Source organism: Macaca nemestrina, chromosome 5 (assembly GCF_043159975.1).
Source record: "Macaca nemestrina isolate mMacNem1 chromosome 5, mMacNem.hap1, whole genome shotgun sequence".
Lineage (NCBI taxonomy): Eukaryota > Metazoa > Chordata > Mammalia > Primates > Cercopithecidae > Macaca > Macaca nemestrina.
In genome coordinates this window covers 26,010,667-26,082,755 of record NC_092129.1, presented here as the reverse complement: position 1 = coordinate 26,082,755, position 72,089 = coordinate 26,010,667, and the positions used below count along the sequence as shown (strand labels likewise).

Genomic DNA, 72,089 nt, shown 5'->3' with positions numbered 1-72,089 from the left:
ACCTAAACTGAAGAAAAATAAAAGGCTGTTTATTATCATTTAATCCCCTAAGAGGCTCTAGGAGGAGTTGCGTAAACAAATCTGACAATGCAAGAATGTCATTGAAGAGCTATCACAAGTAATCCTCTGATTGACTCACATCTACCGAACACAGTGTGCTTTAAAAAGCAAGGAGATAAAACTCTCTTACAGATTTTGAGACAAGACCACACCTGACTACACCCACTCTCTCTGACAAGATTAAGCATCTGCCTCATTATAAAAATCTTCCTTTATGAAAACTAACCAGGTTGCCTCAATGTTAATTAATATAATTAACACTTTCTCAATAGATGAGCTTATCTCCCCTACCATCACCGCTTTTCCCTAGGTTCTTCTAATCATAGACCATTGCTTCTCAAAAGGGCCAACATCAATTCTGCCCTCATTCCCATAATTAACTTCCAAACAGGAATTACTTCATCGTAAAAATTAGAGAATGAGCCAGGATTTTAAGAGAGAATTGTTTAGCCAGGGGACTACGAAAATTCTTCTGAAATGTATTAAATTGCTGTCTTAAAAACTATATATGTATGTATAATAATCAATTGTTGTAATTAGTAATTATGTAGAATTAAAATGAACCCAAGCAACTGAAGTGAAATGGGAGAGCAGAATAGAAGATGTGATAAAAATGTACTAAAATATTCTAGATTTTGCAATGACTCTTATTCCGCCTATTATTTAGTTTTTTAAAAGTAGTAAAAAAAAAAATCCAGTTTTAGGTTCTTAAAATAGATTATATATGCCACATCATATATTATATATATCTCTAGAAAACTGGGTAGATAAATAAAAATTAGTTATGATACTACTTTAGAACAGAAGATATGCCCGAATAATGGTATGCTGCTGCGAACAGTATAAAATTATTCAGAAACAAGAAATAATTAAACTTAATGTCGATCTACCTCATCTCTATCCTAGTAAGTGTTTGACCACTCAGTGAGGAATTATAGTGAGCAAATAAAACATCTATCTTCTCAATAGAATAAAGACGCCACGTCAGTGCACTGCCATTTCATGGCTAGTGTAAAAACATGTCAGTAGATGTTAAAAATATTTTATATTGTATTTTTATATCTGGTAGTAGCCCCAGAAATGACTTACAAAGACAGCAAAAATCCTAATTAATAGGGTTTAGAAGGCTGGGCATGGTGGCTCACACCTGTAATCCCAGCACTTTGAGAGGCCGAGGAGGGTGGATCACCTGAGGTCAGGAGTCCAAGACCAGGCTGATCAACATGGTGAAACCCCGTCTCTACTAAAAATACAAAAAAAAAAAAAAAAACTGGGCCTGGTGGCAGGTGGCTATAATTCCAGCTACTTGGGAAGCTGAGGCAGGAGCTGAGGCAGGAGAATGGCTTGAACCCAGGAGATGGAGGTTGCAGTGAGCCAAGATTGCACCATTGCACTCCAGCCTGGGCAACAGAGTGAGACTCTGCGAGAAAAAAAAAAAAAAAAAAAACAACTAAAAAAGAATGTTAGAGCAGGTAAGAGCAACCAAATCAGGAGGATAATTTAACAAGGATGCTAGAAGTGCTAGAAGTGCTATACACTATACGTGCTATGGAAGTATGGAGCCTCTAGCATACAAAAGACAGTAATGAAAAAATGGCTTTGTCACCGCATGTTCTCACTCATTAAGTGGGAACTGAAAAATAAGAACAATAAGAACACATGGACACAGCGAGGGGAACATCACACACTGGGGCCTGTCGGAGGGTGGTGGGGTAGGTGAGGGATAGCATTAGGAGAAATACTTAATGTAGATGAGGGGTTGATGAGTGCAGCAAACCACCATGGCAGGTGTATACCTGTGTAACAAATCTGCACATTCTGCACATGTATCCAAGAACTTAAAGTATAATAAAAAATAATAATAATGTACTATGTCATATTTTAAAAAAAGAAAAAATGGCTTTGTATGATGCTCAACAAAGAAAATTTCTGACCCTTTTTTCCCTGAAAAATATGAGAATAAGGACGGTGGTTGTTTTGAGATTAAATACGTAAAATTATGTATATATACACACACACTCTTAGAACACTGCATGGCACAGAACAAAAAATCAAAATATATTACCAATAGCTACTACAATTTTGGTCTATGGGAAGACATGGCAGGAAGTAAAAGGCAGACGAATCAATTTTTTTTCCAAGTATCTTTCTTAAGAAATCACACACACAAAATTCTACATTATGTGGTAATAAGATTGTCCTTTGGATTACTTAAATAGTGATCCAAATTCTGGCGCTTTTAAAAGTATGATGGAAAAAATAAGAGATGAGTTATTGCTAGAGAACACGAGAATGAATGCACAAATCACAAGAAATACAAACAGAGCAACACTTTCAGCCTTTAAAGGGGTTTCATAGGTCTTATCTTCATGACACCACCTACATACACCCATACTATTTTAAAATTCTTAAATGTAAACAAAAATAAAAATATATTTTGTTGTGGGGCTCATTATTATATGATTGATATTTATCTCTGGGTCCCACTTTGTTTCAAAGTACTGGGCACTGAAAACTTAAAAAACACACTGCTTGTCCTCAATTTAATCTAACTTACAGAGAACAAAACTGTCTTTATGTGCCAAAGAACAAATCGGAAATTGCATCTTCAGCAACCAGGATAATACTCTTCTTGTTGAATATTGGAAGTGACTTAGAAGAAAAGGCAACAAAAAAATTTTAGGAAAAAATTAATTAATACTGCATACATCACTAGGAGAGGGAAAATAGTTCGAAAAAAGGAATTCAAACTGACAGATATGCTGACAGTTGGGAATATAAAAAGTAAGAATGAGGCTGGGCATAATGGCTCATGCCTGTAATCCCAGTACTTTGGGAGGCTGAGGCAGGCAGATGACTGAGGTCAGGAGTTTGAGACCAGGCTGTCCAACATGGTAAACCCCTGTGTCTACTAAAAACACAAAAATTACCTGAGCTTAGTGGCAGGTGCCTGTAATCCCAGCTACTTGGGAGACTGAGGCAGGAGAATTGCTTGAGCCTGGAAGGCAGAGGTTGCCATGAGCCCAGATCTCGCCATTGTACTCCAGCCTGACTCACAGAGTGAAATTATCTCAAAAAAATAGAAAAATTAATAAAAAAATAAAAATAATGATTTTGATTATGGCTTTGATAGTTGTGATCATTAAAGGTTAATATATTTAAGAAGAAAAATTTAAATTTGTTTTCCAATTTTGAAAAATCAATAATGAAAAATATGAGATGAAATGTCGAAAAGAGTCAGGAGACTAGAATCCGACAGAAGGATGTGTTTGAAATCATGTTTGGGCTTCATTCTCATCCTGAAATTCATGTTGAATGTTGGAATGGAATGAGATCATCCCGGTAAAGCACAATGGTGGGCGAGATGAATTGGCATAGTTACCAGATGAGTAATAATGCTGAGAGCATAAATACAGTTACTATCCTGATATAGTGTTAAGCTTTAATACTCATAGAAGTTAAACATGAAAGATGCTGTTCTTATAGAAATGGCAAAGAAAAAATCAATTCAGTAATATGTAATTGCAAATATTTATTTCCAGAGTTGCCAGCAAAACACTGGTTGAAAGTTTATCAATGACACAAAATATAAGGATTTCTAAGTAAAAGAAATCTCTCTACAAAGGAGTAGCATTACATTAATTAGACCTTCATATTCTAGAGTTAAATCTTAGAAGTTATAAATAAATTGGAAATTCAGAAGTCATAGATGACTATATTCAAGTTAAGGTAACTCGAAGAGACTGAGCTATAACTTCAAGGCCAGTGTATTGGTGTATTTATTTATATTTTGGAAACAGTAAATTCATGAGGCATAGCTATACTCTTCATGTAGGCTGGTCTCCATCAAAATTTAGTTTATGATTAGACTGTGGAATATAAATGGGAAGTCAATTATATGATTGAAATATTTAATGACACTAAGTTCCAAGAGTCTGAAGCCTACATTTGCACCAAAGGGATGAGACACCTTCCTCAAGACTTTCACAGATATACATGTCAATACCTGACTCATTGCAATTTAGTTTTTTGTTTTCTAGCTAAATATCTCTTTTCAGTTTGATCCTTTCCCTACATTTTACAATCAGTTTGGTTTGAATTTAATAAACATTCCAGTGAGACACTCAGAATGCTTTGTTAGAGTTTTGGGTGTTTCCAACTTCCTTAATTAGAAACGTAAGCTGTGTTACTCCCACAGATAACTAACCTCATTCAATATTGTGGATTTTATTAGTTTTTCTCTCAGGGTCCATCTTATTTCTCTAATTTCCACGTGTTTGGAGTAGCACACATTTTTTCCAGGTACCACTTACAAACTTTATTTTTGGTCCTACGTTAACCTTTCAAGTAGAATTTGTTTTTTAAAAAAAAAAGTATAAATTTTGTTTAATTTAATTAATAAAATATGCTATTTTTTACATTCTACTCCACAAATATATATATGTATCCTCAAAACCGTACATCTACATGTTATGAAGTAATGACAAGGCAAATATTAAGGACTAAAATTGTACTCACCCATTAAGTAGATAGTGGTGCCTTTCCTAAAGGACCCCTGCTAAGAAGCAGATTTGGGGGGAATATGGTTAGTTTCATCCTGAACATGTTATGTTTCACATTCCTGTGAGATATTCAAGTATTTTCCAGGAGACGGTTCTGGGCCCAAAGGAGGCAAAGCAACTGTTTTACTGACACGTGCTTTCCAAGGATCAAAGGCAAATTGACTTTACTCACATGCCCCGGAGTCAGAAAACTAAAATACCTCTTGGTCTGGGTAGACACTTTCACTGGATGGGCAGAGGCCTTTCCCACGGGGTCTGAGAAGGCCACCGCGTCATTTCTTCCCTTTGGTCAGACATAATTCCTCGGTTTGGCCTTCAACCTCTATGCAGTCCGATAATGGACCGGCCTTTACTAGTCAAATCACCCAAGCAGTTTCTCAGGCTCTTGGTATTCAGTGGAACCTTCATACCGTTTACCGTCCTCAGTCTTCAGGAAAGGTAGATGGGAGTAATGATCTTTTAAAGAGACACCTCACCAAGTTCAGCCTCCAACTTAAAAAGGACTGCATAGTACTTTTACCTCTTGCTCTTCTCAGAATTAAAGCCTGTCTTCGAGATGCTACAGGGTACAGTCCATTTGAACTTTTATATGGTCGCACTTTCTTACTCGGCCCCAACCTCGTCCCAGACACCAGCCCTCTAGGCGACTATCTTCCAATCCTCCAGCAGGCTAGACAGGAAATTCACCAGGCTGCTAATCTTCTCTTGCCTACTCCAGATTCCCAGCCATATGAAGATACCCTAGCTGGACGATCAGTTCTTGTTAAGAATCTGACCCTTCAGACTGGATGCGGTGACTCACGCCTGTAATCCCAGCACTTTGGGAGGCTGAGGCGGGTGGATCATGAGGTCAGGAGATCAAGACCATCCTGGCTAACATGATGAAACCCCATCTCTACTAAACATAGGAAAAAATTAGCCGGGCGCGGTGGCAGGCGCCTGTAGTCCCAGCTACTTGGGAGGCTGAGGCAGCAGAATGGCCTGAACCTGGGAGGTGGAGATTGCAGTGAGCCAAGATGGCGCCACTGCACTCCAGCCTGGGTGACAGAGCGAGACTCTGCCTCAAAAAAACAAAAAACAAACAAACAAAAACAGAATCTGACCCTTCAAACTCTATAACCTCGATGAACCAGACCCTACTTAGTCATCTATAGTATACTCCAACCGCAGTCTGCCTGCAGGACCCTCCCTGTTGGGTTCACTGTTACAGGATAAAGCTGTGTCTGTCGGACAGCCAGCCTGATATCTCCTCTTTCTCCTGGAAGTTGCAAGTACTCTCTTCTACTTCCCTTAAACTCACTCGCATTTCTGAAGAACAATAATAATGCTTATGAGCCCAATACATCCCTTCATTCTATTAGGTCTATCCATCCTTACCCTACTCTTTGCAACAGGGCTTTATGCTGTCACCCCTACTATCTTCTGCCTAGTCATACTCCTATTCACCATTCTCAACTACTCATAAATGACCTGCTCTTGTTTACACCGCTGGTTTACATTGTTTCTCCAAGACATCACAGCTGATATCTCCTGGTGCTGTCCCCAAACTGCCACTTTTGACTCCCTCCTGGAGTGGATAGATGATCTTTGATGGCAGGGCACCCTCCAATACTTCCACCCTGATGAAGTTCTACTCTTTACTTTTATACTCACTCTTATCCTCATTCCCATTCTTATGCCACCCTCCACCTCTCCCTAGTTACCTCCAGCATACTATCAATCTCACCCACTCTCTCCTCACTGCCTCCAATCCTTCTCTAGCAAAGAATTGGTTACGCGTTTCCCTTTCTCCCTGCTTTTACACAGCCATCCCCGCTCTACAGGCCAACTGGGCTACCTCTCCCATCTCCCTGCACCTCAGAACCTCCTTTAATAGCCCTCATCTTCACCCACCTGAGGAACTTCTTTGCTTTCTAGACAGATTTGGTGAGAACTCCCCAGGCATTTCACACCAATAAGCTGCCACACTTCTCCGCACTACCTACGGCACCTTTCTCCTTATGTCAATTCCACCCCTCCTCCCCATATTTGGACCCCTAACCACACAAACAACTATCCCTGTTGTTGCTCCTTTATGCATCTCCCAACAACAGCCTACTGAAATCCCTTTAGGCAACTTTCTACTGTCCAAATGTTCCTTTACTCTTTATCTCCAGAACCCAGCCACACACACTACCAAACAGACAGGGACATTCCAGCTTCACATTACGGATAAGCCCTTTATCATTACTGACAAACTAAAAAACATTGGCAGTCACTATTGTTTAGGAAGGCACCTGCCCTGCATCTTACTCCATCCTTGGCTACCCTCCCCCTGCTCATCTGAGTCTCCTCCTGGCCCCTCTTCTTGCTTGCTTGTACCCTGCCCCATGAATAGCAGTGAAAGGTTACTTGTAGACACTATGCGCTTTCTCATACACCATGAAAGACGAACCCCTCCCACTACACAGTTGTACCATCAATCCCCATTACAATCGCCAATGGCTGCTGCCCTTGCTGGATCTCTAGGATTTTGGGTGTAGGATCCTCTTTCAGTACACCTTCTCACCTTTTCCTTTACATTTCCAATTCTGCCTGACAAAAGGCCTTTTCTTTTTATGTGGGTCTTCCACCTACACGTGCCTACCTGCCAACTGTACGGGCACATGTACTCTAGTCTTCCTTACCCCCAAAATCCAGTTTGCAGATGGGAACGAACAACTGCCTGTTCCCCCTCTTGACACCAACACGACAAAAAAGTCATCCCACTAATCCCTTTATTTGTGTGTCTAGGACTTTCTGCCTCCACTATTGCACTTGGAACTGGAATAGCACGCATATCAACCACTGCCGCAACATTCCGCAGCCTCTCTAATGACTTCTCTGCTAGCATTACAGATATATCACGGACTTTATCTGTTCTCCAAGCCCAGGTTGACTCTTTAGCTGCAGTTGTCCTCCAGAATCGCCAAGGCCTCGATTTACTCACTGCTGAAAAAGGAGGACATTGTATATTTTCAAATGAAGAGTGTTGTTTTTACCTAAATCAATCTGGCCTGGTATATGACAACATAAAAAAAACTCAAGGATAGAGCCCAAAAACTCGCCAACCAAGCAAACAATAATGTTGAACCCCCTTGGGCGCTCTCTAATTGGATGTCCTGGGTCCTCCCTCCTGGGTCCTCCCAATTCTTAAGTCCTTTAATACCTATTTTTCTCCTCTTTTTATTCAGATCTTGTGTCTTTCGTTTAGTTTCTCAATTCATACAAAACTGCATCCAGGCCATCACCAATAATTCTATATGACAAATGCTCCTTCTAACAACCCCACGATATCACCCCTTACCCCAAAAGCCTTCTTCAGTTGAATCTCTCCCACTGTAGGTTCCCACGCCGCCCCAATCCCGCTCGAAGCAGCCCTGAGAAACATCGCCCATTATCTCTCCATACCACCCCAAAATTTTTTCGCTGCCCCAACACTTCACTACTATTTTGTTTTATTATTAATATAAGAAGACAGGAATGTCAGGCCTCTGAGCCCAAGCTAAGCCATCATATCCCCAGTGACCTGCATGTACACATCCAGATGGCCTAAAGCAACTGAATATCTACAGAAGTGAAAACAGCCTTAACTGATGACATTCCACCATTGTAATTTGTTTCTGCCCTACCCTAACTGATCAATGTACTTTGTAATCTCCTCCACTCTTAAGAAGGTCCTTAGGCCGGGCACGGTGGCTCAAGCCTGTAATCCCAGCACTTTGGGAGGCCGAGACAGGCGGATCACGAGGTCAGGAGATCGAGACCATCCTGGCTAACATGGTGAAACGCCGTCTCTACTAAAACATACAAAAAACTAGCAGGGCGAGGTGGCGGGCGCCTGTAGTCCCAGCTACGCGGGAGGCTGAGCCAGGAGAATGGCGTGAACCTGGGAGGCGGAGCTTGCAGTGAGCTGAGATCCGGCCACTGCACTCTAGCCTGGGTGACAAAGCAAGACTCCGTCTCAAAAAAAAAAAAAAAAAAAAAAAAAAAAGAAGGTCCTTTGTAATTCTCCCCACCCTTGAGAATGTACTTTGTGAGATCCGCTGCCTATCCCAAAACCTGTAAGAATGAATGATAATCCCACCACCCTTTGCTGATTCCTTTTTCGGACTCAGCCCACCTGCACCCAGGTGAAATAAACAGCCTTGTTGCTCACACACAGTCTGTTTGGTGGTCTCTTCACATGGACGCGTGGGACAAAACCTATATGTCAAATCTATGTATATGGGTTTATTTATTCATGTATTTATTTATTTTGAAAGAGAATCTCGCTCTGTCACCCAGGCTATAGTGCAATGGCGCGATCTCAGCTCACTGCAACCTCCGCTTCCCAGGTTCAAGCAATTCTCATGCCTGAGCCTCCTGAGTAGCTGGGATTATAGGTGCCTGTCACCACACCTGGCTAATTTTTCTATTTTTAGTAGAGACGGGGTTTCACCCTGTTGGCCAGGCTGGTCTCAAACTCCTGACCTCAACTGATTCGCCTACCTGGGCCTCCCAAAGAGCTGGGATTACCAGTGCGAGCCACCGTGCCTGGCCTGTATAAGGTTTTATATTATACAGAATAAAAATTGCAATCTTTGTTTAAAACAAAATCAAATAAGCCTGAAGAAATTCATAGTATGCCATTGATTTATCCTTATTATAGTTTAATGGAGCAATTTGATAAGAAGAAGGCATATCTAATATATCTTAGATGAACAGCTTATACAGGTTCAGTATCCCTCATCTGAAATACTTTGGACCGGAAGTGTTTGGGATTTCAAATATTTTCAGATTTTGGAATATTTGTATTATACTTATCGGTTCAGTATCCCTAATCTGAAAATTGAAATTCAAAGTGCTCCAGTGAGCAATTTCCTTTGAGCAACATGTTGGCCCTCAAAAAGTTTCATATTTCCAGTGTGTGTAGATGGTGTCATCTGGAGTTTGGGTGGCTATACATGAGTATCAAAGACAGTGGCCAAGAACAAATTAAGTGGGCAGAAGTATAGGAATGTATTCACTGTATTCACATAGACAGCCAAAAAAAAAAAAAAAAAAACCACTTTAAGGCTAAAAAGAAAGTAAAACCAGTTAGCACTAATCCTTTTTTTTTTTTTTTTTTTTTTTTTTTGAGACAGAGTCTCACTCTGTTGCCCAGACTGGAGTGCAGTGGCACGACCTCGGTTCACTGCAACCTCCACTTGCCAGGTTCATGCGATTCTCCTGCCTCAGCCTCCCGAGTAGCTGGGAGTACAGAACGCACCACTGTGTCCAGCTAATTTTTGTATTTTTTTTAATAGAAACGGGGTTTCATCATGTTGGCCAGGCTGGTCTCGAACTCCTGACCTTGTGATCCACCCACCTGGGCCTCCCAAATTGCTGCGATTACAGGCTTGAGCCACCCTGTCTGGCCCAATTACTGCTAATCTTAAGAAGATAAACATTGCGAATGATGAAAAAGTTAACGGAGTGAATAAAGTTTTCATACATATATAAAAAAAAACTTGCACATTTCTCAAAAGATCTTTCTCTTGAACCTCTGCAGAAAGGACTGAGGGAGCACCATAAAAGCAAACCAGTTAATACTGATGAATCTACAAGATTAATGACTCAGTTGTAATACAGAGGTCATGCATCTAAAAGACTAGTACATTAAATGTTTTATTTTTTAAAGTTTCCAATTTTGAGGCCGTGCGTGGTACCTCATGTCTGTAATCCCAGCATTTTGGGAGGCTGAGGTGGGCAGATCATGAGGTCAGGAGTTTGAGACCAGCCTGGCCAACATGGTGAAACCCCATTTCTACTAAAAATACAAAAATTAGCTGGGCGTGGTGGTGGGCGTCTGTAACTCCAGCTACTCTGGAGGCTAAGGCAGGAGAATTGCTTGAACTTGGGAGGTGGAGGTTGCAGTGTGCCAAGATCGTGCCTTTGCACTCCAACCTGGGGGACAAGAGCAAGACTCTGTCTCAAAAACAAAACAAAACAACGAACAAAGTTTCTGATTTTGGAAATTTTAGATTTTGAATTTTTCAGATTTGGGATGCTTAACTTGTAATTATATATGGTCTTAAGTCTTGTAAGGCACTTGTTATTTATTTACTGTGATTGATTTGATGAGTCAGAGACGAATGTTTCTTACATAAAATTAGCAATCAAGAAAAATAATGTTTAAAGAACAATTGCAAATTTCCAAACAATGAATCTTCTCCTTCAAATCAGATTTATTATAGTTACAATGAAAATTTTTTTTTAAATTCCAAATAATATATGCAGCTATTCTCCCTCCAGGAGACGGAAATTAATCACTTCTCTCCTTGAGTGTGGACTGGACTTAGTGATTCAGTGTCAAAGAACAGAGTATGGAAAAGGAAAAAAATAGTAGCTTTACAATAGAGAGAGACCTGGCAGACACTATATTTAGCAAGTGATCAAGGTTAACAGCACCCAGTGATAAGTTATGCTGATACTGTACAGTCCTCAAGATAGTGTGAGAGGACACCTAAGTAATGTGGCATTCTTTCAATAAATAAGCAAACAAATAAGCAAACAAATCCACTTTAAATATGAAGTAAAAGGACATGATATTAACTTACTCTCACATGTTTCAGAAAAAATACACATACAATATGCCTGTGTTTGTGTGTATATAAATTGTTCTGCTGTTTCAGAGAAAATGATAAAAGAAACATGGCAAATGTTAACAGTTGGTGAACTGGGATATGAGGTATATTGAAATTCTTTGTACTTGCAACTTTTCCAAGGTTTCAAGTTATTTCAAAATAAAATTCAACAAAATTTAAACTAATGATTTTTTTCTTTTCCTTGTTTTTTGTTTGTTTTTTGAGACAGGGTCTCGCTCTGTTGCAGTGGCTGGAGTGCAACGGCACAATCTCAGCTCACTGAAGCCTTCACCTCCTGGGCTCCAGTGAAACTCCCACCTCAGCCTCCCAAGTAGCTGGGACTACAGGTGTGCACCACTGTACACAACTACAATGTTTTGCTTATTTTTTGTAGAGATGAGGTCTCACTGTGTTGTCCAGAATGGTCTCAAACTCCTAAGCTCAAACAATTGGCCCGCCTCAACCTCCCAAAGTGCTGGGATTACAAGCACAAGCCACCATGCCTGGCTAAATTTTTCTTATTATAGAGTCAACATATTATCATTGCAAAATAATTTTTGAGAAAGGAAATCAATTTTTTTTTTATTTTTTTTTTTGAGACAGATTCTTGCTCTGTCAACCAGGCTGGAGTGCAGTGGTGCGACTCTGCTCACTGCAACCTCCGCCTCCTGGGTTCACGCCATTCTCCTGCCACAGCCTTCCGAGTAGCTGGGACTACAGGCACCTGCCACCATGTCCGGCTAATTTTTTGTATTTTTGGTAGAGACGAGATCTCTCTGTGTTAGCCAGGATGGTCTCAATCTCCTGACCTCGTGATCTGCCCTCCTTAGCCTCCCAAAGTGCTGGGATAACAGGCGTGAGCCACCGCGCCCGGCCGTTTTTTTGTGTTTGTTTTGTTTTTAGCAACAAAGGTCTTGCTCTGTTGCCCAGGCTAGAAGTGCAGTAGCATGATCATGGCTTACTGCAACCTTGAACTCCTGGGCTCAAGCAATCCTCCCACCTCTACCTCCCGAGTAGCTAGGACAACAGGCGCATACCACCACACTTGGCTAATTTTTATTCATTTATTTTTTATTTTTTGTAGACATGGGACCTGGCTGTTTTGCTCAGGCAGGTCTTGAACTCCTGGCCTCAAGCAATATTCCTGCTTTGGCCTCCCAAAGTTCTGGGATTTTAGGCGTGAGCCACCATGCCCAACTGTTTATAGTGTTACTTGAAGATGGATTTAGGTTAGTCGTAAATGTATATTGCAAACTCTAGAGCAACCACTAAAAGTTGTTTAAGAAGAAGTATAATTGATATGCTAAGAGAAGAGAGAAAATTGAATTACATAAAATGCTCAATTAAAGCGAGAGGTGACAGAAAAAGAGTGGAAGAAAAAAGAACAGGTGCAATGATAGTAAATAGGTATAATATGCTTGATATTTGTTTCCCATGTGCTCACAAACATGGGACTATTACTATGGTGGTGGCAACAATTTTTCTTTTCTTTTTTTTTTCGAGACAGAGTCTCGCTCTGTCGCCCAGGCTGGAGTACAGTGGCGTGATCTTGGCTCACTGCAAGCTCTGCCTCCCAGGTTCATGCCATTCTCCTGCCTCAGCCTCCCAAGTAGCTGGGACTACAGGTGCCTGCCACCACACCCGGCTAATTTTTTTTTTGTATGTTTAGTAGAGACGGGGTTTCACCATGTTAGCCAGGATGGTCTCGAACTCCTGACCTCGTGATCCACCCACCTGGGCTTCCCAAAATGCTGGGATTACAGGCGTGAACCACCATGCTGGCCTGGGCAATTCTTAAGTAGAGGGTTAATAGTTAAACTGCAAAGTGGAATTATGTCTGAACAAAAATCAACAGCATTGTTATAAAGAGAATACAAGAGGTAAAGTTAGGAGGAAGAAAAGAGTTGATGGAAAAGAGTCAGCACCTAACCATCACCACCACCACCACTTCCCACCAAGATGTCAGGAGGCACTATCCTCCAGGTGTTTGATTCCAGGACAATGGGTGGCCTGAGGAGATGGTGTGCAATCAGACCATGCAGAAGATACTTGTATTAGCACATTTGTGAACTGAGAGCTGCCAATACTTTTGTAAAGTATGAGAAAACACAAGCCTTTATTAGCAACTGAGCAAAATGATGGTGCTAGCTTTTATAATATGACCCTATCCAGGAAGTTCTCACTCTTTGCTGCAGAGACAGCTCCAACCAGGCATGTTGGTGCACACTTGCAATCTCAGCACTTTGGGAGGCAAAGGAAGATGGCCCAGATCAGCCTGAACAACATAGTGACAGCCCCTCTCTGCAAAAAATTATTTTTAAATGATAATAAAAATAAAAACAAATTAAAAAATAACTCCAGAATGTATCTAATGATCTGATGTCCTGTTAGTCTTCGTTATTCAGTTGACCTAACATGCAAGATGTTTGCCAGTAGAAGATTGTTAGTTGTGTTTTTTGAGGCCTATACCTTGGACTCCCACATTTCAGTATCCCCAGAAAATCCAGCTAATTTGTCTTTAATTTCCTTTTCACTTTGATACACAGTGTTCTACCCTGAGTTGAGAAATCAGCCAGTTACCCCTAAACAACCTGAGATGTCAAAACCTGTTATACCTCTTACTATAAACAAGTTAAGCAAATTGCAAAAGCTAGAAATTTCATCCACACGGTATGTACAAATTTCAATAAATCATGAACTTAGCATGTCACGGTAGAGCATGAAACTAAAATCATTGGTCGTCTCAAGTTCTTTCTGCAATGGGGCTGAATCTCAAAGGAAATAATTTTTTATGGCATGAATAAAAATGCCTAAGATTAACTCCTCACCTTTCCTTCCTATTCTCTTCCTTCTTGATCAAGATTTCTAAATCAATAATATGTTTTTGAACTCTTACCTTGATTTCATAAGGATTTTTATCTCTAGCTTCACATCTTCTCACTTTTCCCCTGGATTGGATTCAAAAGCCAGCAGAGGAAAGTGTTGTCATCTGTTGCTCAAATCACGGAAGTGCAATTCTCCTTCACAGTATTTATTTTATTTTGCTTTATGTCCCAGTGGTTTACTATAAAGTAATTTCTGGCCGGGCGCGGTGGCTCACGCCTGTAATCCCAGCGCTTTGGGAGGCCGAGGCGGGCGGATCACAAGGTCAGGAGATCGAGACCACGGTGAAACCCCGTCTCTACTAAAAATACAAAAAATTAGCCGGGCGCGGTTGTGGGCGCCTGTAGTCCCAGCTACTCGGGAGGCTGAGGCAGGAGAATGGCGTGAACCCGGGAGGCGGAGCTTGCAGTGAGCCGAGATCGCGCCACTGCACTCCAGCCTGGGCGACAGAGCGAGACTCCGTCTCAAAAAAAAAAAAAAAAGTAATTTCTTTCCTTGAATTAACTTTTGACATAAGTGAAAGTATTGAGTAGATTTGGTTTCTGGATTTGCTTTTAGAAATTTTGATGTGGAGAAGGCAGGGAAATAATACATTACTCCAGAAATAACTGGTTTGCCTAAGTCTTTTATGTTTGACGAGACCCTGTGACTCCAAAATTTGGATTTAGAAACATTATTTGTCTTCTTAGAAGGTGAAAAGAACCTAAGGGAGCATCTAGAAGAACAAATAAGAACATCTTTACAAACTGATGTTAAAATGGTAGATTAATGCCCTTCTAGATAATAAACCTATTTAGATAATAAATAAATACTGAAACCTCCTCTTCTCTTCTAGATAACGAAACCTATTCTGAAATTAAAATAACTGTTTTTTTTTTTTTCTGAGATGGAGTCTCGCTCTGTCGCCCCCGTCTCCACTAAAACTAAATAACTTTTATGAGGCCATTATAACATAATACTAGACACAGTTCAATGAAACAGATTTGATGGACCAGAACTGACTCTATTATATGTAAATTATACTATAGGAAGCATCACAAATCAATGAGAAACAGATGGACAATTCAAAAAACTGCATTGGCTAAAAAAATTAGTATCATAAAAAGGGTTGGAAGAGACTAAAAAACACAACAAAATGTAATATATGGACTTTGTTTCGTCTCAGAGACAAACAAATCCATTATGAAAAGATACTCCTGAGCTATCAGAAAAATCTTTATATGGACTTAGGTGATATTAAAGAATTATTGTTTATTTTTGTTTTTGTTTGGAAACAAAACAAAACATTTTTAAAAACAAAAACAAACTTCATTGCCTAGGCTGGAGTGCAGTGGCACAATCACAGCTCACTGCAGCCTCAACCTCCCAGGCTCAAGCAATCCCCCACCTCAGCCTCCTGAGTAGGTGGGACTGTAGGTACTCGTCACCATGCCCAGCTAATTTTTTTAACTTTTTGGAGAGACAGGGTCTTGCTATGTTGCCCAGGCTGATCTTGAATTCCTGGGTTTAAGCTACTCTGTCATCTTGACCTCCCAAAGTGCTGGGATTACAGGCATGAGTCAACGTGCCTGGGCTAGGAATTATTGTTAATAATAATAATTATTGTAAATTTTGTTAGGTGAGATAAAGGCATGAAAATTATATTTTTAAAAACAAGATGTCATTCTCCGGCAAAGAAACATACTAGATTATTTACAAGTGAAATGACTAGATGTCTGGGATTTGTGTTAAAATATTCCAGATTAAAAAGGAAAAACAGGCAGACAGCCCCTTCTCTGCTGTACTGCCCATCTATCGTAATAAAATAAAATAAAATAAAATAGAAAAACGGAAAGAGAAGAAATAAGAAAGGCAAAATTATCATTGGTGAAGAATGAGAATGCATTATTATTCTTGCTACTTTCATGTACTTAAAAATGTCTGCAATAAATAAGTTATTACAAAAACACTGAAACCATGTTTTCAAATAAAATCTCATGTTGAAACAGAAAGAAAAAGCGTTTATATTTCTGGTGGAAAGAGAGGAGAGGGCTGTAAACCTCTTCCAGCTCTTCATGCTTTCCCAGGAAAGCCCCTAAAATGCCTCCATGGAACTTGATTTGAAAACTGCTGCATCTGCTTTCACTCTTTCATACAACAGCTGAGGCTCTCTCCAAGCCCCATAGCTTCAGAGTTGACCGTTCCCATTCCACAACTGACCTCTTTGTGAGCGCATGCTGTACTCCCCTTCCTGCACAGTCCCCTCTTCACCTTCCCAGGTAGGGGTCTGCCTCATGTACACAACACTGGCTTCAACCCTCCCTTGCTCTTGGGGCCTGACAACTTGGTAAATATGTTACTCATCATTCCATTTGTATCCTTTGTATGGAGAATATTCACCATAGAACTAACCAGGGCAGTTAGTTTTCATCTGTTTTTTTTTTTTCCTGAGACGGAGTCTCGCTCTGTCACCCAGGCTGGAGTGCAGTGGCCGGATCTCAGCTCACTGCAAGCTCCGCCTCCCGGGTTTTACGCCATTCTCCTGCCTCAGCCTCCCGAGTAGCCGGGACTACAGGCGCCCGCCACCTCGCCCTGCTAGTTTTTTGCACTTTTTAGTAGAGACGGGGTTTCACTGTTAGCCAGGATGGTCTCCATCTCCTAACCTCGTGATCCGCCCGTCTCGGCCTCCCAAAGTGCTGGGATTACAGGCTTGAGCCACCGCGCCCAGCCAGTTTTCATCTTAATAAAGAACTGTTGTAGGAAAGAAAGGAGTATTGAGGCAATTGGTCAACTACTGAGAAGAAAATCTATGTATGTCTTAACGTACACTGTACTCTGAAGACACAAAGATAACAAAAAGTCAAATGTGAAATAAAAACAAAAGCATATAATGAACAGCTAAAATATTGTGGTTAAATATCAAATCCCTGGGTGAAAGAAAGATGAAAACTTGTAATTTTGAAAGTAAAGATCAAGAATTTTGGCCACAGAAATTTCAGAAATTTCATATCAAAAACGCAAATGTTTTAAAACTTAAAATTACATAATAAGCTAGAAAAAGAGTCATAGCAAAAAAAAACCCCAAAACATAGTTAACATTTTTATAAAAAAGAGCTCGTAGGCCGGGTGCGGTGGCTCAAGCCTGTAATCCCAGCACTTTGGGAGGCCGAGGCGGGTGGATCACGAGGTCAGGAGATCGAGACTATCCTGGCTAACATGGTGAAACCCCGTCTCTACTAAAAATACAAAAAACTAGCTGGGCGTGGTGGCGGGCGCCTGTAGTCTCAGCTACTTGGGAGGCTGAGGCGGGAGAATGGCGTGAACCCGGGAGGCGGAGCTTGCAGTGAGCCGAGATCACGCCACTGCACTCCAGCCTGGGAGACACAGCGAGACTCGGTCTCAAAAAAAAAAAAAAAAAAAAGAGCTCGTAAAATCATCAACACCACAAAAGAATAAGAGGCAATGGTCATAGGCATTTTAAGTGAAAAAAAATAGCACATACATGTTTACATACATATTAATATAACTATTAACTAAATAAATGTAAATTTAAATATGAGAGTTTTCACATACAAAACAGGAATTTTTTTTAGAGTACTAAATATAATTCTTGTTAGGTTCTAAAGAGTCTTTAAACTGTTCAAAACTTTGATTCTAATTCTTAGAATTTAACCTAAAAAAATTAAATTAAATAAATGAACAAAGTTGTTCATCAAGTGTCACCTATAATAGCACAAAATTCAAAACAAACTAAATATTTAACAATAGAATGATTGGATAAATAATGGCACAAATGCCCAATGACATTTTTATTTATTTATTTATTTTCTCGAGATGGGGTCTTGCTCTGTCACCCTGGCTGGAGTACAATGGCATGTTCAAAGGTCATTGATTGCAACCTCGAACACCTGGGCTCAAGGGATCCTCCTGCCTCAGCCTCCTGAGTAGCTGGTGCTAGAGGCATGCCACTGCACCTAAATTTTTTTTTTTTTTTTCTGTAGTTAGGGTCTTGCTTTGTTGTTCCAAGTGACATTTAAAAAATGCTTATGTTGGTCGGGTGCAGTGGCTCACGCCTGTAATCCCAGCACTTTAGGAGGCCAAGGCGAGCAGATTGCCTGAGGTCGGGAGTTCGAGACCAGCCTGACCAACATGGAGAAACCCGTCTCTAAAAAAAATACAAAATTAGCCAGGCTTGGTGGCCTGTAATCCCAGTGACTCGGAAGGCTGAGACAGGAGAATCACTTGAACCCGGAAGGCGGAGGTTGCAGTGAGCCGAGATCGCACCATCACACTCCAGTCTGGGCAACAAGAGCGAAACTCCATCAAAAAAAAAAAAAAAAAAAAAAAAAGCTAGGCGTGGTGGCTCACACTTGTAATCCCAGCACTTTGGGAGGCCGAGGAGGGTGGATCACTTGAGACCAGGAGTTCAAAACCAGCCTGGACAACATGGTGAAACCCCGTCTCTATTAAAAATACAAAAATTAGCCGGGTGTGGTGGCGCATGCCTGTAATCCCAGCTACTATGGAGGCTGAGGCAGGAGAATCCCTTGAACCCAGGACGTGGAGGCTGCAGTAAGCCAAAATTGCACCACTGCACTCCAGCCTGGGTGACAGAGTGAGACTCTGTCTCAGAAAAGAAAAAAAAATGCTTATGTTGGCCGGGCGTGGTGACTCACGCTTGTAATCCCAGCACTTCAGGAGGCGGATGTGGGCAGATCGCTTGAGTTCAGGAGTTTGAAAGCCCCTTGACCAACGTGGAAAACCCCATCTCTACTAAAGTACAAAAATTTGGTGGGCGTGGTGGCGCACATCTATAATCCCAGCTCTTCAGGAGACGGACGCAGGAGAATTGCTTGAACCCGGGAAGCAAAGGTTGCGGTGAGCCGAGACTGTGTCACTGCACTCCAATCTGGGAAACAGAGCAAGACTCTGTCTCAAAAATAAATAAATAAATAAATAAATAAATAAATAAATAAATAACGCTTACATTAATGCAAAAATGCTTATGTTAAAGATTAAGTCGATTTTCTTATAAAAACTATCACTAATATTTTCAATTTAAAGGCAAAACAATTCATAGATTCAAGAATATTGAAACAAAAAACTGTATAGTCACTTTTTCCTTTGGATGTTCAGATTAAAGGAGTTTTTTTCTTCTTGTCTTTTGTTAACATTTAAGTTTCTTTGAAGTTTTCTATAATAGATATTTATTACATTTATCATTTAGTTAAATTTATTTAGAAAAGTTATATGCTCATACAATTCCTCCCTCCTGCGCTTCCCTGCTCCCACCCATCACCAGAAAAGAAAATTTTTTAAAAAATAAAAAGTATATGCTGGCTGAGCATTATATTATAGCTCACACCTGTAATCCCAGCACTATGGGAGGCTGAGGCGGGAGGATCACTTGAGCCCAGGAGTTTGAAACCAGCCTGGGTAATATAGTGAGACTCTGTTTCTAAAAAGACTTTAAAAATTGGCTGGGTGAAGTGGTGCACACCACTGCACTTTTGCTTGGGCAATAGAGTGAGACCCTTGTCTAAAATGCATGTATACACACATATATATGCTATATTTGACATATGTATATGCTATATTAACAAATTGAATGATTCATGTTTATTATGAAAGAATAAAATAGAGTAAAATAGAAGTTAGGCTATCTGAGCTACTTTTTGATGTTCATGCTAATACAATTTGTCATATTAAAACTTATCTTGTCATTAAATTACAGCCCTTTGGTCCGGGCGCGGTGGCTCACGCCTGTAATCCCAGCACTTTGCGAGGCCGAGGTGGGCGGATCACCTGAAGTCTGGAGTTCGAGACTAGCCTGACTAAAATAGAGAAATCCCATCTCCACTAAAAATACAAAAAGCCAGGCGTGGCAGCATATGCCTGTAATCCCAGCTACTCAGGAGACTGAGGCAGTAGAATCGCTTGAACCTGGGAGGCAGAGTTTGTGGTGAGCCGAGATAGCGCCATTGCACTCTAGCCTGGGCAACGAGAGTGAAACTCCAAGTTAAAAAAAAAAAAAAATACCTATCTTTGTATCAAGCAGGTAACTAGGCAGAAAGTGAATAGGAATTGCTGAGTGCAGATGAATTAGAGCTCTCTGAGTGAGCTCTTAATTTTCCCTTAACAAAATTCTTAGAAATCATGAAAGACAAAATTTTATATTATTCTGAACAAATCACTGTCATCATATTAATGATTTTTTCTATCATGAACCAAACATAATGTCAATATGTTGATAGCCACATGCTGTTTATGGAGTGCAGTGACATGTCTGAGATATGTGCAAGTATTGTCAGTAATATTTGTAATAATGTCAAACTGAGGAAAAACTTGAAATGTCCAATAATAAATAAATAAGTTTACTACAGAATAATCACCCTGTGGCATATTATGCAGCCATTAAAAATGAGGTAGGTCCATATATTTTTTGTTAATTTTTTAATTAATTTATTTTTTAAATTTATAGAAACAGTATCTCATTATGTTGCCCAAGCTGGTCTCGAACTCCTGAGCTCAAGCAATCCTCCCATCTCAGCCTCCCAAAGTGCTGGGATTACAAATGGAATCCCATTTGTAAGGTCCATATATAGATATACACATACATACACACACACACATGCACACACACACACATATATATATACAACTTGTTGCCAAGTTGCAGTACAATGGTACGATCTCGGCTCACTGCAACCTCCGCCTCCTGGGATCAAGCGATTCTTCTGCCTCAGCCTCCCAAGTAGCTGGGATTACAGGCATGCGCCTCCACGATCGGCTAATTTTGTATTTTTCATAGAGACAGGGTTTCACCATCTTGGCCAGGCTGGTCTCGAACTGACCTTAGGTGATCCTCCCTCCTCAGCCTCCCAAAGTGCTGGGATTATAGGCGTGAGCCACCGCGCCCGGCCAGTAAGGTCCATATATTTTAACATGAAAGATTATTATAAATATAAATAAAATAATTTATAAGCTATAGGTATATCTATGTATAATCTGGTTACCTTTAGGGAGAGGATTGAAAAGGGTCTTTGCTTTTTACATACCTCTACTTTTGTTTGCATTTTTGTGATAAGAGGATTTGCTTTTACAACTAAGGGAGGAAAATAAAAAGAAAAGAAAGAGGAAGAGTGGGAGGGAGGGCAAGAAGGGAAGGAAGAATAAAAAAGAAGGGAGCGCCGGGGCGGTGGCCCACGCCTGTAATCCCAGCACTTTGGGAGGCTGAGGCAGGTGGATCACAAGGTCAGGCGATCAAGACCATCCTGGGCAACATGGTGAAACAAAAACTACTAAAATTAGCCGGGCGTGGTGGCGTGTGCCCAGCTAACTCAGGAGGCTGAGGCAGAAGAATCGCTTGAACCTGGGAGGTGGAGGTTGCAGTGAGCCGAGAGCACCATTGCACTCCAGCTTGGCAACAGAGCAAGACTCGGTCAAAGAAAGGGAAGGGAAGCAAAGCAAACAAAGCGAGGGGAGGGGAGGGGAGGGGAGAGGACGGGAGGGGAGAGGAGGGGAGGGGAGGGAAAAAAAAGGAAAGAGAGCCTCACATTCTTTAATGGTCCTAGTCCCTACTACAATAAGGTCATTATTAGCTGAGAGTGGAGTAGTTAAGAGTATGCAGACCTTGACTGGACCACTTTGGGTAACTTACTTACCCTCAGTTTATTCATCAAGTGAAGATACCAGTACTTATGTCTCAGGGTTGTTGTGTAGTAAAGCAAATACTAACATACTAATGATGTAGTTTGAGAAGCACAGAAAAAGAGAAAGGAATTTTGATGATGTGAATGACTAATTTCAACCTATTTATCTATTTCCTTAACAGAGATATAGCTGACAAAAAAACAAAGAGTTGTACCTGCTTCAACTGCATTTATTAATTAGCAGGCGACAATTGGTAGGTATTGTTGTTAGTACTATACTGCACAAACTGTTCAACTCTGGAGACACAGCAGAGAGTAAGACAGAAATGGCTTCTGTTTTCATTGTGAGTGTGCTATACTAGGTAAATAAAATACACTGAACAATTCAGTACACATAATGATAAGAAGAGAGCAAGATGCCATGGGAGCATAAAATGGGCAGCCCAGGGAATCAGAGAAAAGATCTAGGAGGAAGCAAGATTTAGCCGGGAATTGAAGAACAAGAGTTACCTAGGTGAATAGGGAGGAATGTGATTTGGGCAGAGGGCAAAGACCATGGGTAGGAAGAAACTCAGAGCTTTGGAGGTACTGGAAAACCTCTACAACAGTTATAGCTCAGAGAACTGGGAATGATGATGGATGAGACTGCAAAAGAGCCAGGATCCAGCGAATGTAACATCTTTGAGGCCTACTGAAGGATTGCAGTCATTATTTCAATAGACAAAGGGAGCCATTATACATTTCTAATGAAAATTAATTTTATTTCCCTTCTCTATTCTTTTCCTTGATCTGTTAATAATATTTCTTCTAGCCAGATGCAGTGGCACACACCTGTAGACTCAGCTACTCAGGAGGCTAAGGCAGGAGGATAGCTCAAGCCCCAAGAGTTCAAGGCTGTAATGCACTATGATTACATCTGTGAATAGCCACTGCTACACTCTAGCATAGCAAGACCCTGTCTCTAATAACAGTAATAATAATACTTCCAGCTACTTTATGGTGGGACACATTCTAACCTTTTTTGTAGGTTGATTTTTTACTTACCAAATTCTCAGAATTCTGAAGGTGACTTACTATACATGCCTATCTGTTATAGGAACTAAATTTAAAGTTCTTGGCTGGGCATGGTGGCCGACGCCTGTAATCCCAGAACTTTGGGAGGCCTAGGCAAGAGAATCTCTTGAGGCCAGGAGTTTGAGACCAATCTGGGCAACACAGCGAGATTCTGTCTCTTAAAAAAAAAAGAAAAATTAGCCAGGCATGTGCACCTGTAGTCTTAGCTACTCAAGTGGCAGGAGGATGGCTTAAGCCCAGGAGTTCGAACTGTGATTGTGCCTTGAGCCACTGTATGCCAGCCTGGGTGACACAATGAGACTCTGTCTCTGAAAAAAAAAGTAAAGCTCTTCTCACCTTGTTTACTTTTTATATTTACACTGTTGTTTCTAGTCCTCACATACTACATTTAACGTAGTGTAAGACACTACGACTTGTTTTCAGTGGTCTTGTGATTACACAAATTGACATATCCTTGTTTTACTTATTAACACTCTGTAGAAGCAGCAAACACCGACATAACATTTTGACTTTCAGAATATGACTGTGTACTGGATTTTTTTTTTCTGACAGCACTACTTTTCCCTTTGTTCATTTCCCTTGAAAGAATCTATAACCATTAGCTAATGCCTCTCATTTATCAAGGGCTTACCACATGTTCTATGCGCTTTACTCATACCTCATTAAATCATCACAACAACTTTTCAGGAATGAATTTTTATTTTTGTTTGTAGTTTGAGGCTGAGCATCAAAGGTTATGCATCTTGTTCAAAATTATATAGTTAAGAAATGAGAAACATTTCCTTGAGTAATCAGCTTCTGCTTACCTGTGCTTCTGCCAGCCTCAAAAATTCCTAGAACCATAAATTTGAAATTAAAACTATATATATATCACTGGATAGACTTTCACCAAATCCATGTTTGACGTTGTGGTCATTGAACAACATGAAAGGAAAAGTACTCTATTCTTTAAGCCTCTAGCCCACAAGCAACTAAAAATATACAAAATTTGATCATTGATGAAAAATACATATTACTTGCTATACATAGAAATGAATGGTAAAAATAAAAGTAAGAGCAGTATGTCCAAACCCTCAATACAGCTTTGCCCTGACATATGGTTGTATTTATGGTTTTTGGGGGGATACTAAAACAAACAAAAAAGGACACAAGACTTGTTTAAAGTATCATTTTTTAAAATGTTCAGTGTATAAGGATGAACATAAGGCCAAATCTTATTTAACATGGCAAGAATATTTTCAGACACACATTTCTTGCAAATCACTCATCTAATTCTATTTACATCACTTTTGCTTCAAATATCTGTTCACTATAGAGCATATTTTTTATTGATTATCCAAGTTTTGTGAGGCAACAGAGTTTACGTCCTACAAATGTTGGAAATTCCCCAGAAGTCCTCAGAGTTTTGGAAAATCTTAAGACACTTATGTTTCTAATTCTTGAAAATATTCATAGCGTTAATGCACTGTGGCTTTTTTTTTTTTTTTTTGAGACAGAGTCTCGCTCTGTCTCCCAGGCTGGAGTGCAGTGGCCGGATCTCAGCTCACTGCAAGCTCCGCCTCTCAGGTTCACGCCATTCTCCTGCCTCAGCCTCCCGAGTAGCTGGGATTACAGGCGCCCATCACCTCGCCCGTCTAGTTTTTTTGTATTTTTTAGTAGAGACGGGGTTTCACCGTGTTAGCCAGGATGGTCTCGATCTCCTGACCTCGTGATCCACCTATCTCGGCCTCCCAAAGTGCTGGCATTACAGGCTTAAGCCACCGCGCCCAGCCTCCTGTGGCTTTTAAAAATAGAGCCTGTTTTGTAAAGATCATCTTGTATTTAGTCACAAATTGGGAGGGTTATTGTTCAAAATATATTTTTAATGAAAAAATGCAGACTAAAACCTGAAGTGATCATCAGGTTATCTTTGTCACCACAAACTATATGCTTAGCACTGTGAGGCTGATTCACAACAAATTGAAAGAGTGATTTTTTCCTTTTAATAATTCATTTCCAAAGTAAACATGCAGTTGGCAAAGAAAAAACTGTAAATTCCTCTGATTTGTTAATTTTTCTTTTTTATTAGAACTACTTTTTCCTTCTTACAAGTTGACAATACTTTCATATAAAGAGTCCCAGAGTAAAATTGTTCTCTAATTAGGTATAAATTGTAATACATTCTTTAGCTCCTTTTGTCTCACTCATAATAGCTAATTATCATGTAGAATCGTCAGTTTAAAGGCAGAGCTTTGTTATATTGCTGACTAAAAAATCACTCGTCAGATGCCAAGTGGTACCCTCATGCCCACATTTGCCATGTTTGGAGTTTTAGATAACCATCACCTACAGTTCTTATACCCTTTAATTATGAAATACTGCAAGTCCTTCAGACAAGTGAGGACCAGAAAAAAGATGAAAATTAAACACAAATTTTAATGCTTTTCAATGACACTTTTTTTTTTTTTTTTGAGACAGAGTCTCGCTCTGTCGGCTAGGCTGGAGTGCAGTGGTGCAAGCTCGACTCACTGCAACCTCCGCCTCCCGGATTCAAGTGATTTTTCTGCCTCAGTCTCCCAAGTAGCTGGGACTACAGGCCTATGCCACCACACCCCGCTAATTTTTTTTTTTTTTTTTTTTTTTTTTTTTTGTATTTTTAGTAGAATAACGGGGTTTCACCGGGTTAGCCAGGATGGTCTGGATCACCTGACCTCGTGACCCACCGGCCTTGGCCTCCTGAAGTGCTGGGATCACAGGCATGAGCCACCATGCTCGGCCAATGACACTCTTTAATTACAAAGGTTAAACGTCTGCTACATTATTCCAGAGTTACTATTTAAGTATTTAACTTGGCACTTGTTTGTTAAAAGGAGAGCAAGGTATAAGATGTCACGGTATAGATGACGAAGAAAAGTGCTTGATACCACACATTAGCAAACAAAAATCTGACAAACTGTTCTAAATGTAAGAGCAAGGGTGGAAGGAATTTGATAGAAGCTTTATACCATTCAATCTGTTTTGACTTCAGCTGTAGATTAAGGGTGAAAAAAAATGACAGAGTTGAAACTTTAGTTTTGAACAAAACGTGAGAGGAAAGTATATTTTTTAAGACGTCATGAATCAAAAAATCCTAGTGGGAGGCTAGACTGAAGAAACTAAGGGTATGGGCCGGGCGCAGTGGCTCACGCCTGTAATACCAGCACTTCGGGAGGCCGAGGAGGGTGGATCACGAGGTCAGGAGATGGAGACCATCCTGGCTAACGTGGTGAAACCCTGTCTCTACTGAAAATATTAAAAATTAGCCGGGTGTAGTGGTGGGCGCCTGTGGTCCCAGCTGCGTGGGAGGCTGAGGCAGGAGAATGGCCTGAATCCAGGAGGCGGAGCTTGCAGTGAGCCGAGATCTTGCACCACTGCACTCTTAGCCTGGGCAACAGAGCGAGACTCCATTTCAAAAAGAAAAAAAAAGAAAAGAAACTAAGGGTATGAAAATGGAGAAGAAATATACAATTAAAAGCTCTAAACTGAAATAAATAACCTCAATCATTTTATAATTTTTATATCTGCAGTCATTTTTAAAATTATGAATTATAAAATTATAAATTATAAGGTATTTCAAATATACAGAACATAATGTAACAAGCAAACCTCTGTTATAGTTTTAACTTATATTTAACTGTAGATGACAGGATGCTGGATATAGTTACATCTAATTTCCAGATTGCTTCAGTCTCACTGAAATTTGAAACTCATGAACGCTAGGTGGTTCCCCTCAAAGATTTTTAAATTACCTGCCCCCACACAAGGCAGTAATTGACAAGATTTGCAAAAATATAGAAAATTGTCCCAGAAAAAGCACTGTCTTTAATCAGGTGTCTGGTGGTGTCTATCTTTGAATAGGTCCTATAGTGAGTAGCTTGGATGATTAGCATTTGATATGCTAGAGAATTATTAAGTCCATTTAATTCCAGTTGTTCTAAATTGAGGGAAACTAGAAATTGAGCCACAACTATATCAAAGTCTTCCAAGCCAATGGCCAATTTAGATTCTGAGACTCTGGTGAGAGTTAAAGCTTTAAGTTTTGTGTTAACAAATCTCACTATTTTACGCTTACTCACTAGAGTTAGCCTAAGTTGCAGCCATTTTCTGACAATTTGACCTGAAGGTTAAATTCTTGTAGGGAAGGGTTTCCAAATTAATTAACTGTGTCTAGAGTTAATAAATATTCCTGAAAATCTGAAATGTATAACTCTGAGTTTTTCAAAGCAGAAAGCAATCTTACATTTCTCTTTACTTACTTTTAAAATAAAATACCCAAGCTTTGCCCAGTGGCATGATTGTAGTCAATGAGGTTTATCCAGGGTGCCATTATTGCTAATTGAAAATTTTTCTCAATACTCCACCATGACGACCAGAAATACAGTTGGTGTTGACAATTTTTGACAGTCTCTACAGAGGCTGAACAAAAAAAATAAATAAAAAATAAAAATAAAATCGTCCCAATAGGGTCACTCACTCCTGTAATCCCAGAACATTGGAGTGTCAAGGTGGGAGATCGCTGGAGGTCAGAGTTGGAGACCAGCCTGGGCAACCAAGGAAAACTCAGCCTCTAACAAAAAAGAAAATTAAAAATTACCACCGGAGTGCAGTGGTGCCACCTACTCAGTAATCCCACCTACTCAGGAGGCTGACCCGTGACGATCCCTTGAGTCCAGGAGTTCGAGGTTTTAGTGAACTGTGACTGCACCTCCACGGTTATTACACTCCAGCCTGAGTGACAATGTGAGACCCAGTCTCTAAATAAAAATAAAACAGGCCGGGTGCGGTGGCTCACACCTGTAATCCCAGCACTTTGGGAGTCCAAGGTGGGCGGATCACAAGGTCAGGAGTTCAAGACCTGCCTGGCCAACATGGTGAAACCCCATCTCTACAAAAAAGACACACACACACACACACACACACACACACAAATTAGCCAGGCGTGGTGGCAGGCGCCTGTAATCTCAGCTACTCAGAAGACTGGGGCAGAGAATTGCTTGAAGCCAGGAAGCAGAGGTTGCAGTGAGCCGAGATCGTGCCACTGCACTCCAGCCTGGGCAGCAGAGCAAGACTCCATCTTAAAAATAAATAAATAAAATACTATAAAATAACACTTACAGTTTCTGCTAATGCAGCCACTAGAAACTATTTTACTGTCTCTACTAATTCTGATGGATGGTTTTGTAAAGAGTGACTGACAAGAGACTGCAGCACGAAAGCCAGATCAGGCTCCAATTTGTTCCATATGCATAGGGACAGATGACACATTGCATTCAATAAGACTTGGGCATAGGGTTTACCTTCTAAAGTGGGTGCCTGTTGAGACTGTTTTTATATTCAACAGGAAAGTGTGTGGGCATTGAAATTACACTACACGTCATAACCCAAATAAGCATTTAGTCATTGCAAAGAAACATCCGGAGACCAGAAGAAATAATACGAATTAAAATTTCAACACTTTTGAAGACCAGGAAACAAATGCATAGTTTCCCTCCTTAATGTTAAAAGATACTAGTTTTCTTCTCTACACAATAGTCTTCATTTTTTTTCTTCTTGAAGCAGTGTTTCTGATGTGTTTCTTCCACATCTCCTCTTCAGTTCTGAAAATTGCCAGCTGCCAATTCTGACATGCCAAGGGCTAAGCTATATTTGCCCAACCAGGAAAAGGTAAAAACAGAATCTTGGAGCCAGTAAAGATTATAAACACGTTTCTACACTGTTGGTGTGCTGTTTATAAAAAGCACTCACTTTAAGACTTTAATAAGTCCCCAAACTTCATTATTTTGCTCTCCCTCCAAGTACAAAGCACAGATGTTTCGGCATGTTGGAATCTGAAGTTTGGAATTTTTAGAAGAGGCCATGTGTGGGCAGGGAACTAGCACCCTAGGCAAATTGAGAGGTTCAGCCATTTTCATAAAATAAGGGGAAAAAAACCAGCTCTGGGCCTGGAAGTTTCTTTCTTATTTTCTTTCTTTCTTTTTTTTTTTTTTTTTAATTTTTTTTTTTTTTAATTTTTTTTTTTTTTAATTTTTTGAGACAGAGTCTCACTCTGTCACCCAGGCTGGAGTGCAGTGGTACGTTCTCGACTGGCTGCAACATCTGCCTCCAGGGTTCAAGTGATTCTCGTGTCTCAGCCTCCTGAGTAGCTGGGATCACAGGCGTGTGCCACCACACCAGGCTAATTTTTGTATTTTTAGTAGAGATGGGGTTTCGCCATGTTGGCCAGGATGGTCTCGAACTCCGGACCTCAAGTTATCCACCTGCCTCAGCCTCCCAAAGTTGCTGGAATTACAGGCATGAGTCACCACACCCGGCTCAAATTTTTTAAACTTAAATTTTATGCCAAAACTGAATGTCAAATAAATATTTACAGAAACTGCATACCTTTCTAATACTTGTTAAAAACAGTTCAATTTAATCTTTAGTAGGTAAAACCAGGCAGGCAGCCAATTAAGATAAGATGAAAAATGGGCATTTTTTTTTTAAACTGGAAGAATTTGTTGGGCATGGTGACTCACGCCTGTAACCCCAGCACTTTGGGAGGCCGAGGCGGGCAGATCACCTGTGGTCAGGAGTTGGAGACCAGCCTAATCAACATGGAGAAACCCTGTCTCTACTAAAAATACAAAATAAGCCAGGCGTGGTGGCAGGGGCCTGTAATCCCAGCTACTTACGAGGCTGAGGCAGGAGAATCACTTGAACCGGGGAGGCAGAGGTTGCAGTGAGACGAGATCGCACCATTGCACTCCAGCTTGGGTAACAAGAGAGAAACTCCGTCTCAAAAAAATAAAAAATAAAACTGGAAGAATTCACATTGTAAGCTTCGTGGGAGCAAAAGCTGTGGTCATTCTATGAATCCCCACTGTTTAACAAAGTGCCTGATACCTAGTTGATTTTTAACAGTGATTTCTGCTGAGAATTAGGACTTTCCTGGTGTATGTTGAGGTATAGAAAGTGGTGAGAGCCCTAACTCTCCATTTTAGACTGTAGTTCCATAAGTTGTGTACATATATGATATGTATAATGTATATATGATGTACATAAAATATTTTACAATCGTAAAATCTTAAAGTTGGGAAATGTTTAGGATGACCTAAATGACTATTTCTGAAAGATGAACTTGCTTTCCCTCCTCCATACACAAGCATCAGAAATTTATTTTATACTTCTGCCCTACCACTTCATTGTGTGATCATTTGTCCATCCACATCTTACCCTATATGAATACACATATACACTCAAATCATGTCTATTCCCCATATTAAATGCAAACATGCACAGACACATAGTGGGAGGGGAGTGCAGAGTATTTGCCTCTTCCATATAATTCTCAATCACTCAAGTAATAGTACTTGAAGAAGTATTCACCCTACCAATTATATCAAATTGAATGGGAAACTGGCTTTTAGACAATCCTCTGACTTCAAATGATACAACCTTTTTTCATCCAAAAACAAATAATAGAGAAGCAACTGATCCAAACTAATTATTATTTTTTGAGGAGTCTTGCTCTGTTGCCCAGGCTGGTGTGCAGTGGCACGATCTTGGCTCACTGCAAGCTCTGCCTCCCGGGTTCATGCCATTCTCCTGCCTCAGCCTCCCTAGTAGCTGGGACTACAGGCGACTGCCACCATACCTGGCTAATTTTCTTTTCTTTTTTTTTTTTTGATTTTTTAATATAGACGGAGTTTCACTGTGTTAGTCAGGATGGTCTCGATCTCCTGACCTTGTGATCTGCCCACCTTGGCCTCCCAAAGTGCTGGGATTACAGGCTTGAGCCACCATGCCTGGCCTAAATTATTAATGTTTTTATGCTCCAGTAAGTCAGCAGTTTGCTTTGTGGTAGGTAATAAATCTTCGTGTAAATAACTTTAGTAAGTTATAATAGAAAAAATCCTTGAAGTGTGATTTAAAGTGTTAACATTTCATATTTAAAACTACAATTTAATCAATTGCCCAGAATTGTTCTACTCCCTTTGAGTTGTTGATTTTTTACTTGGGTATCATGAATTTTTTAAATCTTGTTTTCTGTATTTTTACAATATTGTGAACTGAAATAAATTTTACTCTTTTGCTGCTTCATGTAACTGTACTCAAACTGATCCCTTCTTATTTATTCTTGTTTCTTCAGCCTTTCCAGCTTTAAAATGTCATCATCATTAAGATTTTGTGCTTACTCGTGTCATGTCTCATCTACTAAATTACTCAATATTTTTCTTTTTTTTTTTAGATGGAGTTTCACCCTTGTTGACCGTGTTGGAGTGCAATGGGGCGATCTCAGCTCACTGCAACCTCCATCTCCTGAGTAGCTGGGATTATAGGCATACGCCACCACATCCAGCTATTTTTGTATTTTTAGTAGAGACAGGGTTTCTCCATGTTGGTCAGGCTGATCTGGAACTCCCAATATCAGGTGATCCACCCACCTTGGACTCCCAAAGTGCTGGGATTACAGCCTCAATATTTCCTTATTTTAAACTATCACACATCCCATTAAAGATATATTTCAAATTCAACACTTTATCTTCCTTTTGGTTCAATAGATATCCAAAAATGTTTACAATTAATGTTGCACTGAACAGAGCTAATGATAAATATTGTCCCTGAAAACGTGACGTTATTTGCTTAAGTTCTGATAACCAGTATAAATGTGTTTAATCTAAAATATGCCATCAGGCCGGGCACGGTGGCTCAAGCCTGTAATCCCAGCACTTTGGGAGCCCGAGACGGGCGGATCACGAGGTCAGGAGATCGAGACCATCCTGGCTAACATGGTGAAACCCCGTTTCTACTAAAAATACAAAAAAAAATAAGCCAGGCGAGGTGGCGGGCGCCTGTAGTCCCAGCTGCTCGGGAGGCTGAGGCAGGAGAATTGCGCAAACCCGGGAGGCAGAGGTTGCAGTGAGCGGAGATCTGGCCACTGCACTCCAGCCTGGGTGACAGAGCCAGACTCCGTCTCAAAAAATAAAAAATAAAAAATAAAATAAAATAAAATATGCCATCAATTAGTTTTAAATATAGTCCAGGCACGGTGGCTCACCCCTGTAATTCCAACACTTTGGGAGGCCGAGGTGGGTGGATCACGAGGTCAGGAGTTCCAGACCAGCCTGGCCAACATGGTAAAACCCCATCCCTACTAAGAATACGAAAATTAGTCAGGTGCAGTGGCGGGTGCCTGTAATCCCAGCTATTCGGGAGGGTGAGGCAGGAGAATCACTTGAACCTGGAAGGCAGGAGTTGCAATGAGCCAAGATGGCGGCACTGCACTCCAGCCTGGTTAACAGAGCAAGACTACGTCTCGGCAGGGGAAACAAATCACACGGAATATAGAGGCTATCTTTATACTAAATTAAAACTTTATTGAATAAAGAACACTCTCCAGAACGCATGATCTCATGGACTAGGTCTACATTACATGCAGTGAAGCTGAACATGACTGTAGTTTAACATGGAATGTCAAACAAATTAGTAATTTTCATTGTACAAAACTGTTTATGTAGCTGACATGCAAGAAGTGTCATACTCAGCATTTTCACCAGTCGTCTGTGATGAGTTTTAAAAAAGGCATTTGGAGAAACTGGTAGATGTCTTCAGCATATAGTTCAAATAAATTAGTTATATGCGTACTATTGAATCCTCTTTCAACCTCTCTTGCTTCCAAATAAAATCTTAGTGCAAACATCAAAGTTGCTGGTCACTCCAAAAGACTGTCAAACTCATAATAGAATACAAGTTCTGAATTACTGTGTATTAAGTAGGGCAAACCCAAGAATGCCAGTTACTGCAAAATTCATTTAGGCACATTTAATGGTCCACTCTAAGCATTTTTTCTAAGTCTCTCACATTAATGACTAAAGCTTGTTTACAGTACTAAAATTCTATCATTCAAGCATCAATGATTACATTTCAGAAAAAGGAAATCATTCATTTCAGTAATAGCATTACTGCTATATCCTAAAAAAAGAGAGAAAATGAAGAATCATAATTAACAAAACCAGTATCCATAATAGGATACACAGGGAAAAACATTTTAGGAGAAAAACAAAGTGTGCTTTACTTGCCACAGCAGGAATTATATAATGTAAACACCATATTGGCCCACACCACAAAAATCCATGAGAAAGGTTCAAATTTGAACACTGTATGTGCATTATTTTCAAATCTGTGTTTGTGAGTTTATACTGTATCTGCTTGTACCAATACATGACAAACAAAAGAAGCTCTTCCACACACATACAAGTGATTGTTAAATATTAAGCATGGCTTGATTCCCTGACTCTAGCTTAAAAAAAAAAGTTAAGTGACATCCCAACTGTCTTAAGAATGTTTATTACAGAAACCATTAAATGAATGTGAGTAGTAGCTGAGGAATGATGAAAAAGTGATGGTAATGATATGGTGCAAGTGGATGGAAAAAGAATATATGTATAACGCTGAGATTTGCAAATGCATGGAAAATCTTATTCTGTGGGCCTTGTCTGAATTTTAAACTGATACCAAGAATAGAAAAAAATAGTAGCACAAGTCCATTGACACCTGGAGGGTCAGGCCTAGAGAGCTTACCTTCAAAGTGCAAATTTTAACAATGGAATGTTTTAGCAGGGACTTAAGGACAATCCTGTCTTTTTCCTGTTGAAAAGACGTAAGATTTTCCGGAAGTATTTATTCCTGGCCAGAATTATTTCAGTTTCTTGGTAAAACAATATTTAGCCACAATTACCACCCACTCATTCACATACACAGAACCATTCTTAGGGGTGTTTGCGGGGAGAAAAAGCCCTTATCTATGTATCACCTAAAGAAACTTTTATTTATAAAGTCTAAGTTCTTTGAATCCACTACTTTAAATACCAACATGCACCTCTCTTATCCCCTCCCTCTCCACCCATCTACCCCTGACACCCCCAATGAACCTAGGTATTCTAATGTCTTTGTGTTTTCTAAGCCTCATGAATAAGGCTGTTGAGTACCACCTCCACTGGATCAAAATTAACACCTGGTGCACTTTCTACAGCACCTTTTTTCTTCTCCACAGTTGAGTGGAATCTCGATGCTTTCAAGCTTCTATCTAGATCTCCAGGTCATCAGGCCGAGGTCTGCTGCTGGCACGACTGCTGGCTCTGCTTGAAGGTCGCTGGTCCACAATGGCTAGTGGCTGTAGTTCGTGTCCAGCAGCTAGCTTTTTAGAATTCTGGTTATCATCAGGGAAATCAAAAGGCTGTGCATGGGAGTTAGAGATGGTGCTTCCCGCCTGCCCCATTCGATTTTGTTCTGCACTGTAATTAGCCCAGTTTTGCTCACTTGCTTGCTTGTTGTAATTGCGGCAAGAAGAATTGTTTCTGTCGCCAGTAACCAGCTTGTACCCAGGAGGAGACATAGGCGAGAGGGGAGCGGTTGGTGAGGAGCAGCCATTGAAATAAGCATATTTTTGAGACCCACAGTCTTTGGTGGGGCTCAGTGCGCCACTGGTCGCATGGTAAGGGTCGCTCTTTCCCTTAACCCGATCCTTAACGCCCTTGAAGAAAACATAGAAGAGTTCAATGATATTCAAGGCCAGGGACACCAAGGACACCACCAGCATGAAGATGATGAAGATGGTTTTCTCTGTGGGGCGAGAGAGGAAACAGTCCACCTGATGTGGGCAGGGATCTCTTTTGCAAGTGTAAACAGCACTCAGGCTGAATCCATAGATGTACCACTGGATCAGCAAGAAGGCCACCTCAAAGATAGACTTGAAGAGGATACTGATGATGTAGGTTCGCAGCAACCCCCCTCGCATTTTCACTTTACCATGCTCTTCAATACCATACTTGAACTTCTTTATCTCAATCTGCTTCAAGTGCATCTCCACATTGACACCATCAGTTTGGGCAACCTTGAGTTCCTCCTCTTTCTTGTTCAGTTTCTCTTCCTTTCGCATCACATAGAACACATGAGCCAGGTACAAGAGTGTGGGCACAGACACAAATATGATCTGCAGGACCCAGAAACGCACATGAGAGATTGGGAAAGACTTGTCATAGCAGACGTTTTCACAACCAGGTTGTTGAGTGTTACAACGAAAGGCAGACTGCTCATCTCCCCAGGCTGACTCAACTGCTGTCCCCAGTAGCAGGATTCGGAAAATGAAAAGTACTGACAGCCACACCTTCCCTCCAGCAGTTGAGTAGGCTTGAACCTTGTCAAGGAGTTTGCCTAAGGCGCTCCAGTCACCCATGTTGCCTGGGCACCACCTGAAAGAAACAAAAAGACAATTCAAGGATCACAGATTGCAAATTACTAGTTTCACGTTTAGTACCTTTCAGCTGATAGTCAGAATACTACATGTTTCATATATTTCTAACATTCTTTCACAAAACAACAAGTGCAAACTCTTCCTGCCCCATTTTCCCCAGTGAAGTAAAGATCTAACACGTGTTTTGTTTTGTTGAGATAAAGTAAGACTTAGAAGCAACAGATGGTGAGTTGCAATCTTTAACCTGGGAAGATGTATTGCTTGCTCAACCACTGCCTTGCTGTGTGACTTGAGAAGCCATCTGTGCTAGGCCTCTGCTCATTTTATTTGTCTGATAAATGAGGACAATTTTTGCCTGGTAGGTCTGTGTTTGCCAAGCAAAATCCTGATGTGTTATTCAAAGCATAGCTATCTAAGAATACAGGTGAGAACACTTATGAACACATACATAACCTTCTTTCCAAAACCTTAATGCTATTATATATCATTTTATTACTAATTTCACTCTGAAAGTTTTTTTTGAGATGGAGTTTCCACTCTTGTTGCCCAGGCTGGAGTGCAATGGCACGATCTCAGCTCACCGCAACCTCCTCCTCTTAGGTTCCAGCGATTGTCCTGCCTCAGCCTCCTGAGTAGCTGGGATTACAGGCATGCGCCATCACGCCTGGCTAATTTTGTATTTTTAGTAGAGATGGGTTTTCTCCATGTTGGTCAGGCTGGTCTCCAACTCCTGACTTCAGGTGATCTGCCTACCTCAGCCTCTCAAAGTGCTGGTTTTACAGGTGTGGGTCACTGCGCCGAGCCTCTGGAAGATTTTTCAAGTGTAATTTGTGTATACTGTATATTATGGTCATTTACACTTTTCTGTTTCTTTTTTTTTTTAGAGACAGGATTTCACTATGTTGCCCAGGCTCCTGGGCTCAAACAATCCTCCTGCCTTAGCCTCCCAAGCAATGGTGACTGTTTTTTTCTTAAGCAGCGACTTATGTAGCTCAGAAGTCAGTCTTCTGTCCAGAGAGAAAGTAGGCTATATGGGAATATACTCTTTTGCTACAATGTGTCATTATATGTAGTAACCTACTTTCAAAAACAAAGACTAAATACACATCACATTTCAAGTAAAAAGTTCATTTTGTCTCAATACTACTTACAACCTTATTAAAAAACAAAGAAAACCTACTTCAGAGTGTTTTCTCCAGCCAGAAAAGATTGGTTTTCATCTTTTCATTGTTATACACTTTAAAATTCCCTTACTGGGCCTTGGACCCTCAGGCTATACATCCAATTTAACTTCTTATCAATATCTAGCTATCCAAAGCCTATGGCTTCTCCATTACTGAGGATAAGAAAAGATCTGGCCGGGTATGGTGGCTCACATCTATAATCCACTCAGGCCTATAAGCACTTAGGGAGGCCGGCGGATCAGGAGGTCAGGAGATTGAGACCACCCTGGCTAACACGGTGAAACCCCATCTCTACAAAAAATACAATAAATTAGCTAGCCATGGTGTCACGCTCCTGTAGTCCCAGCTACTCAGGAGGCTGAGGCAGGAGAACTGCTTGAACCCAGCTGCAGAAATTACGCCACTGCACTCCAACCTGGGCGACAAAGAGAGACTCCGTCTCAATAAAAAGAAAAAGATCTAAGTTGGTAGAAACCAGTAAGAATCCCCAAAGTTGTCTAGTTCAGTTTATGCTCTAATTCCCGTTATCCATTTAGCTGATAAAAATTGAGGTTCTCAGGGTATAGGAAATATTTAGCTATAGATAGAGCCAGAAGAAGATTCACAATCCCCAGGCCAAGTCTTTTCAATGCCTCACACTGGTTTTAAAAGTATAGTAAGGCCGCACTAAAGCTAGAAATGCTTCCATGCTTTGGTATACACCACCTTAGCCAGGGCTGAAAGCTGGGAAGAAGTGAGTAACATGATGTGGCAGGCATAGGGAATACAGGCTAATTTTCAGCAGACAGTAGTAATTGGAGGGTTTAGAAAAGGATGAATTAGTCAAATATTATTTAATAGTTAAAAACAAGCAAAGCTAAGACTTTGCAGGAGCTTAGTAATGAATTCTAAATAGTGTAACCAAAGGTAGGGTTATTTAGGCTTCTTAGAAATATGTTCACTATCTGAATATAAAGGAGTTTCTCATCTGGAGTTGAACTATGAGCTGTAGCTCCTTGTAGGAAGTAAATGAAATTATCAGGGGAATCTTCTTCGCCAGCAAGCAACATTACATTTCTGTCTAATGACTGTGTCTCCTGGCCATAGAGAACAAGAAAAAATGAAATGGGCACCTCACCTGGGATTTCCTGGGCCGAACAAATAAAAGATGGCTGAGCCATAAAGCTAAACTATGCACCAGCTATCTAAATTAGATACCATGGGTACCTTTGATGACAGCCCAGGGACTGGTGCCAAGGAATGCTGAATAAGAGTGGAGGGTGGGTGCGAAGGCCACAGAAATAACGCTCCCCAGTGGTCATAAAAAAGGGAGCTTCCCTTCTACTTTGGAAGGGTCATTTTAGATTCTGAAGTGACAAGTTAGAAAGTAAAATTGATGTATGAAAACAGCAGTCAAAAAGTACAAAGGCTTGAAAGGCTGACAAAGACAGTTAAATAGCCAAGGAAAGGCTTGAAGTGAGGGAGTAATTTAGCCGTGATGGACAGTTTGATGGTGAGAGAATGTGAAAGGAAAAAAAAAACAACCCTATAATTTAGCAGAAAATACTAGACTGGAAATGAAGAAGTACAGTCCATAAGGGTCAAACAAACAGAATTTTTGGAGCTGTATCAATAGACAGTTTCTATGTGATGATGTGTAAAACTGGCCCTAATTCTGTTTGTAAAAAATTACAATATTTTGCCAGTGTCATCTGCTTTTGCTCAGATATTTCGATTGCTAGGGGGAAAATAGCAAAAAAACAATCAAGTGTAAAAAGATAAACTGTTTGTATACATCTCATCACATTCATGCAATGATAGCGCTGAAGACAAACCTATCATATCTAGAAATATGACTAGGCAAAACAGAAGTAATTTTAGCTAGGATTTCATCATTACTCAAACTAAAATGTGATTGTGTAGATGCTTATAGTAATTCATCACTAAGTTTATTTACATTCTATTAAAAAAAATCGTATGACACATAACTTTCATATAATTTCGAGATTCTACAAAAATACTCCACCGTTCCATAGTATATGAACTAGGTCATCAGGCAGCTCTTTAGGTAGTAGTTCTTTTTTTAATACACTAGCAACTTAATTGCAAAGTTGTCTTTTCTTTAAGCACCCATGCAGTTATCAAATTGGATACCAAGTATCCTGTAACATGTAGCTATCTGTCGGTTACCACTATCATAGAGACCATCAAATAATATTTAATGGGACAGCTGCCCAAAAAGAGGTAACAAAAATTGTTCCTTTTTTTTTGGTAGTTGCTCCCTTTGCCATGAAACAAATTTTGGCAACTGGTTTTTCCTTCCTGCTGCACCCTTCCCAAACTGATTTAATATCTTCGCTTTTCCAAACCTTGTATGATAAGTTAACATCCTTTTATAATAAAAGGGCATAATTATGTTTACAGAATCCCTGGCATTGATCTGCAGACTATAAACTGCACTTTTATTCACCAGGAGGAGACAGCTATATTTCTTATTTGATAGATGAGAAGACCAATGCAGCTGGACATACCACATATATTCATGCCTTCACCTCTAAGATACTGAGTTGGTGCTTCACATGTAGACCAAGGTCTAAAAGGAGTTGTGCAAAGTTCTCCTTAAGAGCAGAGTCTTAGCAGCTGGACCACACTTTTTGCCATCTATGCGCCATGTTAGATTACATTTCCTTTGCTCATCATGGCCCCCTAGACTGGATGGATGTCCAAAGCTACAGGCACTAAGTGGGGCCCTAGGTGGGGCCTAGGAAGATTCTTTAATTCAAATGAAATCTCTTAAAAATAAAGCTTTGGGGCCTGGCTCAGTGGCTCACGCCTGTAATCCCAGCACTTTGGGAGGCTGAGGCAGGCAGATCGTGAGGTCAGGAGATTGAGACCATCCTGGCTAACACGGTGAAACCAGTCTCTACTAAAAAAATACAAAAAATTAGCCAGGCATGGTGACAGGCACCTGTAGTCCCAGCTACTCAGGAGGTTGAGGCAGGAGAATGGCGTGAACCCGGGAGGCGGAGCTTTCAGTGAGCTGAGATCGTGCCACTGCACCCCAGCCTGGGAGATAGAGACTCCGCCTCAAAAAATAAATAAATAAATAAATAAATAAATAAATAAATAAATAATAAAATAAAATAAAGCTTTGATTTTAAATTACATTTGACTATGCCTTTTGCTAGAGCCTTAGAAACAAATCACTGTGCCGAAGTTGCAGTGAAGTCTTTCCATGCCATTAATATCCTAATAGTTATTAGAATTAAGTATTTTACTTCCAACTTTAAATGTTTTTCTCAAGAAGAGAAATGTAATGAGTTGACAGTGGAGACTTAAATAAAGGTAAATAGGATTATTGAAAACTAAAGTGAAATTTGATATCCAGCATCTTTTTATGATTGAGAGAAAAGAGAAGATGAAGGTCATTAATATCTGAAAGAATAAAATCAGAGTCTAAACCTACATAAGGAAATGTCTATGGAAGTTCCTGATAAAACTATTTAATGGATTTTTTGGGAGGAAAGGGAAATCATGTGTGTCTAATGTACTAACACTCAAAACTATTCATGCCCAAAAACTCAAATGCAAACCCTTCTAATGTTTTATTTCACTTTTATAATAACCTCTGCCCCTCCAGTAATGTCATTGAGTGAACTCACTTGTCTATTCTTTCACACTTAAAACAGTCACCCTTAGCTTGATCTCAGCCATCATCAGTTTGCTAGATTTCATATCATTAGCCTGGTCACCCTGATCGCCAACCTATACTCCGAGTAATCAGTCAATCTTGAGAAAATAAATAAACAATCAGTTTGGTTTCATGAGCTCTGCTCTATCCACACAGCTCACATCCTCACTTGTTTCAGGTCTCACCTCATCAGCCAACTTTCCTGACCACGAAGTATGAAATAGCAACATCCTTTCCCCAGTCCTGTCATTTCCTATTCCCTTTGCCCTGTTTTTAAAAAAATTATTATTTTAATAAACTTTATCTCTACTTGATTTAGTAAATATTTGCCTAATTACTATGTACCTCCTTCCATGAGAAGGATTTATTATTTGCCTTCCTCAACTCAAATGTGAGCTATACGAGGGAGTTTGCTTTGTTCACTGCTGTATCCCCAGTGCTTAAAAGAGTAAGAGATGTGGCCAGGCGTGGTGGCTCACACCTGTAATCCTAGCACGTTGGGAGGCCGAGGTGGGAGGATCATCTGAGGTCCAGTTTGAGATCGGCCTGGCTGACATAGTGAAATCCCGTCTCTACTAAAAATACAAAAAAGTAGCCAGGCGTGGTGGCGGGTGCCTGTAATCCCAGCTACTTGGGAGGCTGAGGCAGGAAAATGGCATGAACCTGGGAGGTGGAGGCTGCAGTGAGCGAGATTGCACCACTGCACTCCAGCCTCAGTGACAGAGTGAAACTCCATCTCCAAAAGAAAGAAAGAAAGAAAGAAAGAAAGAAAGAAAGAAAGAAAGAAAGAAAGAAAGAAAGAAAGAAAGAAAGAAAGAAAGAAAGAAAGAAAGAAAGAAGGAAGGAAAAGAATTAAATGGGGCTTCCACAAAAAATAAAAAGATACTGTGCAAAAAACCAAACAGTTTTTGTTTGTTTGTTTTTTACTGTCTCTTTGGGATTCTCTTAATTGTAGTTATGTATCTCAACTTTCTAAAGTTTCAAATTAATTAAAAAGGAGACTTCACAGTAAAAAAGTATTGTCATCATCTCATATTCTCATACTGTTAAATTTTCAAGTGACAATTGCTGAAACAGAGAGCTGTTTGTTGAAACATGCTTCAAATGATTCCTGAGCAGGCAATAGAGCTAAATTAAGAAAAAAGGCTCTTTACAACCCCCACTGCTAAATTTGACTGGCTTAAAAAAAAAAAAAAAAAAAAAAAGAGAGAAAAAAACGTTTTAACAAAGAGCTTCCTGAATTTGTTAAATGAGATCCTAATGAGGGTTAGGATTCTTGTAGAACTGCATCAGGTATCATGGTTGTACATTCAGTTCACTGTAAGGTTGTTGCAGGTTAAGATTTAAAAAACAAAACAACAAAATAAAGAAATAACACAACTGTGTAGTTGTCCCCTAGTTCTACGATATTCTAACTCTGATTGCACCACACAATTTTATTGTAGCCAAGGATACTATTACAAAAAGAAATAGCCCGTTTAAAATCGTGTTTATTTCAAGAATGATAAATACCGGGGAAGGCTAGGGCTCTGAAGCGGAAGAGCAGCAGCTGATATTAACCCTGGTTAATATAACATCTTTACAGTCTGAGTCTATGCAGGCAGTAAAGTGATTAGAATGAAGTTCCATGGAAAAGATTCCCAGGTCATCAGATAATACCCAACCTTTACTTCCTTATTTATACCTAGATGGCCTAACTGTAGTGTATCAAACTTACTGTATGTAAACATCTATTTATAAAGAATTGCGTATTTGTGTAGGTATTTGATGTTGTGAACTGCTTATTTTGGGGCAGAGGGGAGGACAACAAAAAAACACCACCAAGCCTTTATTTCCCCAGCTCTTACCCCTCCTCATCACTCAACTTACATCAGCATCCACTTAATGAGAGGTGGAGATTGAGGTGTGAGGAATTCCATCTAAAGAGAAGATGGTGCATCCCATAAAAGACAATCTCCTCCCTAGTTCAACAGCTACTACTCAATTCTCCCCCAAAACAAGCTTCTCAAGATCAATTTAGGGCTACCAGAGAGAAACCCCTAAGTCAGAAGCTGCAGGCTAAAAGCCATGTTCTTCAATTGTGATGTAACTTAATATATTTCTGTCAGTCCTTGGCGTTTCCTCTGCCCCTACTCTTACTTCCACCTCCAAAGTGACTATTTTTAGTGAATAGCTTTGTTATTTTATAATCATATAAAGACATCCTTAGGGCGCTCACAAGTGTATTAAGACAGTCTATTTTTTTCAATGAGAGTTAAATAACTCATGCATGTGAAGCTCTTAGTAACAGCTCAGTAAAGTTTGGTTCTTACTTTTTTTTTTGAGACGGAGTCTCGCTCTGTCGCCCAGGCTGGAGTGCAGTGGACGGATCTCAGCTCACTGCAAGCTCCGCCTCCTGGGTTCACGCCATTCTCCTGCCTCAGCCTCCCGAGTAGCTGGGACTACAGGCACCCGCCACCTCGCCCGGCTTTTTTTTTTTTTTTTTTGTATGTTTTAGTAGAGACGGAGTTTCACCGGGTTAGCCAGGATGGTCTCGATCTCCTGACCTCGTGATCCGCCCGTCTCGGCCTCCCAAAGTGCTGGGATTACAGGCTTGAGCCACCGCGCCCGGCCTGGTTCTTACTCTTTAAAAGACCTGTATATATAGCTCATTTGTTTTTAAATTTTTCATATTTCTTTTAGAAAAACAGCAACTAAGAAATGATTGACAAACATACATTTTCCTTTTTAAAAAAATTTTTATAGAGACGGGGTCTTGCTATGTTGCTCAGGCTGTTTTAAACTCCTGGCCTCAAGCGATCCTCCCACCTCAGCCTCTCAGAGGGCTAGGATTACAGGCATGAGACATCATGCCCAGCAGACGATAAGCATACATTTTTCTTAAAATATTATTTTAAAAGCATAGGAAAATTGGAATGTGAAATTTATGAAATTGTATAAGCCACTGATCTATTTTTTTAAAAAAGAGCTAACCACAGTTTGAAATTTGGTAAAAGAAACTGTACATACATAGTTAAAGGGTAACTTTAAGATGGAGAATGTAGGCAATTATGCTAAGAATTATAAAAATGTTAATCTCCCATGGAAGAGATGCTCTGGAGATTTTTTAAACTTGAATTATCCATATGGAATATTACATTAATAATAAACACTAGATAATTACTTTTTCTCTCCAGAGCTGAACTGGTGTGTGCGGATAAGCTCCCACACATCTCTTCAAATAACTGAGAATCCTGAAGATAAGTCAGAACAACAGGAAAGGCGGAGTGGAAGGTATTAATCACTGGTGACTGTCCTATCATTCCCTTCCCTGCGGGTATCGTATATAAAGGCTCAAACCAAGCTACACCCCTGGATGTAGAGAAAAGAAAGAATGCACCCCGTGTTTTCCCCCCTTCTCTATGCAGGAAATGGAAACATCTAAGTAACAAAGCAACCTTCAGTCTCTGAAAGCACAGCCTTTAATCTGCCTCCTGCCGAGCATCTTTGGAACCATGTTTCCCAAGGAGAGTGAGAACACAGCAGGTAACACAATCGCCAAGGGTGAGGAACTCGGTGGCTGGGGTGAGAACGCTCAGAAGGCATTAGAAAAATGTGGAACATGTTTAAACAGTGAAGAAAGTAGAGCAAAGCACTACCACTGCATTTTCTCAGCAGAGGACAGGTAACCAGTCTACCCTGACTTTGGGAAGTACAAAGCACCCCCACACTGGGGGAACAATAATATAGAATCAACATCGCCAGGAAGGAACGGAATGTACTACCTCTGCTTGGTATAATTTCCAGGCAATTCGGCCTACCTAGAAGTAATTACTCTTCTCCCAAAGGTGTTTTCTGTCTAACTGGCCTATTTCATTCCTGGCAGTGGGGGGTGGGGTGGACGGGGAGGCGCGCTAGCTTAATGAAATCTCTGCATTACTAGACGCTTTAATTTCCAGCTATCCTTGCACAAACGTAAATATTAGGCTTCCTCACAGGGACACTATTCGCCGAGGTCAAATGCGCCCGATTTTCGGAGGGCGAGATTCAGTATCTTCCTTGCCGTTACTAACCGGGTCGGGGAAGCAAAAGAAATTCAATCGACTTCCAAATAAAGCCACGCTTCTTTTTCCAACGTTGTGTAGCTCTCCCCTTCCCACCCCTACTTTGTACCTGGAGAGAAAAAGAAGCACGCCTTTGGGGAACAAGGAGAGCGTTATCAGAAACCCCCAGCAAAGGCAGGCTGGATCACTAAAGGGGCAGGGTGGGCGCAGCGCTGCTCCGACCGCTAGGCGCGCTTCTCCGACACAGGCTGACTTGCCCCAGACGCGTCATCAGCTCCCCGAGGGTCTCTCCTCCCTGCCCTTTCCCCTTGCGCCGCCCCGCCTCATTCTCGGGAAGTTTCAGGAACTTCCAGGGGCGTTGCAAGTGCAATTTAAGCACAATTCCCAAGGTATTCAGGTTTTCTTACCAACGCGGAGATAGTGGAATTCAGTAAGTTTAAAAGAGGAAAAAAAGGGGGGGTGGGTGCTGATGTGAGAGGGATGGGAAATTAGATTGACAACTTTAATTAAATCAACCATTTGTTCTACCATTTGGCACTCAGCCCATCTCTCCTCCTATCCCTCCCACCCCGCACCCTGGGTTCCTTTGCAGTGACGAACTCGGACCTGCGCTCGGTTTGACTTGTGAGGATTTGGGGGAAACGTCCCCAAACCGCGCTGTTTCAGGAAGCGAAGGCGCGGGAAGGAGCCCGGCAGACACTAAGATGGCAGGAGGCGCCCGGTACCCGTCCGGCCCACGGCCTCCGTAAAGCTTTCAGTTTTATTTGCTTTTCAGCATTCACTGGTGCCAATACTTCCACTGCAGGGTCACGTCAAGAATCTAAACTAATTATTTTAGTCTGTAGATTTACACAGACCAGAAAATCCTTGCCGGGCACAAAAATGCATGGTTGCATTTCTGATGAACATAATGGGTGTTACCAATAGAAGTATTTTAAAAATTGAACCCTTTTAAGCAACGCATTAGCGTTATCTTTGCCCTAGCAGCTCCAACTCCAAAGAACTGCCCCAGAGTTCTGAATTCGGTTACAGGTTCGAGCAGAGGGAAGGTGCGGGGCGGCGGGTGTTGGCGGAGGGGAGCTCCCAAAGCGCTGTTTAAGAAAGTTTTTTCCCTGCTCTTTCTAGGAGCTCCCGTTTTAGGAGACGGTTTTGGAAAAGCACGCTGGCGTACACTTTTTTAAACGTCTTATCTCTAATGCTCTGTAACTAACCACCACCTAAACTTTAGGAGATTTCATCTCCTACACTGCCAACGTGGTCGAGTAAAAGCTGTCTCTCCTGACGGTCTCAAATCTTTCCATAGCGGTTGCTAATATAAAGTAACAATTTACTGTTGATTTTTAAAACATAACGTTAATACTCTTTAATTTTATACCTTTTTGTTTAATGGGGAAAATTCTAGGAAGGAACCACGTGGAAGTCAAGTAACCACGATGTTTTAACAAAGCACTTTGTCACAAAAGAAGTTGGCTTTGCGAAGCTATAGAACATCAATCAAGATTTCCATGTGAAAAAAGCACTTTATTCTATGAAGTGTACAATACTATAGGAAGCACGCTAAGCAAATTTACACTTTGATTTTTGCGATGTAGTCAGTCAAATCCCCCAACCCAGGCGCCTAACCGCCCCCCCAACAAATGATAGCACCTAGACTATTACTGATTACAAAAAATAATAATAAAATTATACTCTAAAATGAAAAACCAAATATCCAGTAAACTAGTCTTTTATTCTAACCGGAAAGGTTTGAACCTTTTTACCTGTTGCAGTGTTAATAGAAACTTTTTTAACAGTCAAAATATAAATTCGGTACAATAAATTTTAACTTTAAAACTATAGAAACACTTTCAAATCCATCAATCCATTTACAGTATCATAATTCCAAGCTACATTTAACACATTTTAAAACTTTAGGAAAGTTTTACTTGTAGAAAAAGAAACTAATAGGTAAAGTGTTCTCATTTTTTAAAAACTTACTCTTTTTCTTAAAAGAAGTGAAGTCACGCCAAGTGATTGAACTCCTTGGAGGATGAAGTAAAATGAAAAGCAAGTTCAGGCACTCAGACCTGTCTATTTAAAGTTTAAAACTCCGCTGCAGTTTGGTACTTTCCTCACGCCTTCCCCCTAATGAAAGAAAAGTGCTGATACCTCGTAAAAGCTTTTTTGTAACTTGGAGCACAGAGCTTTTAAAAGTTTCAAGCCACTGACTCAACTGGGAGGAGGGGCTAGAAGAAAGGGGAGGGCAAAGGGAAAGGCTGGGAGGAGGTGGAGAGGAGGCTGGTGAATGTGGAAGGGCGGGGGCAGAAGAGGCAAAGAGCAGGAGCGAGATCAGGATAAAGTTGTAGTTTAAATTTGCTGATGAGGAAAAATAAAATAGCATTAGGGACATGAATGCCTCTACTTGGAGTTGCTCCTCATACATAAGAATCATTGATTATAGTGCTTTGTCACAAAAGAAGCACTTTGTCAGGGATAATGGGGGGAAAATGGGGGGAAGACCAGGGATAATGGGGGGAAAAGCGTATATTTTTATTATAACATTGTCTAAAATTTTTAAGGTAGCTTACAATAAATAAAAATGGTGGGGAAGCATATAACCAGTTCAAGCTTGTTTCACATTGACCAAGGTGTGTGAAGTTAGAGGTAGGTGTGAGTGACCTGTTTGATGATCTAATTCCCTTGCTTTAAATGTAAGTAAGGACAATTAACACAGGGAATGGTGGGGATGGGAGAGAGACATTTCAAAAATTGACATATAGGAAGAAAAGTTCATACCCAATCCACCTTTCCACCCCTTGACTGCTTTGAATTTTTACTTTCTTTCAGTTTAGCAAAAGGCTGTGTGTGTGTGTGTGTGTGTGTGTGTGAGTGTGTATAGTTTTTACATATATAGCATGTTTTGTTTGCCTATGAAATCTTGATATCTGACCCCTACCGTATCTCCAGAAAACTAAGAATTTATATTTCAGCCCTGTTAATGCCAAGACACTAAAACCCAAATCTGTAGTGAAGTGTCAGGATTTTAAAAATACAGACTATGGTTGCATTAAGTAGGTTCCCAAACTATTCAGCCCTCCTTAAAATCAGTTCCTCCTCTCAAGCCCACTAGAGAGTTTTCTGCCCAATGACAGTAGAGCTGAGCATATCATCTTTATGTGCTTCCCTATTCCTTCCAATGCTCTCCCTCTTCAAGGCTCTGCATTAGGGTTTATAATGGCCTGAGTCATGTGGCCTCATTCTTAGAGCAGGCAGCTCCTTTGAGGGCTTCCCAAATGCCATAGCAGAGTGTTGTGGTGGGACAATTACTCATAAACAGGCTTCAGTGATGCTCCTGAGATTGGACAGGAAATCTCTTGGCTAGTATTCTCTGGAGGCAAAGCAAACTCACCTGGCCTTCCTATTCCTAACACTTTTCTCACTCATGCAAATACCAGAAAAAAGAAGGATGCCAAATATCCTGGTAGACACCGTTCCCTGATTAAACTTTCACTGACATGACTAATACAACATCTTTTGAAATGTTGCAGGGTTTTTGTTTGTTTTATTTAGTTTAGTTTAGTTTTGTTTTCTGAGACGGAGTTTTGCTCTTGTTGCCCAAGCTAGAGTGCAATGGAGCGATCTCTGCTCATGGCAACCTCCGCCTTCCGGCTTCAAGCGATTCTCATCATGCCTCAGCCTCCCGGGTAGCTGGGATCACAGGCCTCAGCCTCCCAAAGTGCTGGGATTATAGGCGTGAGCCACCGCACCTGGCCCAAATGTTGCAATTTTAAGGCACAATTTTGTTTTTACTTGTTGGCTATCCTATTTCCAAGAGTACATTTTTCTTTAAATTACGAAAGGGGAAAAACAATCTTCTGGAAGTAGAAATTGTAATCTGACTTTCGAGTCTTCAGGTTCAGTAACCTATAAATATTGTTTTGGTCTTGGATTTATATTGTTCTTTAAATAAATCTATTGCTTTGTCTTAACTAAAAATTATTTCATTGGACTTAGAACACATTCACGAAAATGATTTATTCTTTTTATCATAAAAAACATATTTCTTCTTTATAAAAAAGTCTATGCTTCATTTAATTTACATAACAATTTATTTTTGTAAAATTATTTATCAAGTACAATTATAAAAAAATTACCATGATGCTAATTCAGAATAAGTTGCATGAAAGAAAAGTTGTCATTGACTGTTTTATAGTAGGGTTTTTAAAGCAAAAAAAGTTGTGTTTATTTCTGTTATGTTTTGTTAGGTCTATAGATGGATATTGATGTTTAAGTATTCTTTTAAAGTATTCTTTTCTTTTTAAGCTATTACCTATGTGACCAATTGGAAATAGAACTAAAGAACTTCCTTATAACAAATTATTCATGTATATCACCTGAACCATTTTCTGAGCCAAAAGGATTACTAGTACCATGAGCCAGTAATTAATTACTTCTCTTAATACGCGAACGTACTACGTCTTTTCTTTCTAAAATCATTTTTCCATGATCATTGATACAAGATTTCAACATGATTTCATCAAAATATCATTGATAAGACATTCTGAGGAACCTTCTCTTCTTTTGGGATAATGGCACTGAAATGCAATGCTATGAGTAATCATGCGCAAGGGAAACTAGGTTTTGCAAAAGGCCCACAGTTTTCTCTCATGGACAACTAGCGGAGTCTCTAAATGACAGGTAGCAACTCATATTATAACTCTCATTCTAGCAGTGTTGGTGAGTTATATTTTTATCAATAATACAGTTGTTCAAAAGTATCTCACTTATCTGACCTTAGAAGCTTGTCTCCATTGGAATGTTTTGCAAAAATTGTGGAATAGTTTTTTAAAAAATGTGTTTTTCTCGTATTCTCAGAAATGTCAATGCCATTTATCTAATATAAACACTGATGTACTAGAACAGTGTCTTCTCTGATTGCCAGACCTTGTCTATGTAGAAGAAATGGATGCAACGTGATTTGCTGGTCAGACAACACGGCTCTTTGGAGAACTAGAAACAGCTATTTACAGTTTCTGTCTTCTGCAGGGCTTCTTTAGGCCACATCACCTGCCAGGACTTTGATTCTGTTTTATCCGTGTAGCTATATATTTTGAAAAATGAAAAATGCACATTATTGGCACAATAATGTGGTAAGGGTAAGCTATTTTTCAGAATTGTGAGAAATATTTCTTAATATGAGAACCAACTCCTTTTTTTTGGATTTTTACCTTTGTTTCAAAATAGGAATTTCTGAAATTTTAAGAAATGAATGGAGTGATTTTTAAGGCCTTTAAATGCCTATCCCACACAAACTCTGATGGATTACTTTCACCTCACTGAGTAGCATAAACATTCAAAAATAATTGGTGACTCCGGATTAGACGTGTAAGAAGAGTATTATAATGGGAGAGCAGTGAGCTATAGGAACTTAAAATGCAATACTAGCAGAAAGAAAGGAAAGGAAGGTAGAATTGTCAGAACTTGATGATGGATGAATGGGAAGACAAGGGAGTGGAGGCTGTGGAAACCGATTTTTGGAGTTTTGATTGGGAAAATATTACTAACACAAAAAAAGGAAGCTGGGGGAGGGACTGACCTGCTGAAAGAGATACAAAGATTTGTTTGAAATATTTTGGTATGAATAACTGAAATATCTAGGTAAAGACAGATGACTGACAATTTAAAACAGGAGCTGTGGAGTTCACTTTAAAATTGTTGTGGCTGGGCACAGTGGCGCATGCCTGTAATCCCAGCACTTTGGGTGGCCAAGGCGGGCAGATCACCTGAGGTCAGGCGTTCGAAACCAGCCTAGGCAACATGGTAAAATCCCATCTCTACTAAAAATACAAAAATTAGCGGGATGTGGTGGCACACACCTGTAGTCCCAGCCTCCCGGGAGGCTGAGGCACGAGCATTGCGTGAACCTGAAAGGTAGAGGTTGCAGTGAGCCGAGATCACACCAATGTACTACAACTTGGCAACAGAGTGAGACTCAGTTTCAAAAAAAAAAAAAAAAAAAATTGTTATAAGATTTGTGATTGGCCAGGCACAGTGGTTCAACTCTGTAATCCCAGCACTTGGGAGGCTGAGGTGGGGGGTGACAATTTGAACCCAAGAGTTCAAGACCAGCCTGAGCAACATAGGGAGACCCTGTATCTACAACAAATAAAAAGGCAATTTAGGCGTCGTGGCACGCCTCTGTAGTCCCAACTACTCAGAAGGCTGAGGTGGGAGGATCTGAAAAAAAAAAAAAAAAAAAAAACCAACAAGATTTGTAATTAGAAGCCACAGGTACGGATGAAATTACTAAGAGATGGGATATAGGCAGTGTACCAAAAACACAGCGCACACACAGCCTTGGTGGATTTCCTCATTTAATGCAGACAAAAAGAATGAAAAAAGAGGCAAGGTAACACCTGGGAAAGGGAAGGGTATTTAAAATAGCTACAAGTGGGCTTATTTGTGGGAAAATATTACTTGTGCTCTGGAGGAGTAGTTAACTTTGAAATTAAAAAGAGAATGAATGCAACATAAAGAAAATGTTCTCAGACAGTATGGGCTGCATGAAACTAGGGTTTGAAGCTATTTTCTCAAAGTAGGTGAAGTTATCAGCTGGCTGAGATGAAAGTGAGTGAAGAAGAACTAGAAAATTTGCAATCCCTCTGGGGCAATTCAAGGCATTTGTAGAAGAATAGAAAGACTACCTGAGACTAGGTGGGTCTAGGTTGATTTTGTAATGAAGATGGCATTATCTTACAGATCTCCTTTCCTTAGCATCAGAATAATCCTTTCTCTGCACCAAATTTCCATTTTAACTAATGTTTACCGGACAGCAAGAAAGAAGTAAAAGTTAATTTGGAGGTCGTAAATTTGCAAGTTTAGAAATGCTCTACCCAAATTGGTAAAACTAGCCAAAAAATGTGTTCTTTATGTGACTGTTGGTCAATTACATTTCTTTCAGAGCAGTGAAGATTTCTCATCATATTATCACTTGTACTGGTATCCCTTTTTCAAAAGATACGTTTCTGGGGTCTGTCAATTCGCTTCATAAGAAGTATTCAACTTAACTGAAAACGTCTTTCCCATTTACTTAGCATTCTATCATCCTTGAAAAATGTTTAAGGATCAAAGATTGATTTGACCTGTGTAAAATTTCAACTCACTTTTGTGGCCCACGTTTACCTCCAAGCGGATATTACTGTAAACCAAACTACACAAAAAGGTATTTGTAAAGGGAAGAATTTGTTTTGTTTTGTTTTGTTGAATGGGAAAGAAGTCCAGCCAGTGGATAAATATGTCTTTGGCTCCACCTTCTGTGCAGAGTGAAAATGAACATTGCAAGAAGAAACTGGTAAATCATTTACTATTTCATGTTTATTTGTTTAATTTTACCTTTTCAATGAAGCTTGGTTAATTTTTTATGATCACTTGTGAATTCATTCCTTCAGTAAATATTTATTATGTCTCAGGGACTATGGTAGACATTAGCATTTTTTAGTTATGCAGTTAATACAAAGCCAATATCAGAGTTTAACTTCATTCAACTTTAGCCTTTGAGTTTTCTTTAAGGGAATTTTGAAAAAGCAAGTAAACAATGATAGGCAAACAGAGAATACTAGTTCGATTCTTTAAAAAAGACACATGCAGGCCGGGCCTGGTGGCTCACGCCTATAATTCCAGCACTTTGGAAGGCCGAGGAGGGTGCATCACACGGCCAAGAGATGGAGACTATCCTGGCCAACATGGTGAAACTGTCTCTACTAAAAATACAAAAATTAGCTGGGCGTAGTGGCGCGTGTCTGTAATCCCAGCTACTCAGGAGGCTGAGGCAGGAGAATTGCTTGAACCTGGGAGGCGGAGGTTGCAGTGAGCCAAGATTGCGCTGCTGCACTCCAACCTGGGCGACAGAGTGAGACTCCCTCTCAAAAAAAAAAAAAAAAAAAAAATTCTATCGATAGTATATTCACTTTAAAAAATGATCAGAATCAGGGCTAGAGGTTTGGAATCTGCAACTCTTGATTTTGCATGTATATTAGTCTTGTTTATAGGAAGAGAAATAACAGGTCGCTTGTACTGTTTGAAAGTCTAAAAATAAATTTTGGCTCTTTATGCTAATAATTTTTTTTTTTTTTTTTTTTTTTTTTTTTTTTGAGATGGAGTTTCACTCTTGTTGTCCAGGCTGGAGTGCAATGGCATGATCTCGGGTCACTGCAAGCTCCACCTCCTGGGTTCAAGCGATTCTCCTGCCTCAGCCTCCCCAGTAGCTAGGATTACAGGCACGTCCCACCACACCTAGCTAATTTTTGTGTTTTTAGTGGAGACCGGGGTTTCACTATGTTGGCCACGGTAGTCTCCAACTTCTGACCTCATGTGATTCGCCCGCCTCAGCCTCCGAAAGTGCTGGGATTACAGGCATGAACCACCACGCCCAGCCTTATGCTAAGAAAAAGAAGATCATGTAACAAATAAGGAAGTATTTCAATATGTTTATTTTAGGGCAGATAAAATGAATATTATTTATTATCTAAAAAATCACTTAGCCAAGTACTAACCTCCTCAGGATGACTGCTTGCCATCATTTTATGTTCAGCATTATACTACACAAAGTGGAAACTTGAAAAATAGAGAGAACATTTTGCAAGTGGAGGTGATACCTTATGTGCAAATTTTTTATGCAGGCTTTATCCAGAATATGAACAAATGTGTAGTTAAAATTACAAATGCACGAACAAATTATTTACATACTTGTTGAACTGATGCCAAAGAAAAAGAAAAAAAAACTTAGCATTGCTTCAAAAGTCAGCTGAGATAAAAATTCCCAAATGAAATATTTACAATGCTTGGTTATAGCACCACTTACCGAAGTCGTTAAAATGCCTTTCTGTTGTATGTCTAAGTCTGCTTTGGTGCACAGGATGAGGTACCTATGGACAGCTTTATTTGGTACGTGTCCTTTATAGACACTAACAAATTTAATACCGGTTTCCTTTAGGATAGTGTAAACACTACCATTATCTCTAAGAAATCATGCATCATGGCAATTATAAGTTCTATGTGTGTTAGAAATATTTCAGCCCTTATATTGCACTAAGAATGGCAACATTTAAGAACCCTATTAGATCTCTAAGAGAGCCTTTTGTTTGTTTGCTATTAATAACTGGAAATGAGTAGTACTTTAGTGTCAGATGGTTACTGATTTAAAAGCGAAGTACAAATGTAGTGGGCTTGATGTGTTTGGAAGGCTCTAGTGACTTTTCACTCTCTTAGATATTCACATGGATACTTATAACAAATTACAGCTGCCCAGTATGAAGGCAGAATGTCATAATCATGAAGTGATTTAAGGACTTCAGAAACTTTTTCAGACCAAAACCATCCTCCCTACTGGTCTCTTGTGGATGCTGGATTTTCCACTATGTATAAATTCCACCTTTGGATTGGAATCTTTAAGAAGGTCCAAAAGGAAATGCAAGTATATTTTTGGAAAGGGTAAAAACATAAAATATTAACAAAATTTATCATTGTGACTTACAAACAAAGCTTTAAAAGACTGGGGATATAAATTCTGATGAGAATACCAGAAATAAATGGAAGAGTCTATGAAATGACCTAAGTCAATTTGGTTTTCACAACTTATATGCTCTTTTTGTCATGTATTAGTGGCCACCACAAAAGACTGACTTGTATGAAGATTACTCCCTCATGGCATTAGTGTCAGCTTACAAAATAAGAAGTCTTAGACCAGGTTCTGATTTGGATTCTGTATTAGTCAAAGTACTCTAGAAAAACAGAACCAGTAGGGAGTGTGTGTGTGTGTTTGTGTGTGTGTGTTTGTGTGTGTGTGTAAAATGAGGAATTGGTTCATGCAATTATGAAAGCTGAGAGGTCTCATGACTGCCCTCTGCAAGCTGAAGAGCCTGGAAAGCTTTGTGGTAATTCTGTCCAAAGGCCTGAGAACCAGTGAAGCTAATGGTGTAAACTCTAGCCCACGACCCGGAGAAGATGATAAGTATCCCTATCAGCAAATAGACAGGAAGGAAAAGGGAAGAATTTCTTTATCTTCTCCTTGTTGCTTTATTTAGGCCTTCCATAGATCAGATGATACTTAGTCATTTTGTAGAGTGCAGTCTACCTGAATCCACCGATTCAAATGCTAATCTCATCCAGAAACACCTTCTCAGCTACACCCAGAAATAATGTTTAATGTGGGCACCCTGTGGTCAGTCAAGTTGGCACATGAAATAAATCAACACAGTTGCTTATTTATTTATTTATTTATTTATGGAGACGGAGTCTTACTCTGTGTCCAAGCTGGAGTCCAGTGGCTCCATCTCAACTCACTGCAACCTCCATCTCCCGGGTTCAAGCGATTCTCCTGCCTCAGCCTCCCAAGTAGCTGGGACTACAAGCGCCCGCCACTACTCCCGGCTAATTTTTGTATTTTTAGTAGAGATGGAGTTTCACCATATTGGTCAGGCTGGTCTCGAACTCCTGACCTTGTGATCCGCCTGCTTCGGCCTCCCAAAGTGCTGGGATTATAGGTGTGAGCCACTGTGCCTGGCCCAGTTGCTTATTTAATAAGCAATTATTAGCAAGCAGGCACTTAACCATTTTATACAACTTATTTTGAATTCTCTATGAAATCCTGACTCTGTTCATTTTAGATGAGGAGAGGTAAGATGGTAGTCTCCATCTTACCTAAGGTACCATCTTGCCTAAAAAGTTCTTTTTTTTCCCCCAAAGAGTTATTTTTTAAAAAATTCATATATCATAGTTGTACATATTTTGGAAGTACATTTGATATTTTGTTACATGTATACAAGGTGTAATGATCAAATCAGGGTAACTGGGATATCCATCACCTCAAATATTTATCTTTTTTTCTGTGTTGGGAACATCACAATTCTTCTCACTGTTTTGAAATATACCATATTTTTTTTTTTTTTTTTTTTTTTTTTTTTTTTTTTATAAACAGAGTCTCACTCTCACTCTGTTGCCCAGGCTGGAGTGCAATGGCGTGATCTCAGCTCACTGCAACCTCCGTCTCCTGGCTGCAAGCAATTCTGCCTCAGCCTCCCGAGTAGCTGGGATTACAGGCATGCACCACCACACCCGGCTAATTTTTGTATTTTTAGTAGAGACGGGGTTTCCTCATATTGGTCAGGCTGGTCTCGAATTCCTGACCTCAGGATCCACCCGCCTCGGCCTCCCAAAGTGCTGGGATTACAGGCCTGAGTCACTTCACCAGGTCAACATACCATAAATTTCTATTAACTGTGATTTCCCTACTGTACTACCAAATAACTTATTCGTTCTAACTGTATTTTTATTTATTTATTTTTCTGTGCAGAACTTCCAAGTCTAATTTAATTATTATTATTATTATTATTGAGATGGAGTCTTGCTCTGTCACCCAGGCTGGAGTGTAGTGGCACTGTAGCTCACTGCAAGCTCCGGCTCCCGGGTTCACGCCATTCTCCTGCCTCAGCCTCCCGAGTAGCTGGGACTACAGGCACCTGCCACCACACTTGGCTAGTTTTTTTGTATCTTTCTTTTTTCTTTTTCTTTTTTTTTTTTGAGACAGAGTCTCGCTCTGTCACCCAGGCTGGAGTGCAGTGGCGCGATCTGGGCTCACTGCAAACTCCGCCTCCCAGGTTCACGCTATTCCCCTGCCTCAGCCTCCCGAGTAGCTGGGACTACAGGCACCCACCACCGCGCCCGGCTAATGTTTTGAAGTTTTTAGTAGAGACAGGGTTTCACCGTGTTAGCCAGGATGGTCTTGATCTCCTGACCTCGTGATCTGCCCACCTCGGCCTCCCAAAGTTCTGGGATTACAGGCGTGAGCCACCGCGCCCAGCCTAATCTAGCTATATTTTATACACGTTAACCAACTTCTCTTTATCTCCCCACCTCCCTCTTTCCCTCCCAAGCTTCTGGTAACAGTAAAGAGACAACCTGCATAAGGGGAGAATGAGATATCCTGCATTTTTATTTTTTTGACTGCAACAGGTGACTGAGAATATGTAATATTTGTCTTCCTGTGCCTGGCTTATTTCATTTAACTTAATGACCTCAAGTTCCATCCTGTTGCCACACTTAACAGGATTTCATTATTTTTTAATGGGTGAATCTATTCCATTGTGTATATATACACCACATTTTCTTTATCCATTCATCTGTTGATGAACACTTGGGTTGATTCCAATATCGTGGAAGTGCAGAGATTTCTTTAATATACTAGTTTCCTTCTTTATTTTATTTTATTTTACTTTTTTGGTAGAGATGGGGTCTCCTCATGTTGCTCAGGCTGGTCTCAAACTCCTGGCCTTAAGCAATCCTGCTGCCTCGGTGTCCCAAAGTACTGGGAATACAGGCGTGAGCCACCTTGCCTGGCCTTCCTTTCTTTTGGATATATACCCAGCAGTGAGATTGCTGGGTCATATGGTATTTTTCCTTTTAGTTTTTTGAGGAATCTCCATACTGTTTTCCCTAGTGGCTGTACTAGTCTACATTCCTACTAACAGTATATAAGCATTCACCTATCTCCACATCTTTGCCAGCATTTTCTTTCTTCTTCTTCTTTTTTTTTTTTTTTTTTTTTTTTTGGTCTTTTTGGATAACAGTCATTCGAACTTGAGTGATGTTATCTCATTGTGGTTTTGATTTACATTTCCTTGATGATTAGTGATGCTGAACATTTTTTCATATACCTGTTGGCCATTTGTATATCTTATTTTGAGAAATGTCTGTTGGGGCTTTTTGTCTTTTGTTTGCTTATTTGTTTTTGTTTTTGAGACGGAGTCACTCTGTTGCTCAGGCTGATGTGCAGTGGTGTGATCTCGGCTCATTACAACCTCCGTCTCCTGGGTTCAAGTGACTCTCCTGCCTCAGCCTCTCTGGTAGCTGGGATTACAGGCATGCGCCACCACGCCGAGCTAATTTTTTTTTTTTTTTTTTTGTATTTTTAGTAGAGACGCGGTTTCACCATGTTGGTCAGGCTGATCTCGAACTCCTGACCTCAAATGATCTGCCCTTCTGGCCTCCCAAAGTGCTGTGATTACAGGTGTGAGTTACTGTGTCCAGACTTGGCCCATTGTTGAATTGAATTATTTGATTTGCTGAGTTGAGTTCCTTATATATTTTGGTTATGAATAGCTTGTTAGAAGGATAGTTTGCAAATATTTTCTCCCCTTATGCAGGTTGTCTCTTTACTGTATTTGTTGTTTCCTTTCCTGTGCAGAAGCTTTTTAGCTTGATGCAATCCAATTTGTCTATTTTGTATTTGTTGCCTGTGTTTTTTAGGTTTTACACATACAAAAATCTTTGCCCAGACCAATGTCCTGTACCACTCCCCAACTTTTTCTTCGCGTAGTTTCTTTTCTTTTTTTTTTTTTTTTTGAGACGGAGTCTCGCTCTGTAGCCCAGGCTGGAGTGCAGTGGACGGATCTCAGCTCACTGCAAGCTCCGCCTCCCGGGTTCACGCCATTCTCCGGCCTCAGCCTCCCGAGTAGCTGGGACTACAGGCGCCCGCCACCTCGCCCGGCTAGTTTTTTGTATTTCTTAGTAGAGACGGGGTTTCACCGTGTTATCCAGGATGGTCTCGATCTCCTGACCTCGTGATCCCCCCGTCTCGGCCTCCCAAAGTGCTGGGATTACAGGCTTGAGCCACCGCGCCCGGCCTCTTCGCGTAGTTTCATAGTCTCAGGTTTTACTTAACTATTCAATCAATTTTGAGTTGATTTTTGTATATGGTGAAAGAGATGTAGTTTCTATCTTCTTCATAGAGATACCTTTTTCCCAGCACCATTTATTAAGGAGTCTGTCCTTCCCTAATGTATTGTTCTTGGCAACTTTGTTGAAAATGAAATGGCTGTATGTGGATTTATTTCTGCAATCTCTATTCTGTTCCGTTGGTCTATGTGCCTGTTTTTATGCTAGAACCATAGTGTTTTTATTACTATAGCATTATAGTAAATTTGAAATCAGGTAGTGTGATGTCTCCAGCTCTGTTCTTTTTGCTCAGGATTTTCTTAGCTATTTGAGGTCTTTTGCAGCACCATAGAAATTTTAGGATTGCTTTTTCTATTTTTGTGAAGAGTGCAATGGGCTTTTTGATAGGGATTATGTTGAACTGGTAAATCACTTTGAGCAGTAGCATGAAAAATTCTTCGGAGGCATGAGTAACATTATTTCAGTAACAACACTCGTAACAGACAGCCTCAGCTACCAGATATCCTCTGAACCAATGGCTGAGTATAGGACCAGTTTAGAGTCTAAGTTGCTGGTTTCTTAAATACTGTTCATGCGAAAGTCACTATAGCCATTTTACAGATGTTGAATACCACTATTTTACCAAGGAGAGTTTTCTTTTTAAAAACTTCATTATGGTTATTAACAAAACACTGAGTTCACTGGTGAAAATCTATATTTGACATTCAGGTAATAAGATGTCTGAGGTGTTTCAGAAACACGGATACAGAAGCACTTGTAACCTTCTCTGAGGAGACCTTTCTGATAAATACTTGCTATTCACCCCTAGGCCATGAATTATTGATTAAAGTATTCAGCTACCCTACATGTAGCTTAAAGTAACCAACACACACATTTATAGTACTGTATCTTTGCAGAAGTATTTTAAAGTAAATTACAGAGATAAACACAGAGAAACTGGACACTGTTTATACAAGTGCAATTCAGTACACTAGAAAGTGGGTTATTAGCTCTTTGGTTCTTGATGATAAATGGTTAAAGTAAAAACTGTGAGCTGAAATGAGATACCAGAATTGGAAACATTGAATAACATGTAGGAATAACTTAACAATTTTACACTTGGATGACCCTCATCTCAAGAAGTTATATATGTATGCCTAAAAAAGAATGACTCTTTATTGAACTGGGTGTGGTGACTCATGCCTGTAATCCCAGCATTTTGGGAGGCTGTGGTGGGAGGATCATTTGAGGCCAGGAGTTAGAGACCAGCCTGGGGCAACATAGTAAGGCCCCACTTCTACTATTAAATATTAAAAACAGACAAACAAACAAAAAGGATGTTTAAATGCTTTTAAAGTTAATATGTATTCAATCTTAATACTTCAGAAATAACTTGACTCCAACATAGTATAGTGTTCAGATTTATTCATATTTAAAATGTTTTCCTTTATGTTTCACACTTGACACCCCTCCCCTCCCCAAACCCTGCCATTTTCCTGGCCCTGAATGGTGAGATACTTGTAGGCAAGTTGTTCTCACTAAACTTTTTAATTTTTAATTTTTAATGAGACAGAGTCTCACTCTGTCACCCAAGCTGGGGTGCAGTGGTGCAACCTCAGCTCACTACAACCTCCGCCTCCCAGGTTCAAGTGATCCTCCTGCCTCAGCCTCCTGAGTAGCTGGGACTATAGGCCCATGCCATCATGCCCAGCTACTTTTTTGTATTTTTAGTAGAGACAGGGTTTCACTGTGTTAGCCAGGATGGTCTCGAACTCCTGACCTCGTGATCCACCCGGCTTGACCCCCCAAAGTGCTGGGATTACAGGAGTGGGCCACCATGCCCGGTCTGTTCTCACTAAATTTCTAACCCACTTTGCAAACAGCAGAGAAAATTGATATTCAATATTTCCCATTTTATAAAATTCCCAAAGCAGTAGGCTTGATATGTTTGGAAAGTTCAGGTGACTTTTTAATCTCTTACAGATTTGTGTGATATTGAGTGGGATTCATTCCAGTAATTGATTTCCCTGCAGTAATTTTAGTAGTTCTTCTATGTTCATTCTTGAAGTACTGGTGGATTTTATTTTATTTTATTTATTTTATTTATTTATTTTTTTGAGACAGAGTCTCGCTGTCGCCCAGGCTGGAGTGCAGTGGCCTGATCTCAGCTCACTGCAAGCTCCGCTTCCTAGGTTTACGCCATTCTCCTGCCTCAGCCTCCCGAGTAGCTGGGACTACCGGCACCCACCACCTCACCTGGCTAGTTTTTTGTATTTTTTTTAGTAGAGACGGGGTTTCACCATGTTAGCCAGGATGGTCTCGTTCTCCTGACCTCGTGATGCGCCCGTCTCGGCCTCCCAAACTGCTGGGATTACGGGCTTGAGCCACCACGCCCGGCCATTGGTGGATTTTAAATATTGAAATTTAAAATATTAAAGAAAGTGAAAGAAAGCAAGTTATGATTACCATCGATGATAGAATATTTTAGAAATTTCTAATAGAGGTCATGAGAGCAGCTCTGAGATGTGATTCTTGGCTTTCAGTAACTTAGCCTTTGATGAACAGTTTACCCAGTGGGGAAAAGACTGTAGAGTTGTGAAGCAGAGCTTTTGATTGTACCCATCCATAGAAAGGCAGCATATTGTGTGTTTAGACTAATTCTAAAATGTAGCCAGTTTTAACAGATGTTTTAATGAATTGACCACTAAACCAGATAGGACATAAAATCGATCTTCATTTTAGACCTTAATTAGGCAATGAAAACTGCAATTTTGGATTGAGATGTAAGAAATGGTTATGGAAAGCCTATTATTTATTTCAGTATTTCTGTGATTGTGTACACAGGCAATCCTGATAAACTTGGCCACTCAGAGGTTAAGTCAGAGTCAGTTCTATTGAGCCAGGGGAGTGGGACCTGTGGGCAGGAGGTATTCCAGTATACTTAAAAATGAAGATATGCCAAAACCAGATTTAAAAATTTATAGAGTATTTTAGTACTTGTATTAACTAGTAAACAATTTGAATTTTAAAAACCCACTGATATGGTTAGGCTTTGTGTCCCCACCCAAATCTCATCTTGAATCGTGATCCCCATAATCCCCGTAATCCCCAGGTATCAAGGAGAGACCAGGTAGAGGTAATTGAATGATGTGGGTGGTTTCCCCCATGCTATTCTCGTAATAGTGAGTGAGTTCTCACACAATCTGATGGTTTTGTATGGGGCTTTTCCTCCTTCGCTTGGCGCTTCTCCTTCATGCTGCCTTATGATGAAGGTGCCTTGCTTCCCCTTTGCCTTCCGCCATGATTGTAAGTTTCCTGAGGCTTCCCCAGCTGTGAATTGTTGAACTGTGAATCAGTTAAACCTGTTTCCTTTATAAATTACCCAGTCTTGGGCAGTTCATTATAGCAGTATGAAAACAGACTAATACACCCATGCAGCTATATTATTTTACTACTTATATGAAAATAGGATTTGTTTTAAAAATTACCTAATAGTTCATTGTCAGGTGCCTTATTTTAAAGTTTTTTGCTGAACATATTCTTCTTTTCAAATTGTCAGTTTACCTCTTAACTATATGTATAATTTTATTTAGAAATGATATCAAAACTGAATATTTGATACATTTCCTGAACAGGTGGCCCAGTCCAAATGGCCTTTCTGATAATGGCCTTTCCCTCCTTCCTCACTCTGTCCCCTGGTCTCTGGGAGGGAAAAAGCCAGATTCCAAGCAAAAAGCTGGAGTTCTTCGTTGGCCACTGACTTGCTACTCACTTTTGCTTTGAAAAATTCCCTCTCCCTCTTTTATTCTAATTTTCTGAAGTGTAACGTAACTACAGGAGAAGGAACATCTTCTAAGCGTGAAGTCTGAAGGGATTTTGCAAATTGAATACACCTGTTTAACCAGCTCACCTATCAAGACATAGAACATGACATGAACATCCCTGTAGTCCTCTATGAGCCTTCTTCTTTCCATTACTTCCCCCACAAGGATAACTATATTACTATCTTAGTTTTCCCCCATTAATTAAATTACATCTTAAAAAAATATACTTTTTTGTGTGTGTCTGACTTCTTTTTTTTTTTTTTTTTTTTTTTCCTTTTTTTGTTTTCACACAAAGTCTCGCACTGTCACCTGGGCTGGAGTGCAGTGGTGCGATCTCGGCTCACTGCAACCTCTGTCTCCCAGGTTCAAGCGATTCTCCTGCCTCAGCTTCCCAAGTAGCTGGGATTACAAGCGCCCACCACCACGCCTGGCTAATTTTTTGTAGTAGAGATGGGGTTTCACCATGTTGGCCAGGGTGGTCTTGAACTCCTGACCTTGTGATTTAATGGCCTTGGTCTCCCAAAGTGCTGGGATTACAGGTGTGAGCCAACTCGCCCAGCCCAACTTCTTTTATTTTAATCCGTATTGTTGCAGACAGTCCTAGATGATTTATTATGTGAATAGACTATGACTTATTTACCTTTTCTACTGATAATAGGCTTTTGGGTAATTTCTAGTTTGGGGGTATTATGATAAATAATCCTCTGAACATTCTAGAACAGGTCTTTTGAGTTGTCTGTTTTTTACAAAAATAGTAATAATCTGTAGGAGTTTTTTTGTTTTTGTTTTTGTTTTTTTGACACGGACTCTCGTTCTGTTGCCCAGGCTGGAGTGTAATGGCGTGATCTCAGCTCACTGCAACCTCCGCCTCCCGGGTTCAAGCGATTCTCCTGCCTCAGCCTCCCGAGTAGCTGGTATTACAGGCACCTGCTATCACACCCAACCAATTTTTGTATTTTTAGTAGAGATGGGGTTTCATCATGTTAGCCAGGCTGGTCTTGAACTCCTGACCTTAGGCGATCCACCCACTTTAGCCTCCAAAAGTGCTGGGATTACAGCTGTGAGTCACCGTGCCCAGCCAAGAGTTCTTTTTAATTCTGGCTATGAGTCCTTTGTCAGTTATGTGTGTAGGAAATAACTTTTCTTCCTCTGGCTTGCTTTTCTACTCTCTTGTTTCTTGTGATAAATGGAAGTATGTACATTTAATATAATCTAGATTATCAACTTTTTTTCTTTATAGTTCTTTTTTTATGATCTTTTAAATAAATCTTTGCCTAATCAAAAATGAAGAAATTTTTTCCTATGTTTTCTTCTAAAAGTTTTTGTTTTCTCTTTTAGATTTAGATCTGCAATTTTACTTATAAAATTGATTTTGTGGGGCCGGGCGCGGTGGCTCAAGCCTGTAATCCCAGCACTTTGGGAGGCCGAGACGGGCGGATCACGAGGTCAGGAGATCGAGACCAGCCTGGCTAACATGGTGAAACCCCGTCTCTACCAAAAACATACAAAAAACTAGCCGAGTGAGGTGGCGGGCGCCTGTAGTCCCAGCTGCTCGGGAGGCTGAGGCAGGAGAATGGCGTAGACCCAGGAGGCGGAGCTTGCAGTGAGCTGAGATCCGGCCACTGCACTCCAGCCTGGGCGACAGAGCAAGACTCTGTCTCAATAAATAAATAAATAAATAAATAAATAAATAAAATTGATTTTGTGTATGGTATAAAGTAGAGGTCAAGTTACCTGCTTCTGAATATGAAAATTCAGTTCATCCAGCATAATTTATTAAAAAGACCTTTCTGTTCCCATTGTACTGCAGTGTCACCTTTGTCAAAAATTAGGTGACAGTGTATGTGGCTCTATTTCTGAACCATCTACTCTGTTCCATTGGTCAGTTCATCCACCATTGCCAGTAACGTGCTTTTCTAATTACTATACCTTCATAATAAGTATTTTTTCCCTCATATCCCTTTTGACCACATAAGAAGTCTTGAAATATGGTAGCATAAGTCTTCCAGTTTTGTTGTTGCTGTTCTTCTGGATTGTACTTTGTGTTACCACATATTTCATATGTTTCAAAAATCAATTTCTCAGTTTTCACTCTCTCTCACACACACACACACACACACACACACACACACACACGATTGTTAAATATCTGTTGGGATTTTGGTTAGGATGACATAGATTTGGGGAGAGTCTACATCTTTACTGGTCTTTCAATTCATGAATATGATGTATTTGTTCATTTGTTTGGGTTTTGTTTAATATTTTATAGTTTTCTATCTACAGATCTTTTGTTAAATCTAAATATTATTGCTTTTCTTTTGATATCTTGTAAAAAATAGTTTGTAAAGTTTTATGTTATTCATTAATAGTATTTAAATATAGAGTTGATTATTTTATCTTGGTCTTCTATGATCTCATAAAATTCATTATTAGTAACTATTATGTAGGTTCTTTAGGATTTTTCTAGATACGTGATCATGTTTTTGGTAAATAGGTTTTCAAGATTTACAAGTATTGAAAGTGAAAAATGTTAAAGAAAAAAAAAAGATAGTTTTACTTATTTTTTTTTTCCAATTCTATGCCTTTTATTTCTTTTACTTGCCTTGTTGTACTGATTAGAATGCCCAATACAGGGCAGGTATGATGGCTCACGCCTGTAATCCCAGCACTTTGGGAGGCCGAGGTGGGCGGATCACAAGGTCAGGAGTTCGAGACCAGTCTGGCCAATATAGTGAAACCCGTCTGTACTAAAAATACAAAAATTAGCCAGGCATGTTGGGGGACACCTGTAGTCCCAGCTGCTCAGGAGGCTGAGGCAGGAGAATCACTTGAACCTGGGAGGCGGAGCTTGCAGTGAGTCGAGATCATACCACTGTACTCTAGCCTGGGAGACAGAGTGAGACTCCATTTCAAAAAAAAAAAAAAAAAAAAATGCCCAATACAATGTTTAATGTAAGTGATGAAAACAGACATTCTTCTCTTCTTCCTGATTTTAGGTAAAAGACATTCTTTCATCTTTGAGTATGATGTTAGCTATAGATCTTTTGTTGATGTTCTTTATCAGATCGAAGAAATTTTTTTTTACTTCTAATTTGCTGGCTTTTATCAGAATAGATTATGCATTTTGTAAAATGATTTCTTTTGTATCTATTATTTATTTATTTATGTATTTATTTATTTTGAAACAGAGTCTCACTCTGTCATCCAGGCTGGAGTACAGTTGCACCATCATGGCTCACTGCAGCCTTGAACTCCTAGGCTCAAGCAATCCTCCCACCTCTCAGTCTTCCAAGTAGCTGGGACGATAGGCACCCACCACCATGCCCAGCTAATTTTTGTATTTTTTGTAGAGGGTTTTGCCATGTTGCCCAGGCTAGTCTCGAACTCCTAGGCTTAAGCGATCTGCCCACCTCGGCCTCCTGAAGTGCTGGGATTACAAGCGTGAGTTACCAGACCTGGTCTACATCTATTTAAATGACTTGTAGTTTTTTCATCAGTTTGTTGATATGCTGAAATTGAATACTTTCAATGGGTTGAATCAGCCTTGCATTTCCAGAATGAATCCTATTTAGTTGTGATGCATTAATCTTTTTCTTCTCTATAATTAAGTTTGATTTACTAAAATTTTGTTCAGAATTTTGGCAGCTATGTTCAGAAGGAATATTGGCCTATAGTTGTCTTTGCTTGTGTTATCTTTGCCTTTTATTAGTACCAGAAAATATTGTCCATATTAAATGACTTGGGAAATATTTATTCCTCTGTCTTCTGAATCAGTTTCAGTAGAATTATTGGGCTTTTTTTTTTTTTTCTTGAAACAGGGTCTCTGTTGCTGAGGCTGGAATGCAGTGTCACAATCATAGCCTACTATAGCCTAAAACTCCTTGGCTCAAGTGATCCTCCCACCTCAGCCTCCAGGGTAGCTAGGACAACACCATACCTGGTGAATTATTTTTCTTTTTGGTAGAGATGGGGGTCTCACTATGTTGCCCAGGCTGGTCTCAAACTCCTGACCTCAAGCTATTCCTCCACCTTGACCTCTCAAAGCCACTGTGTCCATATTGTTCCTTAAATTCTTTTTTTTTTTCTTTTGAGATGGAGTCTCACCCTGTCACCCAGGCTGGAGTACAGTGGTGTGATCTCGGCTCACTGCAACCTCCACCTCCTGGGTACGAGTGATTCTCCTGCCTCAGCCTCCTGAATAGCTGAGACTACAGGTGTGTGCCACCACGCCTGGCTAATTTTTGTATTTTTAGTAGAGATGGGGTTTCACCATGTTGGCCAGGCTGGTCTCGAACTCCTGACCTCATGAACCACCCATCTTGGCCTCCCAAAGTACTAGGCTTACAGGCATGAGCCACCGTGCTTGGTCCCTTAAATTTGTAATAGAATTCACCAGTGAAGCCATTAGGGCCTGAAGATTTTTTTGTAGGAAGGATTTTAATTATGAATTCAATTTCTGTAATGGATATATGGCTATGCAAGTTTTCTTCTTTTTCTTGACCAATTATGTTAATTTGCATCTTTTAAATAATTTGTCCAACTATCTAGCTTTTTAGATTTTTGTCAAAAAATTGTTTATGATCTTTCTTTGTCATTTAATATCTGCATGATTTGTTCTGATGTTTTCTCTATCATTACTGATATTAATCATGTGCATTTGCATTGTCTCTTTTTTTCCTTGATAAATCTGAGGATCATTTTCATCAATTTAATTGATCCTTTCAAAGAAACAACTTTTGGTTTCATTGATATTTTCCCATTTGTTTATTTCCTGTTTCACTTATTTCTTATCTTTATATTATTTCCATTCTTTTTTTCCTAGTGTGAGTTTATGTTTTGTTTGTTTTTTTTTTTGTTTTTTTTTTTGTTGTTGTTGTGTTTTGAGATGGAGTCTCGCTCTGTCACCCAGGCTGGAGTGCAGTGGCGCATTCTCAGCTCACTGCAACCTCTGCCTCCCGGGTTCAAGCGATTCTCCTGCCTCAGCCTCCTTAGTAGCTGGGATTACAGGCACCTGCCCCCACGCCCGGCTAATTTTTGTACTTTTTAGTAGAGATGGGGGTTTCACCATGTTGGCCAGGTTGGTCTTGAACTCCTGACCTTGTGATCCACCCGCCTCAGCCTCCCAAAGTGCTGGGATTACAGGTGTGAGCCACTGCGCCCGGCCTTTTTTTTTTTTGGAAACAGAGTCTTGCCCTGTCACCTGGGCTGGAGTACAGTGGTGTGATCTTGACTCTGCAACCTCTCCCTACTGGGTTCAAGCAATCCTCCCACCTCAGTCTCCTGAGTAGCTGAGACCAAAGTTGTGTGCCACCACACCTGGCTAATTTTTTGTATTTTTACTAGAGATGGGGTTTTGCCATGTTGCCTAGGCTGGTCTTGAATTCTTGAAGCAATCGACCTGCTTAGGCCTCCCAAAGTGTTGGGATTACAGGCATGAGCCACCATACCCAGTCTAACTCTTTTTCTAATTTCTTCAAGTAGAAACTCTGAGAGTTGATTTCATTCCTTTCTTCATTTCTTTCTTTTTTTCTTTTTTAATTTAATTTAATTTTTTTTTGTAGAAATGGAGTCTGCCTTTGTTACCCAGGAATCTGGAACTCCTGGAGTTGAAACTCCTGGCCTCAAGCGATCCTCCTGCCTCAGCCTCCTGAAGTATTGGTATTATAAGCATGAGCCACCACTCCTGGCCTCTTCATTTCTAATATAAGCATTCAATGCTATATTATTTCTAGGCACTGTTTTAGTTGCATCACATAATTTTTTTTTTTTTTTTTTTTGAGATGGAGTCTCGCTCTGCCACTGAGGCTGGAGGGTGAAGGTGCGGTCTTGGCTCACTGCAACCTCCGCCTCCTGGGTTCAAGCAACTCTCCTCTCTCCACCTCTCGAGTAGCTGGAATTACAGGCATGTGCCACCACACCCAGCTAATGTTTGTATTTTTAGTAGAGATGGAGTTTCACAATGTTGGCCAGGCTGGTCTTGAACTCCTGACCTCAGGCGACCTACCCGCCTCTGTCTCCCAAAGTGCTGGAATTACAGGCATGAGCCACCATGCCTGGCCCACAATTTTTATTTATTTTATTTTATTTTATTTTATTTTATTTTATTTTATTTTATTTTATTTTTTGACCACCCTGTCACCCAGGCTGGAGTGTAGTAGTGCGATCTCGGCTCACTGCAAGCTCCACCTGGGTTCACGCCATTCTCTTGCCTCAGCCTCCAGAGTTGCTTGGACTACAGGTGCCCGCCACCATGCCCAGCTAATTTTTTGTGTTTTGTTTAGTAGAGATGAGGTTTCACCGTGTTAGCCAGGATGGTCTCGATCTCCTGAGCTTGTGATCCACCCGCCTCAGCCTCCCAAAGTGCCGGGATTACAGGCGTGAGCCACCGCACCCGGCCCACAATTTTTAATATGCTATATTTTTATTATAATATAGTGGAAATTTTTTAATTACCTTGTTATTTTTAAACTCACTGATTATTTAGAAGTGTAATTTTAAATATTCAAATATTTTGGGTTTCCCTAGGTATCTATTGCTATTGATTTCTAATTCAGTTCTATTTTGGTTAGGTGTAATCTGTATTATTGCAATCTTTTTAAATTTACTGAGGTTTATTTCATGGCCCAGAATATAGTTTACCTAGTAAGTGTACCATGTGAACTTAAAAAGCATGTTATACTACTCTTGGATATAGAATTCTATAAATAGTATTATCCAGGTGATTAATAGTATTTTTCAAATCACCTATGTCTTTGATGAATTTTGTGTAGTGGTTTGATGGAATCAATTGTTGAGATAAACATTAAACTCTCATGTATAATTATGGAATTGTCTATTTCTTTAATTTTTTCAATTTTTCTTCATATATTTGAGGCTCTATTATTAAAGGTAAGCACATTTTTGTTTACTAAGTATTCCTAATAAATTAACCCTTTTAATTAGCTAGAAATGAGGTCTCTCTAAGTGTCTCGGGCTGGACACAAACTCCTGGGCTCAAGTGATCCTTCTGCCTCAGCCTCCCTAGTAGTTGGGACTACAGATGTGTGCTAATGTGCCTAGCTTACGTTGACATTTTGATCATTATGAAATATCCTTCTTAACATCTGTAATATTTCTTGTCTTGAGATCTATTTTATTTGATATTAATATAGCTGCTCCAATCTTCTTTTTTTTTTTTTTTTTTTTTTTTGAGACGGAGTCTCGCTCTGCCGCCCAGGCTGCAGTGCAGTGGCCGGATCTCAGCTCACTGCAAGCTCCGCCTCCCGGGTTCACGCCATTCTCCTGCCTCAGCCTCCTGAGTGGCTGGGACTACAGACGCCCGCCACCTCGCCCGGCTAGTTTTTTGTATTTTTTAGTAGAGACGGGGTTTCACCGTGTTAGCCAGGATGGTCTCGATCTCCTGACCTCGTGATCCGCCCGTCTCGGCCTCCCAAAGTGCTGGGATTACAGGCTTGAGCCACCGCGCCCGGCCTCCAATCTTCTTATGTGTACTATTTACATGGTATGCCATTTTCCATCTATTTACTCATTCTTAGCCCATCTGTCTATACCTTTGTGTTTAAAGTATTTCTCTTATAGACAGATTACAATTAAGTTCTGCTGTATGCATTATTCTGAGAAACATTTTAATTGTCATGTTTTTTTTTTTGAGATGGAGTTTTACTCTGTTTTCCAGGCTGGAGTGCAATGGCATGATCTCAGCTCACTGCAACCTCCGCCTCCTGGGTTCAAGAGAGTCTCCTGCCTCAGCCTCCTGAGTAGCTGAGATTACAGGCGCCCACTACCACACCTGGCTAATTTTTGTATTTTTAGTACATATGGGGTTTCACCATGTTGGCCAGACTGGTCTCAAACTCCTGACCTTGTGATCCGCCCACCTCAGCCTCCCAAAGTGCTGAGATTACTGGCATGAGCGGCTGAGCCCAGCCTTAATTGTCATCTTTAGTTCATTAGCATTTATTATAATCATTTATTTGAGTAGGTGTAGGTATACCACTTTGTTTTTTTGATTGTTACTTGTCTCTCTGTTTTCTCATGCTCTGCTCTTCCTTTTCTTTTTTCTTATTTGAATATTTTTAAAAATTACATTTTAATTTTCCCATTGACATTTTAGATATACTTCCTTATTATACATTTTTAGTGATTGCTGTAGGAATTATGTCTCAAATGTTTCATGGTCCACTTACGCTTAATATTATACCACTTCATGTAGAATAAAAAATCTTTCCAAGCATATAGTTTCGTATTCCTCTCTTTTTTGCTATAAAAAAGCAAGACCCAAAATGCATTATATATGTCATAAGACAGTATCTTAATTGTGGTTTAAAACCATTATTTAAATTATAGTATAATTACAAGGGAAAAAGTGAAAGAAATCAATGAAATACTTTTCTGCATTTACACAGGTATTTACTATTTTTAATGTTCCTAATTCTGAGGATCTCAGTTTTCATCTGACGACATTTTTCTTGGGCCTGAAGATCTTCCTTCAGCATTGCTTGTAGTGTAGTTTTACTGGGGATGTATATTAGGCCATTCTTGCATTGCTTTAAGGAAATACCTGTAGACTGGGCACGGTGGCTCACACCTGTAATCCCAGCACTCTGGGAGACTAAGTTGACAGGATCACTTGGGGCCAAGAGTTTGAGACCAGCCTGGGCAACATGGTGAAACCCCATCTATACAAAAAATACAAAAATTAGCTGAGTGTGCTGACGCATGCCTGTAGTCCCAGCTACTTGGGAGGTTGAGGTGGGAGGATTGCTTGACCCTGGGAGGTTGAAGCTGCAGTAAGATGTGATCTCTGCAGTAAGCTGTAATCATGCTACTGTATACAACCCTGGGCAACAGAGCAAGACCCTGTATCAAGAAACAAAAACAAACAAAACTTGAGACTGGGTAATGTATCAAGAAAAGACATTGTCTTGGCACATGGTTGTGCTGACTTTCAGGAAGCATAGTGCTGGCATCTGCTCAGCTTCTGGGAGGCCTCAGGGAGCTCACAATTATGGCAGAAGGTGAAGTGGGGAGCTTGCAGGTCACCTGCGGGAGCAGGAACAAGAGAGGAGGTGGTACCACATACTTTTAAACCACCAGATCTCGTGAGAGCTCACTTATCACCAAGGGATGGCTCAAGCCGTTCGTAAAGGATCCACCCCCAGGATCCAACACCTCCCGCCAGGCCCCACCTTCAACACTGGGGATTACAATTTAACAAGAGATTTGGGCGGGGACCAATAAACGAACTATATATCAGGATGCAATCTCTCGTTTTCTTTTATCTGAGAAATATCTTTATTTTGCCTTCATTCTTGAAGAATGCTTTCACTGGATATGTAATTTTGGGTTGACAGATTTTTCTTAATTTCACACATAATATTTCACTCTTTTCTGGCCTCAAAATTTCTGAGTGGTGAGCTGTTAATCAAATTATTATTACCTTCTATGTCATTTTTCTGTGTTATTTTTCTCTTGCTGCTCTCAAGACTTGCCCTTTATCTTTGGTTTGCAACAGTGTAACTATTGAACCGTAAATTTCTATCTTTCATAAAGTTTGCGACATTTTCACCATTGTATCTTCAATTAAAAAAAATTTTGTTTTCTGCTACATTCTCTTTTTCATGTCTATCTGGAACCATTTTGTATATAGAATCACTTTGATCTAGCAGAACACTAAGGTTCTGTTTTTTTTTTTTTTTCCTTTTTGTCATATTGGATATTTTATTTTAATCTATCTTCAAATTCATTTCCTTTATTATTCTGTTATCTTCATTCTGCTATTAAATCCATCTATTGTTTTTTCACATATTTTATTTTTCAGCTCCAGAACTTCTATTTGTTTTCTTTTTTAAGTTATTTTTATTTCTCTGCTGAGATTTCTTATTTCTCTACTTCAGTTGTGGATATATTTTGTTTTAATTTATTAAGATTAGTTAAAATAAGCACTTCAAAACCCTTGTTTTAACATTCGGCTCATCTCAACATTTCTCTTAGTTGATTTTCTTTTCTAGTGGTTGTATGCTCCATTTATCTGACTTTTCATGTCAGGCACTTTTTAATAGTGTTCTAGGTTAAGTTAAGTTGTTAAGATTGTAGGTTTTGTTATCTTTCCCTGTTATTTTATTAGCAGACAATTGTTTTATTAGAGTTTGTGTAGGACAAAATTATTTTGCAGCTGGACTGAGACAATTCAATGTTTACCTCTAAGACGTCTGAAAGTCTGGCACTATATCTCGGCGGAAAAAAGAACAGTGGACTAACTAATGATTTACAAATGTACTGTTTTTAGTTCAAAACTCCCCTGAAGGCACCTAAAACTGGTTTGTTTATGAATGAATGACACCTGACGTGACCAGTTAAACTTTCTGTCTTGGCTTTTAATTCAAGAGGGCACTAGGAAAAGCTGGCTGGAAACTTTTAGGCAGCTTTCCTGAAACCAAGATTTATTATACAGCTTCTGTAACTCAATCCTGAGATAAAGCACATATTCATTGAGAGTATGTCAGACCCAAGAAGCTGTGCCTGGAAGCCTCCCAGACTCTCAATGATTGCTGGTACTTTCTCCTGCTATACCAAATTCTTTACCTTTAATAA

General features: G+C 40.0%; 1 protein-coding gene and 1 non-coding gene across 2 annotated transcripts; one reads left to right on the top strand and one right to left on the bottom strand.

The window, feature by feature from the left end:
- Positions 1 to 27,129: 27,129 nt before the first annotated feature.
- Positions 27,130 to 27,270, top strand: LOC112423848 (U4 spliceosomal RNA). Its single transcript, XR_003014419.2, has one exon. It is a non-coding gene; the product is annotated as a U4 spliceosomal RNA (small nuclear RNA).
- Positions 27,271 to 32,185: 4,915 nt separating this feature from the next.
- On the bottom strand, positions 32,186 to 46,151 carry LOC105465518 (gap junction protein alpha 1). Its single transcript, XM_011713969.2, has 2 exons — positions 45,961 to 46,151; positions 32,186 to 35,084 (listed from the first exon to the last, which is right to left on the bottom strand). The coding sequence occupies exon 2, from the start codon at positions 35,066 to 35,068 to the stop codon at positions 33,920 to 33,922; it is 1,149 nt and encodes a 382-aa protein (XP_011712271.2). The 5' UTR covers positions 35,069 to 35,084; positions 45,961 to 46,151; the 3' UTR covers positions 32,186 to 33,919.
- Positions 46,152 to 72,089: the final 25,938 nt, after the last annotated feature.

Excerpts from the sequence above, each read along its gene's own strand:
- LOC105465518 (XM_011713969.2), bottom strand. The coding sequence starts at position 35,068 with ATGGGTGACTGGAGCGCCTTAGGCAAACTCCTTGACAAGGTTCAAGCC.